Source organism: Prionailurus bengalensis, chromosome B3, assembly GCF_016509475.1.
Source record: "Prionailurus bengalensis isolate Pbe53 chromosome B3, Fcat_Pben_1.1_paternal_pri, whole genome shotgun sequence".
Classification (NCBI taxonomy): Eukaryota; Metazoa; Chordata; class Mammalia; order Carnivora; family Felidae; genus Prionailurus; species Prionailurus bengalensis.
In genome coordinates, this window is record NC_057355.1 from 8,395,839 (window position 1) to 8,467,927 (window position 72,089).

Here is a 72,089-nt window from a genome sequence, read left to right on the forward strand (position 1 = left end):
ATCTTTAGATTATCCATAACCTCATCTGTAAAATGGGCTAACGGCACCTGGGCTACCCACTCCCAGGTAGTGAGGATGGCCTGAGATACCGTGAGAGGACTTTTTTAGAAACTCATAAACTGTATAGTGTGATGCTCATGGTAAATCTTAAAACTGCAAAATTTTAGAATCAAAAATAGCCTTAGTGTCAATATTTCCCAGCATCTTGGTTTTGAAACTACTAAAGTCAAGACTCAGAGAGCTTATGGTAGGCGCTTAGAGGTCACACGGTTAGCTGACAGCAGATTCGGAACAAAAACGCCACTGGAATGGGGACACCCAATGTGAAGGCACAGTGGCTCGGTGCCTCTACCTTGGTAGAAAGGTATCTTTCTAATCATGAACTTTTACGTCACTGTAATTGTAATGTGGCCATAAATATAACCTGCTTCCTTTCCTACTTTGAAGATGCTCTGGGAAGCAGGGGGCTAGCTTTCTCCCCAGGGAAGGGTGCTTCCCAGGAGGTGTCTGCTCCCAAAGGTGGGCTATGGAGCTAAGAGTGCCTGTGTCTACAATATGTCCACTTTGTTGCCAGACCAGGCAAGGGCAAGACAGATTACCAAGTAGGTCACTGGCTGTTTGCTCCCAGACCTTCCGGCCAGCTAAGCTGGAACAGTAGGGCCTGTGGAAAATTGTACCTGGGAGCTCCACGCCCTCTGGATCCACCCAAACTGTCTCATGGAGGTTGTCTGGCCCTGGTGGTGTTCCAGATGACACGGCGCTGGTCATTTCAGGATGAGCTTGCTTCTCAGGCCCTGTGACGACTCTCCTTGTGTCTCTTCTCTAGAACTTAGCATAAGAGAGGGATGGCCTGCCTCTCTCCCATCACCACTTGCCCACCTGAGAGCAAATTGAGGACGTTTAGTCATTTCTGGGATGACGTTCTATTAAAAGCAACAGTGAGGTTTAAGCAACACGTTCTAGAGGGAAAGGGGGAAAAAAAGGCAGGAATAAGGAAACCAGACTCTGGCCTTAGCTCTGCCATTGAAGCAATGCCAGGTCTTGTGCCTGTCTATCCCCATCTCTGGACCTCAGTTTCCCCATGTGTATAAAACATGCTTAGGCTAGATGATACATAAGGTCTTTCCCCAACATTTTGTTTTGTTCTTATCCAGTTCTGTCATTCAGTTCTATTGATATTTCTCTTTATTTATTGAACACTCAGTATGTCTGCAGAAGCTTTTCCAAAACCTTAAGTCACTGACACTATTGAAATGCTTAAGATTCACTTGGGCAGAACATGACGAATACCCAATGAACAGCAGCAAAGCAGTAGGTGTTAAGACTGAGTCAGAAATCACAGTTGCCTGGAATGGTCAGAGAATGTTTCTTAGAAAGGGCCAAACTTCATTCAGTATAGAAATTGACCCTAGCATTGGTGACAAAGTAAGAAAAGACTGCACTTTTAAAAGCTGGCAGAAGTTAGATATGTTAAGAGAAAGACAGGGTGCAGAGGGAGATACTAACAGGTCTTTGTTCAGGGCGGTCCAGTTGGAAGAGCGAACTTAGGAGAATCAGAAGGTGATTTGGGATAAACAGCTTTGCACATGGTGAAGGATGTCCTTGAGTGCCAAAATGAAGAACTTGGATATTTTTCCTAGAGAGAGTGACAGTCTGAATATTTCTGGACATTTGAATTGACTAGCAGCCTGTACTAAGATTATTTGACAGCAATAGCTTGAGTAGATTGGAGAAAAAGGTAAATTATAATAAAGCAGGGAGCATTTGAGCAGCTATGGAAACAATACGGGGATGAGGTAATAAGAAGCTGGTAGTGGTAAGAATAGACAAAGGTAGGAAATGCTACTGATGGGGGCACTGGGTGGCTCAGTGTGTTCAGCATCCGACTCTTAATTTCGGCTCAGGTCATGATCTCGTGGTGTGTGGGATGGAGCCCCACATGGGGCTCTGTGCCGACAGTGAGGCGCCTGCTTGAGATTCTCTCTCTCTCTCCTCCTCTCTCTGCCCCTCCCCAGCTCATGCTCTCTCTCCGTCAAAATAAAAATTAATTAATTAAAAAAGAAATGTTACACGATGAAGAGTTGACAGGACTTGGTTGTCTTATCAGGGCTGAGACTTCAGTCAGCAAAGATAACTATTCCAGGGTTTTGTGATGACAATAACTCAGTTTCCCTGCATGTATTTTTTGATATGGGTAGACTGTTAGTGTATAATCCTAGGTGTTAATTTTGTGTGACAAGGCATTTTTTTTTTTTATCCATAGATGTCACCACATAATACTACCTGGAAGAGAAGGGTTCTGGCAGGATTTATTTCTCTATAAAGATTTAAAGACTCTATTGATTTCTAATTTTAAACATGCACCGAACTGCACCTATTTCTCAGGTTATTAATTTTGAGATCATTCTTTCTTCTTTACCAATAACCCACTAATGTCTGACGACTCTCCCTCATGACCAGGTGACTTGGTCTGTGTCATTTCTTCCATTAGTTCGTTAAAGCCACAATCTCCAATTCTTTTTTTTTCTTTTTTCTTTTTTCTTTTTTCTTTTTTGTACAATTCAATGGCTTTTAGTATATTCACAGAGTCATGTAACGTCACCACAATTAATTTTATAACGTTTTAATCACCCCCATAAAAACTCCATAACCATTAGAAGACACTTACCTCCAACCTCCATAGCCCTGGGCAGACACTAACCCAATAATTCTGTCTCTATGGATTTGTCTATTCAGAATAGTTCATACAAATATGGAATCACAAACTATATGATCTTTTATGACCGGATTTTTCACTTAGTATGTTTTCAAGGTTCATCCACATTGTAACACACATCAGTACGACATTCCTTTTTCTGGCCAAACAATATGCCTTGCACTGCTGTTCAACATTGACTCATTCACTTTATCAGTTCATTGCCATTTAGATTCATTGCCATTTGTCCCTTTTTTTTTACTATTATTAATAAAGCTGCTATAAAAATGCATGTGCCAATTCTGTGTATACACATGTATTCATTTTTCTTGTGTGTGTTCTTAGCAACATTGGGTCATATTGTAACTCCATGTTTAACTTCTGACCAGCTTCCACATTGTTTTCCAAAGAAGATTCACCATTTCATATTCTGTATTTCTCTCTGAAAAACAAACAAACAAACAAATAAACATGATAAAAAACTTAAAAAAAAAAGAAATGAAAAAATGTGGTGCAGAGAAAGTAAGGAACTTGACCAAGATCACTTACACCAGGAATTGGCAAAATGAGCCTTAAAGCTAGACAATGTAGCTTTAGAGATTATCCTGTCAACCACTGATCTTAGACCTCTCTTAAATAATGAAAAATTCACAGTTTCCCAGAGTAATTAATTTGAACTTATTTCTTTTTCACACGTACAAATTTTTTCTCACTACTTTGTGACTCAAATGAGGAGAAGGAGGCTAGATGTGGTAAAAGCATTTCACGTTAACCAAGGAGAAGCCATTGAAAGCTGAAACAATGGGGTGCCTGGGTGGCTCAGTCGGTTAAGCCACGGACTTTGGCTCAGGTCACGATCTCATGGTTTTGTGATTTCAAAAGTGCGGAGCCTGCTTGGATTCTCTCTCTCTCTCTCTCTCTCTCTCCATCTCTCTGCCCCTCCCCCACTCGCACTGTCTCTGTCTCTCTCAAAAATGAATAAATTAAAAAACTTTTTTTTTTAAAGCTGAAACAAGGACTCTGAGTTTTACTCCAAGGTTTTAAAGAAGAAACCATGATTCCCACTTTATAGAATTTGTTAAATCAATTAACGCAAGTGTCCACAATACTGCTGTGTGTGTAAAAGCTGGATCTGGATTTGCATTGTGGAAAGATCATGGCTTTTGGAGTCAAGGAGTCATGAATTCAATGTGGGACATGGGCTAGAATTTTAATCTCTATAAACTCTCATCTGTGAGGTAGATATAATAAGACACTCAGAATTGTTATGAGAATTTACAGATAGCATAACCATCTGGCACAATGCCTACCATGTAGAACAAGTTTGATAAGAGCTATTTTTACGTTTACTATGATGGTGGTTGCTTTTTCCAAATGGGAAATGGGTCCCAAAACATGGCTAGAAACATGCTCAACTCATACATAGATTGGCAAAGATGAGTACTATTATACACCTTTCAAAGAAATTACCAAAAATATACCACCTTCTGGAAGCTCAACCCTACTTTCCATCTGCATTATCTTTTGACTCGAATGGTTAGGTGCCCACAGCCTTTTTGCATTAAATTTTACATTGATATTTATGACCCCCTTAGTACGTGTAATATCTGAGTTCTCCAACTTCTCAGCCCTTTGCTGTCCCCCTCCCTGGTGTGGTATGAAATAAGGTTCCCAGCAGCATTGTAATAGACAGGTCGGCCAGAATTCAAAAGTGGGGGTTACCAAGTAATTATGCGGAGGAGATTCCAAAAATGTATATTTTTATGTCCATATATAAAAACTGCATTAAATTTAGGGCAAGCCAAAACATTGTCCCAGCTTGAGTTCCCAGAGCATATGGCTTTATAAATGCTGTACCACCTTTTCACTTGAAGACGAAATAATAAGCACAGCCAGGGTCTCGGTGGGGGCCTGATCCTCCAGAAAGATGCAGCTCTTTCCTTTTTCATTTCAGGGGACAGGGGATACTTTTCTCTGAAACGGGTGCCTATCTTCGCAGTCTGCATCCAGGACCCACATCTGTGTCCTATTACGATCCAATTTTGTTTTATTTATAAATCCTCCAGGGCCTTTTAATGTTGACCCTGAATATGAACTCAACTTAACATGAGGAAAGAATATTCAACTACATTTGGCTCCTGGAAACTTCTCAAACTGTCCACTAATGTGTCTTTCGTTCTTAGGTACCCACCTCCCATGCATAGGGCCATATGTCCTGAGCAGGTGTAATCCAATCCAGAGGTTCTTGGGGAAAGTGGATTCATTAGGATTTAGGGAGCCAGTAATTCCACAGTTAGAAGGAAATGTGGAGGCCAGCTAAGTCAGTGATTTTCAACCAGAGGTGCTTTTAGACCCAGTGAAACTCAGGAGCAGTCTATGGACACAGACATCCGTCAGAATTCCCAAGAATTACCTTTCCCATAATCCTCATGCCCACCAGCAAGTGTGATGAGCTAACTCCTGTGGCAGTCTCATCTGTCAAATGCTAACAGAGGAGGGACCTCCAACGTAGAACTTTCCTTTTCTTTCCTTGGTCTCTTTGTATAACACAGGAATCCTTGATGTTTGCTATTCCACCCCTACCAGTCCCTCCCTCCCAGTGGATTCTCACAGCAATTTCTTTATCTTCAATCAGAAGGAATTGCTCCAAAATACCGATGCAGAGGTGCACAGGCCTACAACTACTCTAACTGAGACCAGAAGAATCTGGAACCCGTCTCACCTCAGAGGCAGATGCTTCGGAATGTTAGGGGAAAGAAAGGCAGGCTGTTGGACCTGCAAATTGTTCTGGGGCCCACGTGATGGTCGTCTGGGGAGGCTGTAAGGATGTAATGATTAAACAAACGGGTGGCATTTGATTGTATCACATGCCGCTGTCTTTTACTGTGCTATAAAATGGTTCATTTGGGGGGAAATGTGAATTAAAACTTTTCTGCTGTGATCAAACAGTTGTCCTAGTGGTTTAAAATATAATTCCATTGCTCCTTCTCCTTACTACCCTTATGCCCTCCACCCCCGACTCCCTTCCTCTCCTCTCCTCTCCTCTCCTCTCCTCTCCTCTCCTCTCCTCTCCTTTCCTTTCCTTTCCCTCCTTTCTTCCTTCCTTCCTTCCTTCCTTCTCTTCTGTTTTTTTCTCTACTGGGCTTGAATTCAAACCTACTGGTTCCACTATTATTAATTGCATGACCTTTTGACAAGCTTATTAAACTCTCTGAGGCTCTTTTTTTTTTTTTTTTGATCTCTAAAACTGGGATAATAATACCCATGTCATAAGGCTATTGAGAGTTTTCAAAGAAACACAATATGTAAAAGACATCGTCTTACATGATTCTTAGGCTTAAAAGGTGCTCAGTTTATGTGAATTCTTTTTTCTTTCTCCCTTCCCCAAAGCTGTGCTTTAGCTGATGGAATGGGACATCTATGGCCTGATGTTTCAACCCTTGTGGCAACAGAAATCAGGGTGGCTAAATTGTTGTTGTTTATATGCACTGATGCTCACACTGTCTCCCTAAAGGCTTCCCCTGACAGAGGAGGGGTGCTAAGAATGGAGGCCTAAAGCAACAAAATTAGCTTTAGGGCAATGAGATCTATCAGCGTTATGAGCTGCATTGTGTCCCCCACAAATTTATATGTTGAAGTCCTAACACTCAGTATTCTAGCCTGTGACTGTCTTTGGAGACAGGGTCTTTAAAACATTAATTAAGTTCAAATGAGGTGATTCGGTTGGGCTCGAATCCAATATGACTGACGTCCTTCTAAGAAGAAGAGACTAGAATGCAGATAAACATGAGCAGAAAGGGAAGGCCGTGTAACAACACTAGGAGAAGACAGCCGCCTACAAGCCAAAGAGAGAGGCCCCAAAAGAAATCAGGATGGTGGAAGATTGTGGGAGGCTCCAGAACTGTGAGAAACTCCATTTCTGGTGTCCAAGCCACCCAGTCTGTGGTACTTCTTTCCAGCAGCCCCACCAGACCGGGGCAACCAGGAATCCATGGCCCATCTTTCTGAAACTGTAAAGCTGAGGTCAACTTCAGGAGGAGAAGGCAGAAATAGTTCCCAAGGGAAATTTCTGAAGGGACTGACATGGAAAAATGTGAAAGGATTTTCCGGGCAAAATAAGTTGTTCACTGACCGATGAATGGTCTGACCGACTGTCCCGGTGACAGGATGTAGGCTGAGCAGTCAAGACAAGGCATGCTTTGACAAGCTGGCGTCAGTCACGTCTCTGCATAATGCCATTTCAGCAGCTGCTGAGAATTATCTCTGCCTTTTAATCCTCTCATTTCGGAGTTGTTTCAGGCAGATTATTCCTAAAAACCTCATGTAATTAATATCAATTATTTAGATTGGCTGCTTTAGTCAGTGTCAGATTTTTCAGCCCAGGACAAGATGTTATTACTATTATTACTGCTAATTACTGTGTCGGAGAGTCCGTATGACAATTGGATTTCCACATAGGAAAATCAAGGTTTAATTACAGCAAAAGTTTATGAACAGGAAACTTGGGACTGGAATCACCGTTCCTTCTCAGAGAAATACCTTCTGGTGGTTTCTTAGGCTACAGGATGTCAAGTTTCCTGGTTAGAGTTACCTTCTGGTGGTTTCTTGGGCTACGGGAGGTCAAGCTGCCTGGTGGGACTCTTAGCACTGGCCCGTATTAACCGGGTAACCTTGGCCACGCAGAACTCTCTGGGTCTACTTTTGGGATTAATGTTAGGGTCTAACTTTATGAGGCTGCCGTGAAGTTTACATGAGTTAAGCTTTATGTCAAGCTCTCAGAACAAACCTGGCACATAGTAATTTCCGAGCACATAAAAGATCTCACTATTGATACTCTTACTACATTCGAGAAAGTATTGCAAGGGGAAGCAGGGTAGTGTGGTAGACCAGGTGTCAGGCCGACTGAGACATGAATCCCAGCTCTGCCTCTCACAAGGAACTCTGAGCAAATAACCTGAGTGAAGGATGGGTGTGTGATGAACGTTCACTGTTCATATTTACCAAGTGCTTATGACTTCCCAGGTACGGTGATGAAAGCTTTACTGCATCTACTAAAGTAACACTCTCTTCAAATTTACATGATAGGTATTGCTATTATTATTTTTGTGTCCCAGACAAAGAAAATAAGGATTGGAGGGGGTGCATAACTGGCTCGGGGTCAGTGAGCTTCTCGCTGGCAATGCCAGGCAGTCTAAAGCCCAAGCATTGGGCCTAAAGCAGCTGGCCCAAAGTGGGTCTCATAGCAGGTGGTGAATACCTGTATTTCATTCTGGCTTTAAATCGAGAGCAGATCACTTACTTGCTTGAGTTGGCATTCTGCGAGAGCAGGTAACCTTACATTGAAAGATGAAGAGTTGATGCAAATTAAAATTGGCATAGCCTCTCAATATGAATAATTGTCTTTTTTAAAATGTTTATTTATTTTTGAGACAGAGAGCATGAGCAGGGAGGGGCAGAGAGAGAGGGAGACACAGAATCCAAAGCAGCTCAGCTCCAGGTTCTGAGCTGTCAGCACAGATCCCGATGCAGGGCTCGAACTCACGAACTGTGAGTTCGGCTCATGACCTGAGGCGAAGTCGGACGCTCAGCCGACTGAACCATCCAGGTGTCCCTCAGTAATTGTCTCTGGTCTTATCAAGGATTGTCCACATTTTCCACACTCTGATCCAGTCTCTTATCCAATTGCCGGTTCTTGAACCCCGCTCTTTTGGAACTGAAACTTTTGCTAAAATCTCCAGTAATCATCAGATTGAACGAATGGCATAGTGCCCACTTACTTATAAGCATGCTGATCACAGTTGGAAAAAAATAGCCTTTAACAATTGTAGCCAATTAAAATAACTCTAATGAATCTTGTTTATTCAGAGCTACATAAACCTCTTGAGTGAAGGTTTTGTTCATTTTGGAATAGCATTGCTCTCTGTCGGTCCAGTCACCGACTGGAAGAAGTGTTTATTGAGCTGGTACTATGCATTAGGGTTTGTTCTAAGACCTGGGAGTATAGCAGTGACAGAAACAGTAAAACCTGCCTGCCCTGATAGAGCTAACATCCTAGAAGAGTGAGACCGACAGTAAACAAATGAATGACTGAAATATATCCAGCATGCCAGAAGGTTATGCCTTTGGAAAGGCAGTATGTTGGAATGGCTGGGTGCAGACTCTGGAGACAGAATCCTTGATTTAAATTCCAGCTCTGTGTGATGACAACTGTATGATCTTCGGCAAGTTACTAACTTCTCTGTGCCTTCATTTTTTTTTTTTTCATGTGTAGAAAGGGAGTGATGATAATAGTATGCATCTCATAGGGTTATACTAAACTTAAATGGGTTAATATTTGTAACGATACTTAAAAGAATATATGAGTGTATTCTATCTAATGTTTCATAAATGTGGAGAAAAATTAACTAGGGAATGAGTTTTAGAGGGGATATCATACAGTTTGCAATAAGAAAGTCACTGAGAAGGTACCGGGTAGCAGCTGAAGGAGAGTTGGAAGAAATGCTTTCTAAGAAGAAAGAACAAGAGCCAAGACTCTGACTTGGAAATCTGCCTGATGTGTTGGATAAATTGCCTGGAAGTGAGATGTAAGAGAAAAGAAAACTCAAAGATGGCTGCAAGTATCTTGACCTAAGGAAAAATGCCTGAAGTGAGGAAATTGGGGTGTAGCAGGTGTAGGATGCAGGGGGAAGATGAGGAGCACAAATTGGGTTTGAGATGTTCTGGAAATCTTGAATGGAGACATAGAAAGGTAGCCATAGGCATCTGGAGCTCGTGAGAGAGGCTCATGTTGGAAATATTCATCTTGGAGTCATTGCATATAGGCGGTATTTAAAGCCGTTGGATGGTATAGGAACACCAGGGGAAGGAGGGTAGGTAAGGAACTAGAGTAAGAACGGAGTCCTGGATCACCCCTAAAGTGAGAGATCAGAGGAAAAGAGAAGAAATCAGCCAAGGTCACCAAAAAGAATGGAGTCCTGGATCACCCCTAAAGTAAGAGATCGGAGCAAAGAGAAGAAATCAGCCAAGGTCACCGAAGAATGGCCAATATAATGGGAGGAAAACCAAGAAAGCATCCTGGAAGCAAAGTAAAGGAGAAAAAAGTGTATGAATTAGGAGGGAATGACCAGCTTCCTGAAATACTGCTGACAAATCAAGCAACTGGTCATTGGCATTAACAGTGTAGAGGTGCATGGTGGCCTTCAGACGTGTGGATTTGGTAGAGTGGTGGGATCAGATACTTGACTAAATATAAGATGCTTATTTGAGGAAATAGTGGGAGGAGAGAAATTAGGGCAACTCCTTCAAAGAGTGTTGCTACTATGGTACAAGGTGGGAAGGCAGAGTGAATATGCTAACTTGTGAGTAAATATGGGGGAGTGTTCTCTCATGACCACATCACTTTTCTCAGTGAGGTAGGCATCATGAATCAAGCCTGAGAGTAAGAGTCAGGGAGAAGATGGTGGAGATTTTTTTTAAATTTTTTTAAATGCTTATTTATTTTTGAGACAGAGAGACACAGAGCACGAAGGGGGAGGGTCAGAGAGAGAGGGAGACACAGAACCTGAAGCAGGCTCCAGGCTCTGAGCTGTCAGCACAGAGCCCCACGCGGGGCTCAAACTCACAGACTGTGAGATCATGACCTGAGCCGAAGTCAGAAGCTCAACTGACTGAGCCACCCAGGCACCCCAAGATGGTGGAGATTTAAAGGAAAAAAGGGACTTGACATTAGACTGCTGGGCACCATTAAAAGCCATTTGAAGTTCATCTCTATATGCTAAAGGTGACACAAGTCAGAGAGTTTGTGTTTCCTATGCTCTGTAACTAAGATACCTACACAAAGTGGGCAGAGTTGGACTTGACTATGGTTCTGTCTTTGCTAATTGTGTGTGATCAAGTGAAAAGGAAAAACAGGCTTAAGGATTTGTGTAACAAGTAATGATATTTAGTGAAAGACCATGGAAGAAGAAGGAACATCAGGAAGAGAGGCAGTAAAAAGGTGCCGACAAGATTTATTGGAGTCAAGTTATATGAGGGAATTATCTGGAATGATAGGGGACAGGGATCAGAGAATGGGGTGCATAGAACTACAGTTGCAGAAGGGTTGTGCTCATTGGTAACGACAGGGTGTAGATTATGAATATGGAAGTGAGTGGTGGAGAGCAAAATCGATGGGGAAAAAAAGGAGCTGAGATGCTGAGGTGTTCAAAGTCATTCTGTGTGTGTCACAACTGCCAAGAAGAGTAGTGTTGGAGAGCAGGACAAGAAGAGCATACAGAAAATATCTTCCAGAAATGAAGGAGAATGATGCAAGATCCAGGAAATGACCGAAGCAGGGAGTTATTGATATAATCAGATGTCAAGAGAGTCAAGTCTGGAAACTTTAGAAGAAGGAAGGTGTTCATTCAGATGGTCTGGAAGGGTGGGGAGGACCAAGGAGGATGCATGCCTTTGCCACCTCTGGACCCAGCCGTAGTTGGGCTGTGAGAAAAACTGGCCACCACTTGACAGGGCTTCCAAGAGAGCGGTGGGCAAGGCTGACTCTGGGTTCGGTTAGAATGAGAAGCTCAAGAGGAACTTGGGAGAAGAGGTTGGAGGTCTAGGAGACTTAGCTGCCAAGGATCCGGGAATTCCAAGTGGTGCAGAGGGAGGGTATGGGAGGGTGGGGAGTGGTGGAAGCAGGGGAGGGAGGAGCAGAGATGCACAACCTTGTCAGAGTTGGAGTTGGATGGGCAAGGGTGACCTAGAATTCTGGAGTTTGTTATAATATGAACAGGAATGTGGGACAACAAAAGATTATTCCTAATGAACTCAAAGTACAAGACAGTGAATATTGGGAATGGACAGGTTTGTAGGCTGGGACTCCTAGATCTCCGTGGATGGAGAGTGTAGTCCATGGGCATCCACCTCCTTCTTCACCACTGGTGGGAAGGGTGGGTTTATTCAGTGTGCAGGGCTCCCCTCTGACAACAGTGAATGGAACTGAGGAGGTTTGGGGAACCTGGGCATCCCTGCTTGCACACAGACCCCTCTTAACACCCATCAGCGGAGTGTGAATAAACTCACACAAAGCTGCGGGGACTAGCGGAGTTGGGTGCCCACTGACCTACCTGCTGGTGGCTTGGAGGCTGAAAGTTTTCACACTGTGGGCAGATAGACTTCACAGCTGGCTATTGTTGCATTGAGAACCCTTTATGGAGGAGAAGTGCCATGGGCAATCAATCAAAAGCAGAAGTCTGTAGTCCCAGGGATGTGTTTGAACGGATCCCTTGGGCAGTGGCTGCAGGAAAACAAAAACTCTTCTGGCACTGAAATGTCACGGGTTTCAGGTTTTCACATACGCCCCGGGGCCCGAATTCCTCTGGCCTCCCCAAATCCCAGGAGGTGTTGCAATACCATTTATTTTGGGTTTTTTTCCCGTGTGGACCCTTGGCCAATCTCCTGTGAGGGTAGCAAATCGCTGAATCCGAGGAGGTTACGATGCCCCGTTTGCTGTTCATGCTAATCCAACTCTGCTGCTGAAGTGTCTGTAATTTCTGGTGCTCTCCAAGATAGAAACACAGGTGGATGGACAAGTAGATGACAAGTGAAAACATCAGGAAGGCTATGCTGTTGAGCTATAAGTGGGATGAGAGCTGATGGAGAACACTGACAAGCATGGGAGAGAGAAAAGTGACAGAGAATGAATTCCCTCAGGGACAATCAGTACACCGTGCAAACACATTCCAGCGAAACAGCAGCTCTGAGTTCTAAAGACAATTCTTAGTTAAGTTCTCAGATGGTTTCCTGCTAAGAGTTGATGAATTAGTTTATTCCCCATCGCTATCTGCCACATACCTTCAAACACCCACGTCTCCATCTGTTTCATTAATAAATTGACTTAAATCCATAAAATTAGCAAAGAAACAGAGCAACTGCTCTGTGATAAGTGACCAGAATTCATTCTTGGAGTAGCCGTCACAGAAGCCTCTTCAGGAGTACACGCTGAACAATCAAACGTATGTTCAAGGATAAAATTGGCTTTGAGTTTCCATATTTTCAGTACATGAGATATGAGTAAAATCCCAGGGTTAGAAAAAAAATAATAAGTTGATTGCATTTGTCCTTCCGTGTCATATTCAAAAGATCACCATTAGGACTTCTAAAGGACAGTGGCCCAAGGGGGCATCTTTGTGATGGGAGATACAGTGTCACCTGGAAATCCTTACAGAATAACCCCTGGCCAGTTTCTTTTTTAATTTTATAAAGCTACGAATGAGTGAAGATCAGGATAGAGTTTCATTTGCTATCCTGTGGTCTGGGACTTGAGAATGAGGATATTTGGATGGGAGTCAAAGCCAGGAGTAATGGGAATTGTTGGTGGCCCTTGTCTTCTACCTTCCACGGGAGAGGGATTTTGTCCCACTCACCAATAGGGAAGAGTGGTTGGATTTTTGAGTGGAATAAAATGAAAAAGGAGAAGTGATTGCAGGATTTGCCAAAAGAGAGCTTTTTGGTGACCTTAGCAAGAGACAATTTTATGGAGTGGTAGGGACTGAAGTCAGATGAGAGTGGATTGACAAGTTCGGGAAATGGAGAATTGGAGACAGCATGTATAAACAACACTGGAGGAGGTCGGCTATTAAAAACAAGGAGAAATGAAGCTGGGCCTTGGATGGGGGAGAGCAATGGCCCCTGGCTGAGGCAAGATCACACTGAGACACTAGTGTTTGTTTTCGTGCTGATGGGAATAGTCTAAGGAAGACTAGAAGGAAGACTAATAGTCTAGAAGGAAGACTAGGAGTAACTGATGATGCGGGAGAGAGGGGTGGGGGCTTGAAGGAGGAAATCTTTGGGAAGGTGAGAGGACAGGGAATCCCTTCCATATGAGGAGGGGCACTTAATGACAAAGGAGAAAGGAAGAACAGGAGTGAGCAGTAGGACTTGGCGGTTCCAGCCACCTGCCAGCTAAGACAGTGCAGAGCTGTTGGTAAACTGGGGTGCGTACTTATTCACAAGAGATGCGCGCTGTTGATCCAAGCTTGACGCATGCTTCATTCTGGGCATCTCTCGTGTTTGCGTTCCTTCCTTTCGTTACCCAAATTTGATTTTTTTTGAAAGTGGGCAGGGGGTTGCCAAAAATTGTGCTCTTGTGATAAACTGTTTATTATAAACTCATCATTTCTTAGGGAGAGAAAATTATGTTGCGTTTTGCATTTTTAAAGAAAGCGTCAACAGAATAGGGCAGGGAGAATATTATCTCTAAAAGCTTATGCATCATCCCCTTAAAATGTTAATGTCCCATTTCCAGCTGAACAAATAAACCTCTACTACTTGGATGCAACTAGTTCTGATGAATGCGGGTGCCAGGCTAGAAAATAAAGAACCCACTTTTGATTGCAGAAAGCATCTTTCACGTGGAAAAAAAAATTAAGTCATTATTTAAAGATTGCTCCATTAATGCATTATGAACAAAGGACAGTTTGCTTGAAAAGACCAAACAGCTTTCATTTTTTGAGCACTTTATTTTCAATAGGATTATAAATTAGATCGTCTTGAAACTCTTCAAACAGACAGAACACCGGGATGAAACATGGCGCTGCTTGGGCTCACTCATTGTCTACTAGAGTGGGTTTGGTTTCGTTTCCTTAATGCAGCTGTCAGTTGTTTCTTTGCTGTGGTTGTTGATGCCAGTGCTGTTTTGTTGGGGGAAGTGGAAAGCATAGAAGGTGCTGTTCTCTTCTATAGTTGACAGGGGAGAGGGGAGTTGCAAAAAAGTTTCACTAACCAAGCGAAGAGAGCCTTGAAGGAAAAAATCTGGGACAGCCCCAAAGAAACCCACTTCCGCATCCTTCTGTTAGAAGATGACTTAGAGGCTTCAATATTGGCCTGGCAGGGAGGGTGAGTGTGTTTTTCCTTTCTCGGCCATTCCATTTTCTGATTTTGATTGAAGGAAATGTAGCACATGGAAAGTTATTGCTGAAGCTGGTCTACATTTTTAGAGAATATATGTAATCATAAACACAAGTACACATATATATCTGTACTCACATAAATTACACTGAGACAGAACTCCTCCTCAAAAGACCCGCGGCCTAATTTTAAGACCTGTGGTTTGGAGAAGATTGAGAATTTTCCCATTATGAATATGGAGGCAGGCCAGGGTGAGGCCAGACACTCAATCATAATTTGTGGGTGTACAGGTGGCTAAGGGGAACACACAACATTGCTCAACTCAACCCCTGAGCCAGGGAAATATGTGCTGTTTACACTTGGGTCAAAACCTAGTTTTTACGGTGAAATGATACCTTTCTCCCAAACCACCTTTGTATAGCCACAAAGGAACATGAATATGAATCAGCTCCACCCACACATACTCACACGGCTTTCCCTCTTATTCTGTATTAGTCACTCCATTTTGGTTCATGCCCTTCTTTAGTAAACCCCTGTTACGAGGATAAAGCAATGGTAGTCCTCTGCCAATATTGCCTCAGGTATAGGAATGTGTTCACAGGATATATGAACACAGATGTGTAATTCACCCAAGGCACTAACAGTCACAGGCTGGCGAAGACACATACTACCTGAGAAATGAGACAGACCACTGTGTTCCTTATGCCAGCTCTGTATACAAGAGCCAAGAAGGATACGCTTTCTAGTTATGACGACACAGTGATAACACAATGAATGGATTAGCTATCAACTTCAATGCAACGAATTGCTAGTTCAATTACAAAATAAAACTAAGGGAGGAAAATTAGTTAGTTGTCCCTACAGAACCTCTAAAGACTTACTAAATCATTTCCATTGCAACAAATTCCTTTTTTCCATAAGCGAAAACCGGAGAATATTTCTGTTGCATCTAGCCGAAGAACCTTGAGAATCAATGCAACTATTTTATAAATGTTCCATCAGAGACAACTCTTCACATAAAGAGGGAAGTACAAATAAATCCCAGAAACCAGCTTGCTTTCATCCGACTGATTTGATATTCTTATCCCAAGATATGTGCTGGAGAATTGAAGCAGGATACAACGATGTTTTCACAGTGCACAGCCTGTACAACCATGTGGTCGCCTGGAAGCTGCCCTTCATTTCTGAGGTCAACTTGGATGTCATTCAACCCAGTGGTACGGATGCAAAAGTGAGCAGGCTCAGAGAAGGTGCAGAAGAGATAGACGTAAAATACATGACCCAGTTGGAATACTTGAATTGGCTGAACTTAGGAACATACCTTGTCAGAGATTACTCTGCATAGGACAATTCTTTTTTTTTCTTTTTAAATGTTTTTATTTATTTTTGAGACACAGAGAGAGAGCATGAGCAGGGGAGGGGCAGAGAGAGAGGGAGACACAGAACCCGAAGCAAGCCCCAGGCTCCGAGCTATCGGCACAGAGCCTGACGCAGGGCTCGAACTCACAGACTGTGAGATCATGACCGGAGCTGAAGTTGGCCGCTTAACCGACTGAGCCACCCAGGCACCCCAAGGATAATTCTAAACTAGAGGATTATGACACTCTCATAATAGTATGGGGGAGGGAATTTGGGACCTGGGATCCTCTGTCAATGATGCAGCAGTGATAGATTTTCCTTCTGGAAAAACCTTCTAGGTTTCCTTCTGGAACCCTATTCCCTTACCTGACCTGCATGATTACCATACATCTGATGATCTGATGATTTGGCACACTGGGGAGTGCCTCAGGAGAATGAATTAATAGACAAGCAAGTTCCTCCAAAAGATTATTTTCTTGGCCTGCATAGTGCACCCAGTGATGGCTGTTCGTTAACATGAGCACCAGCAATCTGTTCTGCTTTACTCCACTAATGAGGTCATAGCCCAGACAGGCAGATGAGCCTGTCCTACATGAGGACGGGTCCCAGAATTGACATTTCCCATTAAGGAGGGGGAGGGAGTAGGTTTTCTAGGTGACTTGGGGAAGCTTCTGGACTGTGGGCCTTTCACCCGCACGTACAGCTAGAAGCCACAGGGTTGAGGTCATGGCCTCAGGCAAGATCTTCTAGAAGATTCTACCACACTTGCAGAGATTCCCAAGGACGCTTACCTGGAGGTGGCATCTGGGTCAATCATGAACTTACCTATTCTCCCTGATGACACCTTTTTATGCCATTAAGTTCTGCAAATGATGGCTCTGAGTCTATTTCCGCTCAGACAGGATTATCCATTCGTATGGTCAACATGTCTTGTTTCACACTGGGCTTCTCATGCGTGAAATGCATTGTCTTTCCCTTTAAGGAGTTTACTGCCTCAGTGACCTTTATATTTGACAAAAAGCCTTTTTAATCCACCACGCTGCTGCTTTCCTAAGTGGTTTCTCCTCTGACTGGCATTATTGAATGGACTTTCCCTGTTGATGGGTGCTATTAAGACATGCTGTTTTCTGTATTGAATCAAAACTGTGCTCTTTTATCTGCCTTTATTCTATTTTTTTTAAGTTTGCATTAAGTGACAATGTGTGCACTTATACAGGATAATCACATCAATATCTATCAAGCATGACCACAGTATGTTAGCCTTAAATGAAGAGTTCAGTTCATTTCCCCTGTTTATTCAGATCCCAGATGGGAATCGTTTTGGGGTAAAAAGGTAATAAGAGTAAGCCCTCCAGAATTCCTCCTCTGACTCTGAGGAGCAGGATTGGATGGCAGTGCATTATTGGCTTCTAGATTATTTGAGTGTTTCGGCGGGTGGGCACTTGTGACGAACCCTTTGTTTCCAGCCTTCCTTTAACATAAAGAGGTTGTTCTCAGATCCCCAAACAGAACAGGGAAAACACCAGTGAATGCTACAGGCAACCGTGCTTTCCACTCGCGGTCCGTTACCATGGGCAACCAACATTCTGTAGAGGGATTGTACGTTGCAAAGGGTGCTAACATCTTTTTAAAAATTAGTTTCATGCAATTAGTTTGAGTGCCAAATAGGATCGGTGGCCCGGCTGTCCCATTCACTCCTTGTGTGACTTTGAACAAGTCACTTCATTTCTCCAACATGACATATCTCATCAGCAGGCAGGAAATTCAAGTAATGCAATCCATGTAAGGGAAAATTGTTAAATTTAAAGCTCTAAGGTTATTTTTAATACTATCATTTAGATCCCACATCAGTCAAGAAGAAACTGATTCCTTGTTTCTCAGATGGGCTTCTCCTCACATTTGCTGACAAGCTCCTGAAGGCCAGGACCTATGCTAGGCATTTGATGCTTGTTATTTATTTATTATTCCTAAGAATTGATGAGATAGGCATTATTATCTCCATTTTAAAATTGGGGGAATCTTATGATCTAAGAGGGAAAGTGGGTGACCTGTGGTCACACACCTTGTAAGCCGAAGAGCTGGAATTGAGCACAGGTGTCCTTGATTGGAAAGTCTAAAGCTCCTTTGTTCTATTTTTTGGCCCCTCCCCCTGCTTTAAATATGGAAACCATGTAATCCAGACACGGAAACGGTTGCCTCTTGCATTCCACTGCAGGCATCAGTGATGCTTCTGGATTTGATCAGCAGTGCTCGAGGAAGCAACATCTTCTTCCGTTAGCTCAGAAGAATAAAAACCACCCCGTGCCGGTATTAAGGACAATGCTGCCTTGATAATGAAGGCACCACGATCAAAAGCAACGACATTATCAAAAAAATTATCACTTTCAACAACGAATTGTGACTAATTAGACTTTGAATATGAAATCAAACGAAAATGCATGAAGGCTCAATTTTCCATAGAGCTGACAGTTTGACCTTTTTAAGAGTGGGAATGGAAATTATTTTTAATTAACATGACTAATCATTTCCCGTCATTTTGAGGTAATTGGCTTTGTCTACAAAGAGGTGTTGTGGGGTGCTGCCCCCGCTCCATGGATAGTCGCAGCCAGCACGTTTAACCCCAGGGAGCTTTAGAGGCATGGTCCACTCTGGCTTGGAGATGCTTCACCTCAGAATCAGCACAGGCAGAAGCTCATGGTTCCATTTGTGTCTTGTCTTCCTCCCTCCCTCCCTCCCTTCCTTCCTTGTTCCTTCGTTCCTTCCTTCCTACTGTCTTTCTCCCTTCTTCCCTCCCCCTCCTTCCCCTTCCTCCTCCTTCCTTCATTCCTTCCTCTTTCTTTCTTTCTTTCTTTCTTTCTTTCTTTCTTTCTTTCTTTCTTTCTTTCTTTTCTTTCTTTCTTTCTTTCTTTCTTTCTTTCTTTCTTTCTTTCTTTCTTTCTTTCTTTCTTTCTTCTCTCCTTCTTTTCTCCCTCCCTTCCTTCCTTCTTTCCTTCCTTCCTCCTTCCCTCCTTTTGTCTTTCTCCCTTCTTCCCTCCTCCCTCCCTCCCCTTCCTCTTTCTTCCTTCCTTCCTTCCTTCCTTCCTTCCTTCCTTCCTTCCTTCCTTCCCTCCTTCCTTCCTTCCTTTCCTCCCTTCTTTCCTTCCTTCCTTCTTTCCTTCTTTAGTGCTTCTTTTAAAGACTAAATGGACCTATCTATTTCTAGTTTCCCTAATGTCCATTTCCAGGGCTACATTTGCCATCAATGCTATGTCAGCTTTGAGGACACAGACAAGATATAAAACAGACTGTTTGCTCTCTTGTCCTCACTCATAACCACCCTGCCCCCAGTTGTTTGTCCAGAAGGCTGTCAGTGCTCTTTTAGTCTGTCCCTCCAAGAATAAGCCAGCCCATAGATCCCCCTACTTGGAGTGCCAACAAGAATGGGAAGCAACATTCTATGCTCTCTGCCAAGTGCATACTTGCAAGGGACCTGTGACCCTGCAGTCTGATGGGCTCTCGTGGATCCAGACACACTCGCTCCATCTCAGTCCACAGGGAAATCAAGCTGGAGCCATCTGCTCGGCCCTTGTTTACCTGTTTGCTCAGGTCCTAGGGTAAATCTGAAGTGTTATATGAATACAGAGCAAATAGGGTTCTTTTCTGTTCATACCAATTTACTCTTTTAGCATAACTTTGACATATTCTTTTTAAATTTTTTAATGTTTATTTATTTTTGTGGGGAGGGGAAGGGGCAGAGAGAGAGAGGGAGATACACAATCCAAAGCAGGCTCCAGCTCCATACTGTCAACACAGACCCCAACGTGGCGCTCAAACGCATGAATCATGAGATCATGACCTGAGCTGAAGTCAGATGCTTAACCGACAGAGCCACCCAGACGCCCCTGACATCTTATTAAAAATCAGAAACTCTCTGGGGCGCCTGGGTGGCCCAGTCGGTTAAGCGTCCGACTTCGGCTCAGGTCACGATCTCACGGTCCGTTGAGTTTGAGCCCCGCATCGGGCTCTGTGCTGACGGCTCAGAGCCTGGAGCCTGTTTCAGATTCTGTGTCTCCCTCTCTCTGCCCCTCCCCCGTTCATGCTCTGTCTCTCTCTGTCTCAAAAATAAATAAACGTTAAAAAATTTTTTTTTAAAAAATCAGAAACTCTCCCCCCACTGCCACCACTGCCACCAGGGTGATAGGAAGGAATGAAAATGGGTAAATGGATCAAAATGCAAACCCTACCTGATTCCAGGAAAACCTTTGTTCTGGGGCAAGGTACTGAAACTTGTAACTGTCCTCCCTGTCTTTGTACTTATTGCAAGAACAGTGCTACTTTCTTGGCCCAGACTTCAGAGGCATGACCCCGCATTGTTCCTTGGTATCTTCTGCACTTTGACTTATTTGTTTTGTTTAAATATTTACTTATTTTTAATTATTCAAGTAGAATATGAATATATGTCATTAAAAATTCAAACAACTCCAGACAAATCAACTCTTCTATATCTAACAAAGGAAAATTCCCCTTGACCTCTTCTCATATCCCCTTCCAGATGAACCATTATTTTCACATTGGTGCATATCCTTTCTTATCTTTCGCTATGCTTTTCTGTGCATATATATTTATACAGAGAAGTAGGGAATTTGGTATATTTGTGTTTGCTTATGGGAATGAAGATGTTGTTCTGGAACTTGTTTTTGTTTTGTTTTGTTTTGTTTTTAATAATACATCTGAAAGATTTTCCTACATCACTACACATAAATCCAGCTCATTTTTAAACTTCTACAATGTATTCAACCACAATTTTGATTTACCTATTTCCTCTATTTGGACATTTTGATTGTTTTTAAGATTTTTTTTTATTGCTAGGCGGCAGCAAATGTCTTTATATATGTATCTTTGTGCACATGCACACATCTTTGTGCAAATATTTCTTGGGCATATCCTAAAGGTGGAATTAAATGAATTGAGGTTATTTATATTTTAAGTGTTAATAGATATTGCCCAATTGTTCTCCAAAATAGCTGCATAAGTAGATATTCTCACTAGCAGTGTCTGAGATTATCCATGTCCTCACGGTCTTAAAAACACTTGATATTATCAAACTTTAAATTTTTGGTCAACCTGGTAGGCAAGAAGTGTGTCTCCTTAATGAATTAATTTCATTTTCCTGATGTTTCATAACATTGAGCATATTTTCATCACTCCGTGGCCCTTTTGATTTCTTTTCCTATAAACTACTTACACCCTTTGGCACATTTCTACGGATTCCATCTGATTGTTGACACTGGCCTCGAGTGGCCCCGCATCTGGTTGGGCCCAATCTCTAATTGACAACATGTATGAGGGCATGGGCTTTGAACCCGGTTACAGCTACATTCAAACCGCAGTTGTGCCGCTGCCTGCCTCAGCATGGTGCTAGAGCAAGTGACACACATCTCCATCTTCTGCTTTCCCATCTGTGACATGAGTACATTGACGCCTACTATGCAAAGTGTATTGTGTGTATGCAAACCTGTGTTAAGATGAAGATACATGTGGGGCTATTTCAGTTGAGTGTCCAACTCTTGGTTTTGGCTCAGCTCATGATCCCAAGGTCATGGGATCGAGCCCCACGTTGGGCTCTGAGCTGAGCGTGGCACCTGCCTGAGGTTCTCCCTCTGTCTCCCTCTGCCCCTCTCTCCTGCTGGCATTCTCTCTCTCTCTCAAATGAAAGCAAAAGGTGATGATACATGTAAAATGGCCATTAGAACATTTTGATCTACCCAATGAAGTGATCAATTAATTCTACCCAGCTTTATTCTGCATTCCAGCCGGGTTCCAAGCTTGGGCTCCTTAATTTGGTGTTTACCCCAACCCCCAGCAATGAGGGTAGCTGACTCACACACTTTAAATAAATCCTGGTGCTAAAGCTGGTGCACTATATAATTATTTCATTTCTCTGCTTAGATCCTGAACCTGACGTTTGGTTGGCCTCCTGAACTCACCATACCTTCATGTCTCTTCCTTCTATGCATGCCCACTTCCACTGTGCTTTGCCATCTGATTGCCATGCTATGAGCCAGATTGTCATCTCAGACCGAATCCCCAGCCCTCCCCCGCTGCCATTACTCTTTCATTGACTAAACCAAGATTTGACCCCTTTATTTTCAGATGCCTAAGCCCCTGCTCTTAACCAGTGCTAATAGCTCTACAAACATCACTCCTGGATCTCTGACTTAATCTCTCTGAGCTTCAGCTTCCTTATCTGTCTACAAAAGTAGTAATGCCAAGTGGGCACTTACTGTGGTGGGGATTTGGAGGAGATAATATTCTCAGCACAGTGTCACCAGCCCCCTCTTTGTCTTCTTGTCTCACCCACAAACTGTCACAAAAACAGCTTTAACTTTTCTTTCCTTGTTTGTTTTATTGTAATCCCTTTATATGGTAGATCCTCAGTACATAGTGGGTTTTATTAAGATTCAGCGGGCATGTGTCTGGCTCTTCCTTTTTAGAAACAAAACCAGAGGCAAAATGTTCAAATAGTGATTACTGATTTTGATGAAAACTGGGGTAATGTTTGCTAACCATGGTCTCATATTATGGCTCTGGCTCAATGCGAAATGACCTGTTAAAAATTGAAAATTAGTTACTGGGATTTGGGAGATGAGATTTTATAGAGATTATTAATTTTCCAAAGAGACATACCCTAAACTAGATGAGAAATTTCCCTGGTCAGGGTGGCTGGCCTTTTGCATGTCGTTGTATCTTTCTCCATATAAAGGCCAGTGCCTTTGGGCCAGGGCAAGGGAGCCTTGACTTTAAAAGAGTAAAAAAAAAATACAGGCTCCAAAGAGGTGGGTAAAATCTGACCGCTGAAAGTTTTCCGTGATATCCAGGAACCAAGAGAGGTTGGCACTATTGTTTGGTAAAGGAATCGATGGCATCATACCTACCAGGAGGGAATGTGACTACTCTGGCAGGTCAGTTCTCTAGGCAAGATGGTGAGAGGGAAGGGCTGGGAGACTGGGCAGGTCTCGGTGGAAAGACAACCAAACACTTCCTTCACTTTGTGCTTCAAGAGACAAGTTCGTCATACTAGGAAACTAAGGCAGCTTAATCATTTCTCAAACAGATAGATTGTTTGACTTTTTAAATTGCCCTTTTTGCACTGAATTTTCCAGTTACTTTGATATGCTCCCTAGTCAGGACAAAAAATGGTGAAAAGGGAGGTCAAGAAAAATGATGAATTTTGAGGAGTCTTACTTTGGTCAATTTTACATGAGAGGGTAAAGACCTTCCTTTTCCCACTGAATTTATTTTCTGAATTAATGAGATCCTGGAGTTACATGTCAGGTAAATGTTTGTTGACATGTGAGCTTGAAAATGAGCCCCATTGGATCTCTGCTCCTCGGGACCCATATCTTCCCCTTGTCTTCCCATCTCACTCTCATTCTGTCCTAAATTCAGGTGTGTGTGTGTGTGTGTGTGTGTGTGTGTGTGTGTGTGTGTGCATGCGTGCAGGTGCGTGTGTGTGTGTGTGTCTTCTTAATCACAGTTTCTTTCCAGCTGGATTCCAACCTTTCCTTTTTCTTGGTGAGATGCATTCACAAATACGTTGTAGAGGATGTGCTAATTAATGGATGTCCAAACATCTGGGAAGAAACAAGCAAAGTTACAGTTAACACACAATAAACAAATACAGAAAGGGCGGACAGTTTGAGCACATCAAAGACACCGCTTGGAGGAATTGTATACTCTCTCTGCACCTGTTTATCAGCACAGTTTCATTTGGAAGGAAGATGATTTTGTCTCACTCTTTGTGTGTCCTAACTTAATGTCTTACACCATAAACTAAATAAACCATTCTGTATTCAGCAAGGAGGTCTCTTGGGAAGGGGAGGGATGAGGATTCTGTTGGCAATCCACAGACACCCAGGAGCTTTAGTGAGGGAGCATGCGTGTGTATGTATGCCCATGGATTAAGATGCTTCAACTCTCACTGCTCAGCCAGCCTGAAATGATTCCTTCTCATTCTCCTTCCCGGTTCTCGGTGTTCTAATTAGTTCTCCATACCAGGTACCAGCAGGTCTGCCAAGCGATACAATAAGAATAATGAGACAAGGAGGGACAAGGAGGTTCTGCTTGACTTCAGACAGCTATTTATGGCATGGCTGCTATTCATAGTTCTTACCTAGGCTTTACTTGCTAATTAAGAACTTGTTCCACCTTTATCCAATGTATTTCCTGACTTTGGACTAGCTTTGGCCACTAGAACCTTTTCCTTATATGATCTGTCCAGCTCTTGACTCTTGGGTATCTCTCAAGAACGCTGGCCTATCTTTACCACAACGATTCTCCCCATCATGAGCTGCCTCCGCCATTTTGCTCTGCCGGTGGATTTTCCCAGTGAAGACTGAACCCCATCCCATGAGCCTGTGCTCCTGCAATTCTTCTCTATTCACCAGAAGTAAGGAGGATTACTGTCTATTATGTTTTTATGTAAATATTTCAGTGATTATAAAGTTGAGTTCACCAATGGTGCAAATTATCAGTCACCATTAACTGCCAAAGCATTATTTTCAGAGACAAGTCAGGAAATAGGGTAACTCGGAAGAGCTTCTATTTTTAGTAATCCTTCTCTCCCCTCTAACATACCTCACAACTTCCTTAATATGCCTATGTGAGACAGTGCCGACCTGGTTCTGTCTCTCAGACCTAGCATTACATACTTTCTTCTTTTACCTTAGCTTCTGGTTTCTAGTCTTCCTTTATTGCTGGCAATTTCCCAGATGTTCCTCTTTGGCTCTTCCTCCTCCTCTCTTGAATTTCTAATGGGGAGAGTACGCCCAGTCATGTTCTATGCCCTCAAACCATTTAATCCTGTGACTTCAGAATCATCTATTTTTAACAACTCCCGAGTCTACATTGCTAGCTGTGATTTTGCCCTGGAAACCAAAGTGGTTTATCCAATGATTTCCTCATTTGTGTTTTCTTTTTTTTTGTACCACCAGGTAGTTTAAAGCCACTGTGTTATACACAGAATGATTCAGCAGAGAGGGTAAAAAGAGTTGAGACCACTGTGTTACAGTGGCTAAGCCCTAGGCCCAGCATGGCACTGTGCCTGGAGAAGGAAGGGGTACCATTTATCTCACCCAAAGGCACTAACACACCACCAAGTTGTGTGCTCATGGAGCTGTGCCTTCCAATAAGAGACCTCATTTTTTAAGACACACAAAGGCAAATTAACCTGGAACTTCTACATTTTGAAGATAGCTCCCCGAGAACATGGTCTTTGTGGGTCTCATTTGCTATTGTATTCTCAGCACTCTGAACAGTGTGAACAGGAACGCAGGAGGTGTTCAGTAATATTTGGGAAATAAGTGATAGAAAAAAAAAACCACCCTCTTCCAAAATCTGTTGCTCTACTTTAAATTCAACTAATGATGAGACTAACTAGGTGTGAAAAACTGGGAGTTGGAGAAATGATCTGAGATCAAAACTTCAAAAGTTATTTAGAATAATAAAAATAATAGCCAAATTTATTGAACACTAAGTGTTCAATTTGGCTCATTTGAGTTTAGTTCAATAGGCACATTTGAGTTTAATCCTGATATGAACCGTGTAAGGAAGATGCTGGTATTATCTCCATCTTATACATGGGGAAACTGAGGCACACAGAATCTATGTAACTTGAGTGAGGCCATGTGGCTACAATAGTGTCCAGCAGACCAGGCATGCCACAGAGTACGTGGGCAGAAATAAGTGGCAGAATGAGAAGTCTTAGGAACAGAGTGCCTGACTGGGAGTGCCATGGTTTGGAATGGGTGTCTAGACATATATTGATTCATGTGGCTCCAGGATGGTATGCAAAGCCCTTTCAAGGGACAGCTGCATGATTTATCACCTAAACTGGGATACTTTTTATAACAGAATGGGTTAACAGGTGTAAACAGGCCCCCACTGAGCCAGCTGAGACACATGGGAACCCAACTTCTCTCCTCCTGTGGTATGGGCTCTAGTCACACTAAAACATCTTGTTCTACTTTTACTCATGCGTTTTCCACTTCTCATTTTGAACTCACCCACCTGGTGTCTTGGCAAGAACACAGTAAACACATATTGAGTCGGATTTATTATCCACTGACGATTGTGACATTGAATTATCTCATTCAGGATGCACGATGGTATGATAATTATGATGTCATGGGGCATTTTGTCAACATTTTTTATCAATTTCAAAATAATGTAAACAGTATTGACTACACAAAATCAATAAGAAAAGCAAGCAGAAAAAATATGGTAACTGAGTTAAGGTCCTTGTTCTGATAGACTTGTTTTATTGGGAGGAAGTTACTTAACCGTCTGGATGTCTTTGTACTTGTTTTAAAGATGGATGAATCATCATTGGAGATCCTAAAGGTCACACTTCCTAAAATATGTCTGTTAATGCTTAAAAGAATCTCAAAATGTTACCCACAGCCATTGTCTTCTCTGCAAACCAAGACCATGTGATGCGATGTGATGGAAATGCTTTCCATCTACTAAGAGATAACAGGAATCAGAAAATGCATGGTGTTGAGAGGTTACTTGTCCATAAAGTTGTTATAATTACAAGACAGTTATGACTAGAAATAAATATCCATTTGAAATGGATATTTCTTTTCTTTCTAAAAGTAAACTTTTTTTCATTATAGAACAGATTCAGATCTGCAGAATTTCCATGAAGATAGTACAGAGAGTCTTTATAACCCACATTCAGTTTCTGCTTGTTAACATTTTACGTTAGTATGGTGCATTTGTCACATTTCATTAACCAATATTGATGCATTATTATTAACATTTCTCTGTAAGTAAGGTCCCCCCCCAGCGCCTCCCCCCTCCACATAGCTGTTTTCAAAATACCCTCTTCTTTGGTTTTCTGAGGTTTAAATATAATATACATAGGCACAGCTTTTTTGTTACCTGTTCTGCTTAGTGTTTTGAATCTGTGATTTGGTGTCTATCATTAATTTTGGAAAGTTCCCCATGTGTATCAGTTTATGTATTTCTCCATTCTCTCTTCAGGGATTATAACCACATATATGTTACACCTTTTGAAAGTACTCTTCTTGATTGTTCTGTTCTTTTTAAAAAACAACGTTTTTTTCTTTCTATTTCAGTTTGGTAAATTTCTATCTTCAAACCTACTGATTCTTTGCTTTAACTTTTTTTTTTTTTTAACTTTTTTTTTAACGTTTATTTATTTTTGAGACAGAGAGAGACACAGCATGAACGGGGGAGGGGCAGAGAGAGAGGGAGACACAGAATCGGAAGCAAGCTCCAGGCTCTGAGCCATCAGCCCAGAGCCCGACGTGGGGCTCGAACTCGCGGACCGCGAGATCCTGACCTGAGCTGAAGTCGGGCACTTAACCAACTGAGCCACCCAGGCGCCCCTCTTTGCTTTAACTTTGACCGGTAGACTGATGAGTCCATAGAAAACATTCTTTATATACTTTGCAGTGGTATTTTTTTCCTTTATTTCTACCCTTTCCTTTTGGTTTGTTCTTAGAATTTTCATCTTGGCCTACTTTACTCATCTATTCTCTCATGTGGTCTCCTTTTTTCCCTTAGAGCCTTTAACATATTAATCATAATTATTTAAAATTTTTTAATGTTTATTTATTCTTGCAAGAGAAAGGCACAGAGCATAAGTGGGGGAAGGGCAGAGAGAGAGGGAGACATAGAATCCAAAGCAGGCTCCAGGCTCTGAGCTGCCAGCACAGAGCCCGACATGGGGCTGGAACTCACGAACTGTGAGATCATGACCTGAGCCAAAGTTGGAAGCTTAACCAACTGAGCCACGCACGTGCCCTTAATCATAATTATTTAAAATTCCCTGTGTTATAATTCCAGTGTTTGTATCATATCTGAGGTGGGTTTTGATGCACAACCAACCGCTTCAGACCCTGTTTCTTTCTTGCCTTATAGTATGCCTTGTAACTGTTTGTTGAAAGCTGGAGATGATGTATTCGGTAACAGGAATTGAGATAAGTAGGACTTCAGTGTGAAGTTATATTAGAGTGGAAGCTGGTTTTTGTTTAATGTTTTTGTAGCTGTAGGTGTCATAGGCTTCCTATTCCTCTAGTGCTCTTGTTTTTTTGTCTCCCCTCTTAACACTGGGTCCCTTAATTACTTCTCCAAGAGAGTCTGTGTCTTGCCATTATTTCATCTGTAATCTATACAACCATTATGGTGCTAGGGCCATGTTCCTATAAGGCCTGAGGAAAGGGGGGTATTCCACTAACATTCACTTCAACCCCAGTCTTCTTATGAGCTTGCTTCTCTGATCTCTCACATCCAGAAGTGTTTCTTTTTTTAGAGCCCTTCCTTTCCTTTGATGAGAAAGGAAGTCTAGACAGAATACATTCTCCCATGGCTCCAGACAAAGTTTTGTTAATGTCTTTTCCTCCAGAGAGTATGCCTTTATTATAGGGAAGTCTTGGGGTGCCTGGGTGGCGCAGTCGGTTGAGCGTCCGACTTCAGCCAGGTCACGATCTCGCAGTCCGTGAGTTTGAGCCCCGCGTCGGGCTCTGGGCTGATGGCTCAGAGCCTGGAGCCTGTTTCTGATTCTGTGTCTCCCTCTCTCTCTGCCCCTCCCCCGTTCATGCTCTGTCTCTCTCTGTCCCAAAAATAAATAAGCGTTGAAAAAAAAATTTATAGGGAAGTCTCTGGTCATATTTCACAAGGATTACTCTTTCTCTCTTCCTACCAGCGCCAGGAGGGGATCTTTCTAGACCTTCGCCATGTGAAGATTCCTGTACATTCATGGAGGCAAGTCCCACGAAAGTGTGGAAGTCCTAAGATAGCAACCCAAAGGGTTCTTACACTCAAGTTAGGCCACATTCACTCTCCAAGAGCTCATTAAAATGATTATTTAAGTGTTTCTACCAATTTAGTGGTAGATTTTAGTGGTTTCTCCTCTCTGTAAGCAGATCTTGGTTGTGAGTTTTTGAATTCACTTATCTCCAGATTCCAGGCTGGTCATTTGCTCTGAAAAATCCTTTCTCTGATGAGTCCACAGAAGTCCTTTGTTTTTGAATTTATCCAGCTTTTTCTTGTAAGGATGGGAGTGATAAGTTCAAAGTTCTTTACATGTCAGAGCTAAAACTGGAAGTCTCTGCATTTTCTTTTGAACCTCTGAAGACCTCACATTCTGATACTCTCTTAGAGAGGGGTTAATAATGAGGATTATCATTGTAAACAACTGAACCATCAGAGACAATGTAGAGTAGCTCCTCACCTGGACAGTGTCATACTTCATGCCTGTGGCTGGGGAATCCTATCAACCATTTTCCCTAACTTGGTTTTGCCCTGGAGATATCTGTTTTTAAATAGATGCTTGAGAACAGAGGAGAACAGGAGCTTTCATGGATGGGCTCTATTTAAGGATGTCACCATTATATTTGCATTTTATAATTGTTTCTCCAAAGGGTGTTGTGAGCTGAATCATAGCAGAGTCATCTCTCCTTCCCACCCTCCTCTCTATCTTTATCGTGTTGGATTAAAGAATTTTAACTACCTTTATTTCCATCCTCCAAAGGGATCCTTGGATGCCTGCAACCACAGCTTATTGCCAAATCTTTGCATTCCTTTAAGATTGCGAGTTCCTGGGAGCCCAGTGAAGCACTGAGGAAAGAATTTTCAGACAGCAGATGATAGTTCAGGGGTACTGATTCCCTGCCACTTCCTCTGCCCCACCTCCTCCTATTTAAAAAAAACCCAGAATGATAAAACACTGTCCAGAATTTTTAAAATCCCAAAGGGATTCTAAATGTTCACTATTACAGCACACACATTTATACACAAAGAGATTTGAAGGTTTTCTGATTTCAATTAAGATTATTATCTTGTCTGAGTGATGGTTTCTCCTTTTTTTCCCTCCAGAAATCCCTTTGGCTGATCTATTTTAAAAGAGCATTAGCTAGGGATAACTAGGCTTACTTGTATTGAGTGTACTTTCCTTCCAGGTCTCTTTGTCTTAAATTCTGAAGTCTCTTTTCCTATCCTGCTAAAGGTTAGTGGCTTGAAATCAAGGACATGAGTCATTGTTACTCTTCATGTAAAAGATAAGCTCTGTGGCTTTTGTGGCAAAAAATGTAAAAAATTCTAGAAATAAAGTAGAAGTCAGAGACATCATTTGGGGCTCTGAAAAGTCCTTTACTCTCTAAATCAGAAGACCAAGGTCAAATTGCTATCGTGCCTATTAGTACCTGGGTTTCATTGGTCAAATTATGAAACCTCTGAGCCTCAGTTTCCCTGTCTGTCAAATGGGAGTGATAATACCTGCCCTTTCATCTGTCAGGGAAGTTTTATTGATATGCATAAGTATCAGGTCTCTGTGAAGCATCGTGTACGTAAATGTTTGTGGTATACTTCCTTTAGCAGTATTTGAACACGGTAGCTCAATAAATGTTCTGAAAAAATCATGGGTGTTTGCTGGTGTGGGGATATCCTCATAAACTTGTAACACTTGGTGGAATGTGAGCCAAAAAACTTTCCTCAATACACATTGAAGAACAGTGAAAAACTTTTGATTGAAGGGACTGATGATACATCCCAAATAATACATTCAGCTCCCTAACAGAATATTTCCAAAGCAAAATGCTACTTAGATTCATAGGTTCTTACAACAAATTATGCAAGGGGAATATATTGCAATTCATCTTTTAATAGAGACATATCATTCATAATTTATGATAAGGACCCAGGTAACTACTATTAATAGGTATGAAATTCAAACATCACTGATTAATACCTTAAAATATTATCTTTCCATATTATTTTTAAGAAGCTGCCCCTGTATGTTTGATGTACTGTATTTACTGGACCAAACACAGCTGTGAATATCTAATATACTAATTGACCTTGTTCTGGTCCCAGTTTTCAAATACTCCTCATACAAAATTACACATATGAAGTATATATTTAAATGTGTGCATATGTGTGTGTGTGTGTCTGTGAGAGAGAGAGAGAGAGAGAGAGAGAGAGAGAGAGAGAGAGAAATAGAGACAGAGTGTGAAACTCATACAAAATATGTTCATACCAAGTACACACGTGAGTATTTCAAAATCAGTCTGATTTTAATTTGTTTAATTTATAATATTCATGGCCTTTAGAGAGAGTTTTCTTTTCTTGCTTTCCCCACTAAAAGGCCTCTGGCGAGGCGCCTGGGTGGCTCAGTCGGTTGGGCGTCCAACTTTGGCTCAGGTCATGATCTCATGATTTGTGAGTTTGAGCCCCGCGTTGGCTTCTGTGCTGACAGCTCAGAGCCTGGAGCCTGCTTCGGATTCTGTGTCTCCCTCTCTCTCTGCCCCTCCCCTGTTCATTCTCTGTCTCTCTCTGTCTCAAAAATAAATAAAACATTAAAAATATTTTAAAAATAAATAAAAGGCCTCTGGCACCCAAGTCCCACACATTCAGCCATCACATGGGGAATTTAATTTCAGATTACTAATTTCAGATCATGCTAATGATGTTTTTTTTGACCAGTCGGTGCCTGAAAGCATCTTATATTTAAAAGAGGTCAGTCAGTTTCTGTATCTCTGGACTTTTGCTATTAAACTCTCTTCTTTGTGCTCAATCTCTCATAATATCACTGTCACAGAATATTTGTCCATTGTGAGGTATTTATAGCCCTCGTACATACCACACACACACACACACACACACACACACAAATGCACACACAGTAGAAACTGAGTTCCAGAACAGTTCATGGATTTGCATGAAGTCACACGTACCTTTGCTGACTTGGGACTTGAATGTCTAAGCCTTCTGAGTCTCCACTGCTTTCTTCTTGTTCCTTTTTTTAAAAATTATTTTAAGTTTATTTATTTATTTTTGAGAGAGACAGAGGGAGTGAGCAGGGGAGGTGTGGAGAGAGAGGGAGAGAGAGAGAACCCCAAGAAGGTTCTGCACTGTCAGTGCAGTGAGCCTGATGTGGGGCTCAAACTCACAAACCGTGAGATCATGACCCCAGCTTAACCGACTGAGCCACCGAGGTGCCCCTCTGCTGCTGTCTTCATATGAGATGATTTTGATCTCCAACTTCTAACACTTATTTCAGGAGAGCAAAATGCACGGCTTGGTTTCTCTTGCCAGTGTATTCAAATAGAGAATGAGGCGTAGAATGCATTTTACATTCCAGCTGGAAAGCCTAGTGATAAGCTACTGTTTCTGGCTGAAGAATTTAAATCAGTCTTCCTCTTCAGTGTCCTCAATTGTTCACTGCCACGGAGTGGGAAGATTTGAAGGAACATTCTGTTAGTTTCTGAAGACCTCTTTCTTTTTAATTGAGCTCTAAGTCTCAAAAATGTATTGTTAAGATCTTAAATTTTATGAGTTTTTAAAAAATGTGTAGTTCCTTATTTTGAGAGAAAGAGAAGAAGAGAGAGAGACAATGAGGGTGGGAGAGGGAGAGAGAGAGGAAGACAGAACCCCAAGCAGGCTCCGCCCTGCCAGTGCAGAGCCTGAGGTGGGGCTCGATCTCATAAGTGTGAGATCATGACCTGAGCCGAAACCAAGGGTTGGACACTTAACCGACTGAGCCACCCAGACACCGCAAATTTCATGAGTTTTGAGTATTGAATATATCTGTGTAATGGCTACCCAAATCGAGATACAGAACATTTCCACCTTCCCAGAAACTCTGCTCATGATCTTTTTCAGTCATTCTCCATCCCAAACTCTAAGGAGGCAATTGTCTCCTGATTGTATATATTCATTAGTGCCTCAGTTATTTTTCATAGTATTAGCATAGCTTGGGGATTGGTCCATAGTATTGTATGTATCATTAGTTTCTTCATTTTGTTGCTGAAGAATATTCCGTCGTAGTGACATGCTTCGCTGCGTTTATCCATGTACCTTTTGGTGGCTGTTTTCAAGTTGAGGTTATTGTGAGCAAAGCTGCTTTAAACTTTCTTGCATTTGTGTTGTGTGGATACATGTTTTTATTGCTCTTGAGTATATACCTAGGATTGCAACTGTTGGGGTGTAGGCTATATGTATACTTAACTTCATAAAAGAATTACCAAAGAGTTTTCAAAGTGATTTCTACAAGCAATTTATAAGAATTTTGGTTGTTTCATTTCCTCTATCACACTTGATATTATAAATCTTTTTATGTTAACCATTCCAGAATATATTAAATGGCTTTTTAATGTGCCTTCAATTAACATTTCCCTGAGGACTAATTTAGTGTCTTATCATAAGCTTATTGTCCATTCATATGTTTTCTTTGTGACTTATCTGTAATCTTAAGTCTTTGGACCATTTTGAAAACTGCATTTTATTGTTTTTATTGGTGTTGTTATGATTTCTAGGAATTCTTTATATATTCTGGTACAATTTCCTTGTCCAATATTATATGTTGTAAACTTTTTCTTCTTGTCTACTACTTGCCAACTTATTTTCTTCATGGTGCTTAATTATGAATGCACATTTTTTTTTAATTTTTTTTTCAACGTTTATTTATTTTTGGGACAGAGAGAGACAGAGCATGAACGGGGGAGGGGCAGAGAGAGAGGGAGACACAGAATCGGAAACAGGCTCCAGGCTCCGAGCCGTCAGCCCAGAGCCCGACGCGGGGCTCGAACTCTCGGACCGCGAGATCGTGACCTGGCTGAAGTCAGACGCTTAACCGACTGCGCCACCCAGGCGCCCCATGAATGCACATTTTTAACATTGATGAAGTCCTATCGGGTGTATTTTTCTTTTACGATTAGTGATTTTTGTGTTCCATTTAAGAAAATTTTGCCTAATCCAAGGTTGTGATGATATGGCACTATATTTTCTTCTAGAAGTTTTATGGTTTTAACTTTCACCTTTAGGTCTCTGTGCCATCTCAAATTAATTTTTTTTTTTTTTTGCACGGAGAGAGTTTGAGGTCAAGAATTAGATTATTTGGACATCTATTTGTTTTAGCACCATTTTTTGGGAAGAACAGTCTTACTTCATTTATTTATTGAAATTGGCATATCAAAACCTTTTTTTAAGCACTGGAAAATGATACTGCTGGTGTTCGTGCATTTCAGAGACATGTGGATGACTTCATCCATATGTTAAATATTATGGATCATATCACAATGCCTTTGCGTGTGCAATTTTGTATGCCACAATATCATGTTTTTCTTAGTACTACCACAAACACAGCTTAATAGGCTCAGAAATCGTCCAGGAATTTTCCCATATGGTAAAACTAACTACCTCTTGGGCGCTGTGAATTTCTCTTTCAAAATACTTGTCTTACTGCACGTTAATTTTCTCTCTATTTGACTGTCTCCACGAGAAGACAGTGATTTGCTTGAAGACAGGCTTGTCTTTTTATCTCTGTATCCTTAGTACTTAGCACTGCGACAGGGAAAAAAGGTAGCCACTCAATGCGTGGTGTTAATCAAATTTGTCCTGGATATTCCACAGAAGTGGAACATCATAGGCTTTGCAGTGAGATCCTTTTGATTCCTAATCTCATTTCTGCCACTCACTAGCAATTTAAATTGGAGGAAGTTATTTACTGCTAATAAACTTACAGATATTTAGAACTATGTTAGGATATTTGTAACAAATAAAAGAAATAATGTCTAGTACACAGCAGTGCTGCTAAATAAGTGATAATGTATTCTTTTGGCATGAAAAGGGCAAATGAAAAGCTTATATAAGAGCTCTGCTAATTACCTACTCTAATATCCGGAGATATTTGACTTAAGAGTTAGGGAGAAAATGCTATGCTGTCTTCTGTCCCTAAACACAGAGTAACAATTTGGACACAGTATCCACAACATTGTTTCAGAGTGGAACCTGCTGTATAATCTATTCTGTATCTATCAGGTCACAGCAAAAATAGTGAAAACAAAGAAATCAAGTCTTGGAATAATGATATCACAGCATCATGGAATTTAGCCAAGGCAAAACGTCTTCCAGATTACAAAGTTGTAATTCTATATGGGCGTCCTAGGGACATGATACAAAGAAGAGTAAAACACATCCTTAGAACCCTTGGGCCCCATTTCACATGACTTTCAGGGAAGGCACATTAGCTATTAGGCAGGCAGGCCAGAAAGCCATATTCCTAGGTCGACTCCCAAGAACTACCCACCACACTCTCCTCAGGTTATGTTATTTGCTCTGTATCTGTCCCACTTAGAGGCACTTGAGAAGCTTACAGAATTGCAGTATTTACCCTCTGAAATGCTTTTAAGTAGCGTTTTAAATACACAATTTCCCAACATCACAACCACTTATGGTACCCGTTCAGCATGGAGTGTATAAATCACTTCCTCGCTCATTGGCTTTCACGTGTGCTGAATGCTTTTCTAAATTGACCTGGTACCTATTAAACCTGAAGTGGACTTTTAAGATCTGAAGAACATTTAATCAATGGGGCATTAGATTGAATAAATCATAGCTGAGATGAATTCCTTAAATTGATACCATCTTTAATGAGCATTGCACTTGATTTAATAATCTATTTATTAAATACATAAAAAAATGCTAAATTGAACATTTGCCTCAGAGCAAGCAATTAGGACCATTTTCATTCCATATTTATTTTCCCAAGTTGAGGCAATATTTGTTAAGTCTTAAGCACATTGAATAAATCTTTGAATCATTTGTTTTTTTCAATAAAACTCTAAATATTAAATCTTAGTGTTGGTTACACTCAGCTCCTTGTTAAATTATAGAAAGTGCTAACAAGCATGAAGGAAGATTTACTGATTCTACAATCACTAGTATTGAATCTCTAGTGAGTTTACAAAATCTGCATAATATTTAATAAATCGGGGTTAAGATTGGTTAAATCTTTTGAACCTCTTTTAAATCCAATGAAGAATGTGTTAAAGAGTCCCTGTCATATGGAAGCAAACTTTAAAAGAATATACTATTTTTTTTCCCACCAATCTCATTAAACTGACACATGCGGGTTTTGTTTTGATTTTCTTTATTTCCTTTTGAATTATTGCAGGTTACTACTTACATATTTATGTGTAAAAAGTAGCTTTCTTGTTCCTCAATCCCTTCTCCCTCTGGGCTGATTCAATTCCTAAAGGCCTCGCACAAGCCATGGAAAATTGCAGTGTGTCCTTTCCAGTAGGTCTGTAGACAAACCCGAATGTTCCCAATTTGAGCTTCCTGCCCCTTTGTTTCCAAATCCTTGATGAAAATGAACAATTCATCCCATTCTGATGTATAAATCTCTTATTCCAGTACATCAAGATAAAGGTCGTAGACTACATTAATAATGATTCCTTACTTGTGTTACTAATAACATCTTACATTTTTAACCCTGAAACTATTTTAAAAATCTAATTTACTCTTCTCTACGGATGCCAGGCCAGATACTCATCTTATATAACTCAATGGGGATCATTTATCTCCCCTCATTTCTGGGAGAAAAAGCCAGCCTGAGATGGCAGTTTATTTTCCATATTTCATTTTGCCTGAGTAATGAAACCAGGCTAGCCAATTCTAATCAATCAATGAATATTTATTAAGCTCCTACTAAGTGTTCACATTTTTTCTTGTGCAGAAGAGTCTATTTTCAGAGCACCACAATCTGATTAGGAAAATCCATTCAATTCAACAAATATTTCTTGAGTGCCTATTGAGCATGGCGTAATATCAGGTAACTGATATAAAGATAAAAAAAATATGATGAGTTCCCTCTGAAACACTGCTATCTACTTGTGTGGGGCAGAGAGGTGAAAAGAGACGTGTTAGAAATATGATGAAGATTTTATTTTCATTAAACCGTAGGAAGCATGGTGTTGAGTAATGAGGGACACAGGAGAATATGCTGAAGTCAGATTTTATTTTATGTATTTATTTTCCAGTGTTATTAAGGTATAATTGACAAATAAAATTGTGATATACTTAAAATGTACAAAATGATGATGTGATAGAAATATACATCATAAAAGGATTCCCCCATGGAGTTAATTAATGCATCCATCACCCCACTTTATTATTATTATTGTTGTTATTATTAATTGTTATTTATTATTATTATTGAAAACATTTAAATTCTATTCCCTGAGCAATTATGCTAAAACACTACATAACAATTATTATACTAAAATTATAATTTTAATTATACAATGCAATGTTATCAGCTATTGTCTCCATGTTATATATTAGATCTTCAGAACTTATTCATCTCATAACTGAAAGTTTGTACTCTTATTAATCTTGCCTATTTCTCCCAACTTCCAGTCTCTGTTATACTCTGTTTCTATGAGATTGACTCTTTTTTTCCCCCAGGTGTTAGTGATTCCATGCGGTATTTGTCTTTGTTCTTTCTGGCTTATTTCATTTAGCACAATGCCCTCCAGATTCATCCATGTTTTCCCAAATGCTAAATGTCCTCCTTTGTTTTTCAAAAAAAAAGTTGAATAATATTCCACTGTCTATATACCGCATCTTCTTATCCATTCATTGGTTGATGGGCATTTGGGCTCTGTTTGTAGTTTGGCTATTGTTAATAATGCTGCTGTAAACATACTTAAGTCTGTACTTTTGTATCTTTTGGATAAATCCTACAGCACAATTACTGGATCTTAGGGTAGGTCTATTTTAGTTTTTTGAGGAATATGCATACTGTTCTCCAGAGTGGCTACACCAGTTTGCATCCCCACCAACAGTGTAAGAGGCTACCCCTTTCTCCACATCATCACCAATACCTGTTGTTTTGTCTGTTATTAATTTCAGCCATTCTGACAGGTGTATCTCATTGTGGTTTTAATTTTTATTACCCTAATGATGAGTGATGTTGAGCATCTTTTCATGTGCCTGTTAGCCATCTTGATGTTTTCTCTGGAAAAGTGTATATTCATGCCTTCTGCCCATTTCTTAACTGGGTTGTTTGTTTTTTGGGGTGTTGAGTTTTATAAGTTCTTTATAGATTTTGGATACTAACCCTTTATCTGATGTGTCATTTGCAAATATCTTCTCCCATTCCATCGGTTGCCTTTTAGTTTTGCTGATTGTTGCCTTTGCTGTGCAGAAGCTTTTTATTTTGATGAGGTCCCAGTAGTTCATGTTTGCTTTCATTTCCCTTGCTTTGAGGGACGTGTCTGGTTAGAAGTTGCTGCAATTGAGGTCAGAGAGGTTGCTGCCTTCGTTCTTCTCTAGAATTTTAATAGTTTCCTATCTCACATTTAGGTCTTTCATCCATTTTGAATTTCTGTGTGTGTATGGTGTAAGAAAGTGATCCAGTTTCACTTTTTGCACATCTCCATCCAGTTTTTGAAACACCATTTGTTGGAGACTATCTTTTTTTCCATTGGGTATTCTTTCTTGCTTTGTCAAAGATTAGTTGGCCATATAGTTGTTTTGATTGCTATAGATTTTGTAATATAGTTTCAAATCAAAAAGTGTGAGGCCTCTGGCTTTGTTCTTCTTTCTTATTGTTGCTTTGGCTGTTTGGTATTATTTGTGGTTTCATAAAAATTTTGGATTATTTTTTTTCTATTTCAGTGATGAATGACATTAGAAATTTGATAGGGATTGAATTGAAACTGTAGATCACTTTGGGTAGTGTGGACATTTTAACCATATTATTAATTCTTCCAATCCATGAACATAGACTACCTTTCCTTTATTTGTGTCCTCTTAAATTTCTTTCAGTAATTTATTATAATCTTCTTTGTATAAATCTTTTACCTCCTTGATAGAATTTATTTCTAAATGTTATATTTTTTTGATGTAACTGTAAATGAGATTGTTTTCTTAATTTCTCTTTCTGACAGCTCACTATTGGTGTATAGAAATGCAACTAATTGTTGTATATTGAGTTTGTATCCTGCAACTTAGTGGAAATTGTTTATTAGTGGTAGCAGCTTTTTGGTGGGCTTTTTAGGGTTTTCTATATAATATATAATGTTGTCTGCAAATAGAGACAAATTTACTTCTTCCTTTCTGATTTGGATACTTTTTAATTTTTTCCCCCTAACTGCTCTTCTAGGACCATGCTGAATAAAAGTGGTGATGGTGGGCATTTTTGTCCTGTTCTTGATCTTAGAGGAAAAGCTTTCAGCTTTTCGCTGATAAGTATGCTCTTACCTGTGAACTTACCATATAAAGTCCTTATTATGTTGAGGAACATTCTCTCTATACCCAGTTTGTTGAGAATATTTAATCATGAAAGAGTGTTAAATTGTGCCAAATGCTTTTTCTGGATCAATTAAGATGATCATACAATTTTTATCTTTCACTTTATTAATGTGGTGTTTCACATTTGTTGATTTGTGGGTGCATCCCTGGGATAAATCCCACTTGATCATGATGTATGACACTTTTAATGTATTGCTGAATTCAGTTTGCTAATATTGTGTCGAGGATTTTTTGTCTATGTTTGTCAGGGATATTGTCTTGTAATTTTCTTTTCTTGTAGTGTCCTTGTCTGGCTTTGATAGCAGGGTAATGCTGTCTGAGGCCAGACATTATATGACATTAAATGCCATGATGAAGAGAAGAGAAACCCAAATGTGCATAAAAGGATATTGATGATAATTTCGAAGAAAAGGGGGAAGAATAAAAAATGATTGTAGGGCACCTGGGTGGCTCAGTCAGTAAAGCATCCAACTTTTGATTTCAGTTCAGGTAAGGATTCTAGGGTCATGTAATTGAGCCCCCTGATGATCATGGAGCTTGCTTATGATTTTCTCTCTCTCTCTCTCTCTCTCTCTCTCTCTCCCCCCCCCCCCCCGCTCATATTCTTTATCTGTCAAAATAAATACATACACCTAAAAAAAAGGAGAAAAAAGAGCTCAATTATTTAACAAACTAAGTTGGAGATACCAGCTAGAAATCTACATGCAAAGACCTAACAGCAGTTGAAATTTAGGAGTAGAGTTATAGGAAATGAGGGAACCAGGAAGCGACATATTTGGAAGTCATCTGCTCAGATAGCATAGCCAAATCTAGGAGGTTGCAAAAGGAGTAAGCAAAGAAAGACAAGAGTGGACAAGACGTGTGTTTGGAATTTTAAGGTGACTACCTGACTAGAGTAAAAGGATTATATTTATAAGTAAAGCAAAATAATGTGGGATTGTAGTAAAGTTGGCAATTAGGAATTTGAAATTCAAATATACACATTATAGTAAAGAAATGCATTAGATTTTTTTTGAATTTTTATTTTTATACAAGGTATACAAGAATATATTTATCTAGTAAAATTTTCAAACAAACAAAAAAAAACTACATAGAATAAAAAGGAAAAGGCTTTCTCTTCTTTTCCTTGCAGTTCATCTCATGATAACAGCTTGGGATGTAACCTTCTATAAAAATACCTTAGGATATTTATAACTTTTTATTTTGAAATAAATAAGACAGTAAGTTGCTAAAATAGGATAGTGAGCTCCCACCGACCCTTCACCTACTTTCTCTGAGTAATAACATCTTGCACAGACACAGTACAGTATCAAAAACAAGAATAGCAGAAGTGGGCTATCGGGGTGAACAGGTTGCATATGGAAGATGTATATGATAAATAGCACACTGGATGGACTGTAGCCAAGAGACAATCATGTCACATTATGGCAGGAGGTCCAACCAGTTGGACTGTGTTACCAGTTGAAAGGATAAAGGATGACATCAGGATAGTGCAGCTAAGAAGGAGAGGGACCAAATGACCTGACTGACAAGGGTTTGGAAGAGAAATGAGACTGGAGGTCAGGGGAACTACACTGATAATGACTGGAAGGAGAAGAAATTGAAGGTATAGAAGAAAAAGAGATAAACTGGTTGATAGAATAGAGAGATTGTTGTGTGCTCCAGCCCTGAGAATGCTGAATGGGGTGTTGAAATGTGAGAACAGAAGTGATGAAATCAAATCATTCGGCTGTGATCTCACAGTTGATTCTCAGTCTGTATTAAGTCGAGGTATCTAACTTGTAGAGTTGTGAAGATTAAGTTATTCAACATGTGTGAAGTGCTAAGAACAGTACCTAATTCATAGAGAGTGGTCAACAACTATTAGCCATTATCATTATAATCATCATCCTCAGAAGAGGAGAAGCTGAACCATCATATCCTGTGAATCTAGCTGATGCATTGCATTATATATTTTTCCTTTATTTGTATAATTTATTTGTGAATTAAGTTAATAAAGAAGTATTCAGATTATAGTATGTTATCTAAAATCTAGGTAGAAACAGCTGGTGGGAACCACCCAGGGAGTGGAGGAACAGTGCCATTGACCATGAAAGGGAGTTCAGAAGATTTAACTTTGGTGGTTAAATAATGTGCTCTGTATTAAGGGTGAAGTGACAGTAAGATATTCTGGCTGAATGTGTCCAGTAGGCAATTGAAGGCAGGAAACAGAAGCTCAGTGATTAATGAGGATTTGCTTTGATTGAAGATGGTGCTGGAAATGTAAATGTAGGAATCATTAGCATAGAAGTGATGTTTAAAGCTATGAGAATAGATGGGCTCTCCAGCATGAGGGTTAGGAGAACAAAAAGTAGAAAGAAGACTGGATTCTTGGAAGACCCACTACTGAGGCGGGGTGGGGGGGGGGAGGGGGAAGAGAGCCAGTGATAGAAAGAAAGAAGGGATGAAGGCCAGAGAAAGCCAATAGAAGACATGGGCAATGTCAAGCAAGAGCATGAGCTATGTCCTTGCGGCTGAGCAAAGAAAGAGGGTCCGGCTGTAGGCTGGGACCTCGTGTGGACTGTCCATGTGGTGTTTTCTTCATGACATAGTGGTTGTGTTCCAAGGGTGAGTGTCCCAAGGGGACCAGACAGAAGCCATATCACTGTTCTATCTCAGCTTCAGAAGTCATATGGTGTCACTCTGAATAAAAGAAAAATTTTGTGCTTAAAATGCAAACAGAGCTTTCAGTACAACCCCTCAACTTATTTGCTGCTAGATTGCTGTTCTTAAGCCCTTCCCCTATAGAAAATCTGAACTGCCATCAGCTGAGGCATTAATGACAGACTTTAGTCTGTGCTACTCTATGCACCTGTGTGGATAGATGATAGATACATCCATGTGTGCTTATACACATATATGCAGGCGTGCATGAAATCATGCATACATATATACATACAAAATTTTGCCAAAAGAATTTATGAAGAAGGATGTGCTATCCAATCCTTGGACCTCAAATCTCACTATACTTCCAAATCAATCTTAATGTCCAGTCTAATGGGCCCCTTGCCATGCTCTCTCCTGGTTCCTTGACTTTCCATCTGCTGTACTCGGAATAGTCTTAAATTTTTTTCAGCTGGGCCCAGAGCCTGTATTGCCTTCTTACAATGTATCCCCACCAGTCCTCCCAGGCATATCTGCTCTATTGGCTGTATAGAGTCTTTGCCCCCTCATCTCGAAGATGTTTGTGGTATAAGACTATACAAAGAAATTCTGTTGCCTAATAGACTATATGAAAATATGAAGTCAACAGAGAGGACATGGAGGCTAAATATATATCACACTCCCTCATGGGATGTAGTTTCACAGAGAAGGGAGAACACAGTCTTCACAATCAGAAGACTGGATTTAACCAGTAGCACTCCCACTTACTAGCCCTGCATCGTACGCAAGTTGCTTAATCCTTTTGTGCCCCTTTCTCTTCTTATGCCATGTTATCCCAGATGGCTTGATCCTGCAAAGTCCTCCCTCCTCTAAAGCTGGCAGTGTGCTCCTGGCACATCATGCCTGCCCTCTTCAGCCACAGAGAAAGGGAAAGGGTAAGCTGTGAACTCTAACATATTCACAGTGTTAACAATGTTTATAGACATATGCACAGAGATCATCTAGGGTAAGTTGTGATTAATTATATTAACATTTTCTGATTGTTGAATTAATCTGCTGGCTTACTCAAATCCAAGTTTATTTCTTTAGAAAAAAATAATGGAGCCAAGTTTTGTTTACATAGCTCATGTTCAGCTGGCATTGAGTCCCCGGGGTATGGTATATTGCCATAGACATAGTGAAGCCTCAAGTGTGAAAGGTTCAAGAACATCAATCCACTGAGGATTATGATATTTCAAGTCCTTCAAAGGGAAGTGCTTCAGAATTCAGCCCACATTCTTTCCTCTCTCAGACAGGAGGAGATGGTGTTTTCAGGAGAAGCAAAATGGTTCCTGTTGGATCCTCCCTCCTAAACTCTCCCTCAAACTTGTAATGGAAACTATTTAAAAGAGTTAGGGACTCTGTGTGCCTTTGGGAAAGTTCTTCCCCACCTAGGGCTCCTGGAAAGGGAGCTGAGGAAGCAATCCAGCTCTCAATCCACTCATAGTGTAGCTTTGTCCAAAGCTGTGTCTTCTAAAGAAAACAAGAGCTTAAAAGTGTTGCCCATAGGCTAGTGGAAAAACCGAGAGAGTGACACCAGCATAAAAGGAATTGCACTATTTATGTTCACACATGAGAATGTACATTAAAACTTGCAGTTGGTTTGCAAATGAGTCTAAAGTCTAGATAGAATTTGTCCTAGGGTTATGAGCCCATGGCCCTCATGGTTTGACTGCATTTAAGTTTTACATTACATTTACATTATATTATTTTTAAGAGCTGTCAATTTTTATGTACTCAGCTGGATAATATCTCCTGAAAGGTCTCAAACAGGGGCATTGGTGCTCAGCAAATGTTCCTTCTGCTCTCTCTTTTCCAGCCTCCTTCAGTTACATAGGACCTCATGACAATTCCTAGCCAATGACAAGTAAGAAGAAATGGTGTGATTTTGGAAAAATCAAAAAAGAACAAGCAAGAGACTCTAGCTGTCTCAAAGTATTTGAACAGGATATTGGGTGACCAACTACACTCCTTTGTCTGGGACTGCGTGGTTTGCTGGGATATAGAGCTTTCAGAGTTAAAATAGAAAGTCTCAGGAAAATTGAGACAAGTTAATTACCCTAACGATAACACTGCTATGGTAGAGCTCCTACCCACATGGCTGTGGAGGGTCTAAGAGGGAATAGAGCCTTCACTGATTCGCAAGAGTCATGGCGTGTGAGGGAGAAATGGGTTTTTGTTGTGATAAGCTGCTGAATCTTTGAGGTTACTTTTTACATAACATAGCATACCTTGTTTATCCTGAGTACTAAACACAACACTCCCATTGAATGAACTGATCTCCTACCTTCTGGATCATTTCCTGAGATGTTCTACTTATATTAACTGTATAAATATCTCATCAGTAAACCTAGACACCCACACAGAAACTTCTTTTCCATAAACTTTAGATACCAACACCTTTAATTTTATAACTGTCAGGTCTTTCAAGCCTGCCTGTCTCTCTTCAACTCCACCTCTGCCCTCAGGGCTCTGGTCCACATTATTCCTCACTCCTCCCCTCCAATAGCCTCCTAACTGGGCTCCCCACCCATTGTGCCTTCCTACTTCAATTAATTCTCCACAATGTTTCCAGGTTAATGTTCTCAATTCCATCACTTTTGTGCTCAGATTCTCCTACTGGCAACCAGATGAAAATGCATTAAGCTTAATTATGCCTTTAATTATAAGCCCAGCCTTTTCCCCCAACCACTGCCTTTCATCTGTAGTCACAGTGTTTAGCAAAATATGACTGTTAGCTCTTTCCTAAACATCTCTACAGTAGATTGATTGCAAAACTGACCCCAACTCTATCTCTGAATCTGCACCTCTTACAATCTGACTTTGCAGCTCCTCCCTTAAATCTGGGATTTCCTGTGACTCACTTGGCTCGATATAATGTAATGGAAGTGATGATGTGATGCAGACTTCATGGAGCCTTGCATACTTCTGCTCTCCTTAATGCTCCTCTTCCTTCATCATAAGATTTTGTCTGGGCTAGCCTGTATTAGAGGACGAGACCCATGGAGCAGAGTCACGTCAGCCCAGCTGTTCCAGCTAAGGCCCTACATCTGTAACAAAGCCCACCCGAGGTCAGTCAAGACACCATTGACCTGCAGTTGACCACAATGCATGTGTGAGCCTATTGAGCCAGCCCAGATTTGGAGAATTAACCCCAAGAGCCTGTGGTCTAGTGAAAAATACTAAACTATTATATTAACTCATTAGGTTTTGAGATGCTTTGTTAGATAGCAATAGTTAACTTATACAATGTCCCAGGTCTTTTTTTTTTCTTCCTTCCTTCCTTCCTTCCTTCCTTCCTTCCTTCCTTCCTTCCTTCCTTTATTCCTTTCCTCTTTCTTTCTTTCTTTCTTTCTTTCTTTCTTTCTTTCTTTCTTTCTTCTTTCTCATTGCTTACGTTTCTGCTATCCTGCCTGTCCCTGTTGTGTTGTTTTGCAGAGGATGGCAGCCTGACCGCTTTCTTTGCCCTGGGAGCAGAGTCATTCTGCTTCAACCTGTCTTATCTTCCCACTTTCACATTTTTTCATCTGTAATGTGATGAAAAGATTGGCATTAAATGAACCCACCTTGCCTGTTTCTGTTCAGTGATGGTCAGCTGGAAATATAAACAAGAGCTCTTTAAGCCTCATATTGGCAAGAACAGTGGGAAAGAGTATATTTATTCACTTAGATTTTTTTTAGTCATATCTTGAGTGGTGAGAAGTAGTCAGACTATGTGTCACATATGTGGATATATAAGGCTGATTGTGTACATTTTTTGTTGAATAAACACACATTGTACAATAAGTGGAATAAACAGAGATGTAGGCAGGAAAGTCAACAGTGGCTCTTGAGAATTGAATGAATTCTCTGTTCTAAAGTTCTTCCCAGCTTATATCTCATCAAATATAACTCAGAAAGATTTGCTTTGAAATAATACAGAAAAACCTAAACAAATAACTCGAGTAACATCATGTTCCAGAACAACTGTTTGCAGAAAGCAGAGAGGTCATTGTGAGTGTGATTCCAATAACAAAGAACCTGGAAGGGTTCAAGATGGTGGCATAGGAAACTCAACTCACCTCCTCCCACAGACACAAGAAATTTACAACCATGTGCAGAATAATTTTACCTGAAAAAGAACTTAAAACTGGATAAACAGAATCTTCACAACAAAGGATAAAAAGTCAACATTGAAATAGATAGGAGAGGCAGAGATGGGCTCACCAAAACCCCCAAACAATAAAACACCAAGTGGCACTGGTCCACCATTGGAAGGGATCTCAAACTATGAAACTTTTCCCTGAGAAGTGAGGGTTCTTTCCTCCACATCAGGCATGCCAGCCTATAGATTCTGAACAGAAGAGATGATCCCCCAAAATGTCTGGCTTTGAAAGTCGGTGGGGATTACATTCAGGAAAATCATAGAACTGGGAATTGAGAAATCACTCTTCAAGGGCTTCTGCACAGATTTACTCACACTGGGATCCAACTCAAATGCACCAGTTGGAAAAGTGCCCAGATCATATGTGGAGACGACCCGCTAAGAATCTTGAAGGGTCTGCTGAAGAGGCAGGAACTTGTTGAGGCTTTCTGCAGAAATGGAGATAGTGGCAGGTGCCATTTTTGAAATCTCATTCTAACTTGGTGCCAGTGCTGGTGGGTGCTATTTTGAAACTTTTCCTCTAGCTTTTTGGTACTGGAGAACATGCCCTGGTGAGGGCCCTGCCCACCCTTACATAACAGCTATATGCACAGCTGGACCAGGTGAGAGCCCTGCCAATGCCTACCCCATAGTTGTAGGCCACCTTCAGCCAGAGGACACATAAAACTCATACAGGGATGCCCCTTGAGCACCTGGCATAAGTGGCCAGGGGAAATAGCCCTTCCAAGCCCCACAGGACATGTATATAATGTCACTCTTCAAGGCTGGGAGAATTGGCTGATTTGCCTAATACATAGAAACAAACACAGAGAGTCAGACAAAATGACTGACAAGACAAGACCTCTGAGAAAATCCTTAATGAAACAGAAATAAACAATCTACCTGATAAAGAGTTTAAGTTAATGGTCATAAAATGCTCACCAAACTCAGGAGAAGAATGAATGAACACAGTGAGAGCCTCAGCAAAGAGATAGAAAATATGTTTTCACTCTTATGTGGATCCTGAGAAACTTAACAGAAGACCATGGGGGAGGGGAAGGAAAAAAAAAAGTTATAGAGGGAGAGAGCCAAACCATAAGAGACTCTTAAAAACTGAGAATAAACTGAGAGTTGATGGGGGGTGGGAGGGAGGGGAGGGTGCGTGACGTGCATTGAGGAGGGCACCTGTTGGGATGAGCACTGGGTGTTGTATGGAAACCAATTTGACAATAAATTTCATATTAAAAAATTAATAATAAAATAAAATAAATAAAGGAGAAAATATTTTAAAAGTGTCAAACAGAAGATACAGAACCTGAATAATAGAATAATAAGAATAGAAGAATGGAACTGAAATTGAACTGAAAAACACACTAGAGGGGTTCAACAGCAGACTGAATGAAGCAGAAAAGCAGATCAGAGAACTGGAAGACAAAATGATGACATTCACCAAGACAGAGCAGCAGAAAGTAAAAGAGAATTTTTAAAAGTGAAGTTACCTTAAGGGACCTTTGAAAAGAAATGGTACTAATTAATAATAAGAAAATATATGAAAGTAAAAATCTCACTAAAAAGGGTAAATATATAGCAAAGATAGTGGATCAGTAGCTTGTAAAGCAAGTATGAATGCTAAAAGACTTTTAGTGGTAAAAATAGTGAAAACTATAACAATTAGTAAGAATAAAATGAAAGATGTGAAGTGTGACATGAGAAACATAAAAATCAAATATTGGCAGACCTAGCGGTAGAAATTGACAACAATACAGTAGTAACAGGGGCCTTTAACACCCCACTTACTTCAATAGGTAGATAATCCAAACAGAAAATTAATAAGGCAATATTGATCTTAAACAAAACATTAGACAGATGGACTTAATTAATGGATATATACAAAAGCAACCGAATCTGCATTCTTCTTAAGTACATATGGAACATTCTGCCAAACACAAGTCTCAATAAATTCAAGGAAGATTATATGAAGCATTTTTCTGACAACAATGGTTTGAAACTAGAAATCAATTACAAGAAGGCTGGAAAAAAAAAAGTGCAAGTTCAACAACATACTACTGAAAACCCAATGGTTCCATAAAGAAGGTAAAGTAGAAATAAAAGAAATACATATAGACAATTGAAAATACAAATAACACACACCAAAATCTATGGGCTGAAGCAAAGGTTGTTCTAAGAGAGAAGATTATAGCAATCCAGGTCTATGTTAAGGGGAAAAAAATCTGCAACAATCCGACTGTACGCCCAAAGGAGGTAGAAAAAGAAGAACAAGCACAGTAGATTAAAGGAAACAAACAAACAAACAAACAAACAAACAAATCAGAGTGGAAATAAATACAATAAGGAATAGAAAGACAATAGAAAAGATCAATGAAAGTAAAGGCTGAGTTTTTGAAAATAAAAACAAAATTGACAAACTTTTAGCTAGACTAACCAAGAGAAAAAGAGAGAGGGCTCAAATAAATACAATTGGATATAAAAGAGAAGTTACAATTGATACCACAGAACTATAAATAATCATTGAAAACAACTACTACAAACAATTATATACCAACAAACCTGAACAACCTACAAGAAATTGATAAATTTCTAGAAACACACAATCTCCCAAGACCGAATCATGACGAAATACAAAATCTGAACGGACTGAACAAAATTCTCGAACAACATCCTCATTTAACATGGCAACTGTTTTCCGTTTTGCACATTACTGTATGCTCCTGATCTGGATGGTTGTATTTCACACAATTATAATTATAAAACATGCAAGTATTTTATATGATGCCTTTTTTTAAGTTTATTTATTTATTTTGAGTGAGAGAAAAAAAACACAGTCAGAGGAGGGCTAGAAAGAGAGGGACAGGGAGCATCACAAGCAGGCTCTGTGCTGTCAGCGCAGAGCCCGATGTGGGGGCTTGAATCCAGAAACTATAAGATCATGACCTGAGCCAAAATCAACAGCCTCCCAGGTGCCCTTATATGATGCTTTTTAATTAACACTACATTATAAACAATTTTGGTTTTCTGTACTGTCTTAATCATTATATTTTTTAATGTCTGGCTTAAGTATACTGTTAAATTGTATAACATCTACTTAGTTGTTCTATAGCTGGACATTTAGATAGCTTCTAGTAGCTTTTAAATAATTAACAATGGAAATTTTATAAATGCTGTGTATGTTTGTTTTTCACATCTTCACATCTAATGAATTATCATTATTATTATTATTATTGTTAATTATTATTATTCTAGGATAAATTCCCAGGAATTCTATTCTTGAGTCAAAGTGTACAAAGAAGCTTATGGATCTAAAGCTTTAGGCCAATTTATTTGTGCACTAACAGAATTTTTCATTAAATATCATATAACTTTTGGGGCGCCTGGGTGGCGCAGTCGGTTAAGCGTCCGACTTCAGCCAGGTCACGATCTCACGGTCCGTGAGTTCGAGCCCCGCGTCGGGCTCTGGCCTGATGGCTCAGGGCCTGGAGCCTGTTTCCGATTCTGTGTCTCCCTCTCTCTCTGCCCCTCCCCCGTTCATGCTCTGTCTCTCTCTGTCCCAAAAATAAATAAACGTTGAAAAAAATTAAAAAAAAAATAAATAAATATCATATAACTTTTGAAAACATGCTAATTTAGCTTTGGCTTTTGCGATGTCTTTGTTATTCCAGCATAAGTGGAAAGTCCATTTAGACGTGTCAGGTGGGCAAGCATAAGGTTGAAAAAAATGCCAGAGAAATGGCAGGATAGGACTAGGGACTGTGTTATGATAATGAGTTGCCTGTTGGAAACATGAGAAAAGCATTCATGATATGACAATAGAATGATGGCCACAACCAGGTACAAATAAAATATAAATAATACAAAGAAATAGTTTCAATTAACATGAATTTTCATTTTAGCAAAGACAGCATCGATCTTAAATGGAGCGCCATGTCTGGAAACCAAAAGTAGCACCACCATCTTCCACAGGATGTCTGGATTATGGTGTGAAAAGAGATGGGAAAATGTCATCTGGACTTTGCCCATGACAGCTGGGTACCTAGAGGCTCACAGACATCTCACATTTCCCTGGGAAGCACAAGCTCATTCAGACCCGGAACATCCTTCCCCACCCTCGTTCCACTGCCATCAATCTCTATGAAAGAATCACCCAGCCCTTTGAGATGCAGCTCATGGGCACAGAGTGTATTCTGCAAGTGACAAATAGGCAACCGAGGGGAAACCAGGAAGCCCCAGACCACTCTGATCACGGTTAATCTTCTCAGCCAGTTAATCATATAGTCTTTCCAGCTACTGAGGTCTTTTTTTAATTTACACTGAGAGGATTGGGGTAATTAGCCTCACCAGGGTCATTGATCTTCAAGGGGCTAGGCTCGCTCAAGTGCTTTAGTTCTTCTTACACAATTTGAAAAAGAAAGAAAGAAAGAAAGAAGGAAAGAAAGAAAGAGAGAAAGAAAGAAAGAAAGAAAGAAAGAAAGAAAGAAAGAAAGAAAATTTCAAACTCCATATCTCCTCCTTTATCTTTAGCTCAAAATAGGATTGAGTTAAGGTTAATATTAACCAGGTTTCACAGACAGACATGGCTTTCACACTGAATTAAACTTGAAAGGAGACCACTTTTATGAGGAATAAATTCATACGTCTGGGGTTTTCCTGTGTGTAATTTGCTACAGTTGCAAATGTACACAGACACATGCAGATTCTAAAGGGAAAAAAAAATAATAGTGGTATTGTCTCAGGCACCTGTTGTTTCTTGTTCTCAGTTTCATAAAAAGGGTATTGTTGTACATCATGCCATCCAGTCATCCAAGATGAACCCAATGAAGATTAAGGCAAGGACTTCCCTCACGCAAAAGAAAATGGGATATGTGTTGCAAATTAATTGTACTTATTTCTTTTTGAAAGTTTGGGCTATGTTCCTCTGGGCTTGACTAAACTTCAACTTTAGACTTCTTCATACCTTGGACCAGTAATTGAGCAGATGAGTACATTGAAAGTACTTCCCAGGATGTCTTTCACTGACTCGTTGGACAATACTCTGGCAAGTACATGAGTAGCATGTAACCTGCTAGAGTGATTATATTTTCAAAATGCAGAGGTAGATGTCATGGGATCTGGGAACTAAATCCATTTGCAATTGGTTTTAAAAGTTCCACTGTGGGGCTCCTGGCTGGCTCAGTTGGTGGACCATGTGACTCTTGATCTTGGGGTCTTGAGTTCAAACCCCACATTGGGCACAGTGATTACTTAAAAAAAGGAAAAAGAAAATTAAAAAAAAAATTCCACTGTCTCATCCATCAAGACATCTTATTTTTTTCCCATTTTAAACCTCTTGCCAAACAATTGTCTATCTTGTCAATGCTTTTCATGAACACAGAGGTAGAAAGAGGAAACAACAATGCCTCTTTAAGCTTATCATATTCTTTTTTCATTTTGATAGCCTTAGCATTTGCCCCCGGAGATCCACGAGGCCTATAGATATATTTGGTTTGCCAGATTTTTAAAGTTCTCTTTATGAAGTCAATTTTGTGTCTGAGTTTGTTTCCTCTGAACAGTATCTCCTATAATCCATCTTCAATTCTTTTCTATTTTGTGTTTCATCTTTCCGCACAAAACTCTAGACTGTGGACAAGATCAGCGGACACAGAATTGAGGACTACATGGCTTGGGAGATTGCATATTTTCTTATAGCTTAAGCCCATCAGGAACCCATGGAATAATGAGTTATTTTAATAGGTTGCTCTCAATACAGCTATGAATTGAATAAGGTCTTAGAAGATGCTTCTGGGTTCAATGTTGAGTATGGAGAATGAGAGTCCACATTAACAGCCTGAATATGTGCCTGATATAGATATTCTAGGATGACAAAGAAGACTGCCTTTATCTTGATCATATGATATTAAAGCTTATATCCTATTGAGCCACTTCCCCTTACACTCGGAATAAACAGGGAAAGATAAAAGACAGAGCCCAACTCCAACTGAGTTCGTGAACTGATTCAGTTTTGCTTTAAGACACGAAATCAATACAGATGTGAAAAACAAGGCGGTACTCGTAATTTACCTTTTATAATTCCAGTTAAGAATCTATAATATACTATCATAGGAGTCACATTTGTTTAAAAGGTTGTTCCTTGAGGCATTGACGGTTTATATATTAAACATAGTGAACTCTGTTGACCTATTTCTTGTGATACACTGGGATGTAACAGCAAGGACAGTTATGTTGACTGGCGGGGCTAGCCAGAGGTCAAGAAGCACAATTTCTCTGCAGCCCATCTGCAAAGCACAATAAACACTTTTGTGTAGTTCACTTTATAAAAATGAGCAGAGTTATTGAATAACCTCCCAGCTTCTGAAACACCCTCTTTAACTAGGCTAGTAAAGGATAATACTCTCAAGAAACATCTACCATGACTTTAGGAAGGGCTGCTCCTTTGTGGGCAGGCTGAGTGGATATCAGTAACAGAGAAGAAAGCATGCAGTGAAAGTGAGGACTGCATAGTGGTGAAAGCCTGACTCTACAAGAGGAAGCCCAATGGGGGAAAGCACAGAGATTGGGTTAGTGCAATTGAAGATCTATCTATCTATCTATCTATCCATCTATCTATCTATCTACCTCTCTATCATCTATCTATCTACCATATGTAGATATATAGAGATTGATAGGTAGATAGATAGATAGAATGTATACCTATATGTATATCTATATATGATCTGGTATATATGATATACATATATAGCTACATATGATATGATAGATAGAATATATATCTATACCTATATTTATCTATATCTATATCATCTCTATATCTATATCTAAAGATATATCTAAAGATTTAGATATATCTAAAGATATAGATATAGATAGATACAGAGATGATATGGATATAGATGATAGAGATAGAGACAGAGATAGAGTGAGAGACAGGGAGAGAGAGAGAGAGAGAGAGAGAGAGAGAGTTTTGATCTTCCAAGGAGAGAAGAAAAATAATCCTGAAAATTAAGGGTTTGACAGTAAACTATCATTAAGAGAGGAGAACAAAGAAACTTCTTGTGGGCAATGTCAGGCTCTCGTTTTTTGAAAAAATCAATTTACCTTTTAGAGAAGAATGTAATATTATTGGGTGAATGATACTGGTTCATATAAAATCAGCAAAATAATTTTCAAAATATTCAGTTTCTTTTCTTTCCAATGATCATGAATGAAATTAACTTACAAGTAATAATTGAATTTCAACTCCATGTTGAATACTACGTGAAGTGTTGCTGAGTTTGTAAACAAGAATGAAAACACTGTATTCCTTCCAGGAATACTGAAGTCTTGAGTGTGTATGTGTCTCTGTAGATCTATATAGTCTGCATACATCTACATACGCATATCAGTGCACTTATACGTAAATATTTCTTATTCACATAAAATTTCAACAATGCAGAAAATATATACAATAGATATTATCCTAGATCATTCATTGCTTGTGTTAACCATGTTAAATTTTGAATCAAAAGGGTGTATAAAACTTTGTCTTTACTATGTTGAAGTATACAACTTAGCAGGGAAAAGAAAAAAATACCTCTAAAAACTAGAAAGCTCTATCTTATATATTAAATAAAACAATGCATGACATTATTCTTACCTAGAGGCATCAAAAAACTTTCAAAGAAAGCTTTTAAATATATTGCAATGGGGGGCATAGAGGTGACCATTGAGGTGGATGAAATAACATGATTTACACAGAAGTCAGGAAGCAAATACCTTTTTGGGAAATGTGTGTCTAGTGAAGCTGGGGGAGCACAGAGTATAAGACATGTTGTGATGGGGGAACCATCCGGAAAGATACATGAGAAAATATAGGGTGTGCCATGTTATGGAATCTCAGTAGCATCTCATGGGCAATCATTTTTATTTAGCTTAATTAAATAAAATAATTTAGCTGATTTCATTATATTATTTTTATATTATATTTATATCTATATAATGTTTATATTTTATATAATATAATTTTATTATATTAATATCACTTAACTTATAAACTAATTTATTTGGTGACCAAGTTCCAGTGTGTAATGTACATACTACAAATTTTATATATTAAATTTAGAAGATAGATCAGCCATATAAATTTCAGAAGATAACTTTATAAAATATACCCGTTCTCCTCTTTCTTCAGGTAGTGTCTGCGGATTCTCAGAAGTGATGACAAATAAGCAAACTTCCACCACCCCTCCCTTCCTTCTTACACTCTATTTCAGTTCATTCTTTTCTATTTCTTAATTTTTTCTGGTGTTTACCTTTATATTCTCAAGTGTTCCTAGTATGCCTCATTCTGTACTATTTTAGATTTAAATTCAGCCATTTGATACCCTTGAATAAAAACGTGAGGGGATCAAACATTTATATGACCTCTCCCTTTTTCTCTTTGTTTCCTTCCAGTTGTGTTAGTTAGATGACTTCCACGTTGTCATTGCCTTCAACCCCTTAACCTGTTTTCTGAACCATAATTCCTACTCTTGTTTGAATCTTTCCTCTGAATGTATTCAGGGCTTCTTTCTGGTATTTTAGCCTTGGTTTCTCTATTCTTCACTTGGTTGACTAAAGATCTTTCCCTAGAGTTTCTTCTGGGAGAGCTCATCATGTTCTCAAGACTTGAATGGTCAAAAATGTCTCAGTGTAACCTTTGGATTAGAACAATATTTTGGAGGGTTAGCAAATTATTGGTCATGCTTTCTTTCCCTAAAGGCTTTGTAGGTAGAGATCCACCATCTTTTAGCACATGTTGTGGGAAGTCTGAGCCTGTCAATTCACCCCCAAATCCCTGTCATAACTGATACTGTTTTGTGCCTGACTTGGTATCCAAAGAATTATTTCTTTAGCTTAAAATCCAGTATATTTACCAAGATCTAAGAAGCCTTTCAAATCTTTAAATTCATACATTTTCTTTTTAGATCTGAAAAGTTTTCTTGATTTATATAGTTAATGTTTTGTCCAAATTGTTTAACTCTCTTCTGCATGGGTATAAGTTAGATACACGTCAAAATGACATTTTTTCGTCTTCTGGATTTATCGTTTCTTCTCTATTTTAACTTGGTATTTCAGTTCTGTTTATTTAATTATTTTTAGTTCAATATCATGTTGATGGTTTTTCTGGCCATCCTTGTCTTTTCTTTGTCTTTTGTAATGCCAAGTGTCATTTTTACTGCTTCCAGTGTGACATTTTATGATGGTTATATTTCTCTCTTTTATTTTTTTTCCCCTAAGCTTTGTTTTGGCTGGATGCTCAGGGATTTGAAAATAAGAAGTCTGGCGTGTTGGTGATAAAGAATTTTGGGTAATAATTTTATGGAAGGGAAGCTCAGAATGGGCCTTGAGTGACATAACTTGTTTTCCAAGTAAACACTCGCCAAAAGTCCCTGGCAGCAAGGAAGAGAGTCAGTAATGAGATGGGCAAAATGGACCACATAATTTGAAACATTTTCTTTTCCTCAGCAACTCTAGGTCTTGCTCAATGCATTCATGAGGGTAGGCATGGAGATCACACAAGGGCTCAACAGCTTGGACTCCTGTCTTCCAACAATGACTTGGCGACTGTCAGGAATGAGTGCTAAATTTTGTAGTTGTGTGACCAACTCTGAGCCCTGTTACCAAACCACCAACCAGGAAGTCAGTCAACCTTTTAGCGGTAGGCTGATTATATGGGGACCATTTTGTCATGGAGGGCCGAGTGATTTATTCCCCAACCCAGGACAGATATCCAAGCTGGATTTAGATTTGTCTTCACTACCTGCCATGTTTCCATGGGCAGTATAAGCTTTGACTGAGTAAATACACTGTTCAACAAAATTGCCTGACTAAGGAATTGATTTTACTGCAAAAGAATCAAGGCAATGGGCTTATTTATGCTCATGGAATTCAGGGGTCCTACAATGATCACCCATGATCCAGAAAAAGTTGGTCTTATAGAAAGTAAAATAATATATTAATGACTGAGAATCTTCACAAAATCTTCAAATGTTTTGATCCTTTTCAATATACTGATCTTGGCTCAAAATGTTATCCAGGATGGCCATCCCTGATCATACTATCTTACTATCTAAACTTCTTCAAATTTTTTTAATTTTTTTAATGTTTTATTTTATTTTTGAGAGAGAGAGAGACAGAGTGCAAGCAGGGGAGGGGCAGAGAGAGAGGGAGACACATAATCTGAAGCAGGCTCCAGGCTCCTAGCTATCAATATGGAGCCTGATGTGGGGCTCGAGCTCACAAACCATGATATCATGACCTGACCTGGAGTTGGACACTTAACCAACTGAGCCACCCAGGTGCCCCAAATCTCTTCAAATTCTTATTCCATTACCTTATTTTCCTCATAGCTGAATTATATATATATATATGATTGGGTATGTATATATACTTGTTTATTTATTTAGTTTGAGAGACAGAGTGGGTGGGGGAAAGGCAGAGAGAGAGAGAGATTGGGAGAGAGAGACTCCCAAGCAGACTCCTCACTGTCAGTGCAGAGATCAACAGACTTAGGGTTCAAAGTCATGAACCATGAGATCATGATCTGAGCCAAAATCAAGAGTCAGATGCTTAACTGACTGAGCCTCTCAGACTCCCTATGTAATTGTGGCTTACAGGTTTCCCTTCACACCCCCCCCAAAAAAAGTTTTAAGTTTTATCATACAAATGATTATTTTTCTCTAGTCCAAGAATTTAAGATAGTGCCTACAAAATAGGGGGTACTTGTAAGTATTTGTAAATTAATGAATAAATCAATTAATGATTATATGCAGTGGAATGGCAAGTGGGACAAATGGGATATGTTAACATTATTTAACAGTATGCCAGATGCTGTTCTATAAACTTTCTATCTATTAAGTCATTGAAGCTTTACAACACCGTAAGGTAGGTATCAGACTTGGCCTAAACCTAGACACAACTCCAACGGTCAAGAAAGGAACCAGCATCTCCCTTATGCTTTATGATCAGTATTTAAGGGGTCTTATATAACCCCCAAGCTGACCTGAGACGGAAGTGTTATCTTCACCTGTTCCCAGGTGAAGAAACTCTGACTCCGAGAGTTTTTGTGACTTACCTAAAGATGCTAAGGCCAAGAAATATATTCAGGTCTCTAATGTTTTACATGGAATTCATCCTCAGAACCAGTGGTGGACTTAGGTCCCACCCGGGGTGAATAGCCAGGGCTGCGAGAAGGCCCTGCCAACCTAATGGGATGTGGTAAAAACAATGCAACAGCTGTTCAGTACCCGAGACATCTGCAGCACGTGACCCACTGAATCTGAACTGGCCAATTCCTCAAGTACGTACTTCAGCCCTCATTTACCTAAAACTCTACCTTCGGTTTGTAGAACTCAGTACAGTTCTACAGTACTCTGTTTTCTGTGTTTCAGAAAACTCCTAAGTTTTAGGCACTGTGCCTTGATTGCACACATGTGGGAAACCAAATCAGTACTATGCCTGTCCTGGTGCAGAACTGGAGACACGCTAACCAAGAAACGTGTATAAGATTACAGTTTTGATAATTTCTCTAAAGGAAAAGCTCAGAGTGCTAGGGATTTGCATGGAAGTTCAGAAACGCGTTCTTAGAGACAGTGATACTTGAAATGGAAGTTAACCAGGGCGGGGGAGAACAGGTGGAAGAGTAAGGATATTCCAAGCGGAGGGAAGTAAAGCACAGAGGCAGGAATTCTGACATGTTCCAGAAACCAATGGCAGTGTGATTAAAGCCTAGTAACAGGGATGAAATAAGACAGGTGTAGGTCATTGCAAGCCATAATAAAGACCTAGGATGGCATCTAGAGTTCAGATATGATAGAAAACTAGGGTGTAACCAAAGAGGGTGAGAAAATGAGAGGAATATAGAAGAAGGTAAGTTCATTGATGGATATCTTGAATAGTACTGAAGATAAACCTTAGATGTCCCAGTAGACAGAATGTCTGGAAACTTTGGCACTTTATTGCTGTGTATGTAACCTCATCAAACTACCCCTTTCAATGGCTTTGACAGAAAATTTCCTAAGGGGCCATGTGAAGAAAGAAAGAAAGAGAAAAAACCTGGCCCGCAATCCCTCACTATATCTTTCATTTCAGTATGTTAGAATGTCTTACAAACAAAATTAAATTAAAATTTCAGACCACTTTTGGGGAATGGAAGTGACCATTTCCAATGGGAGAGAACAAGGGAATGAAAAAGGAAGGCCATGCTAACGGATTATTTAAAGTCCTGCGTGTTATCATTTCAACAAGTCTTAATGTACTTACCATGAGTATAGGGTTTGGATATCTGAAAGCCACTGTCCTGTGAAAAATAGAGTCCTTGCACCAGGGACTGCAGACTTGCTATTTAAAGCCTCAATTGTTGGCAACCCAATTTTCTTTCAGATTCATTCTGTTTGTTTTTGTTCATTTCTAACAGCTCAGCCTGAGTCTGGTAAATAATTTAAGAATCCTGACTCAAACCACTAGAACACATCTTTCTGAATCATCAGCAAAAAAAAAAAAATTTTTTTTTTCAAAGAGACCAAACCAGGCCTCACTCCCTGTCCTCATTCTAAAGGAATTTTCTGAGAACTTTTAGTTTCAAAATGGCTGATGAATCATTTGAGGTTACCTGCTTCCTCCGGAAAGCCCAGTGAAATGAAAGGAAAAAGAAAATCCACAGCACCAGTAAGGAGCTTGGGGAGCTGTCCATCAGAAGACTGTAGCACTTAAGCATCTATGGATGCTACAAATTGAGAACCTGATTAAAATAAAGTGAGCATGTCAACTCAACAATATAGGGAAGAGAAGGTCTCAGAAAAGGGGTCTTCCTGAGATCACAGACAGTAGCAGGAGTGGCTGTGGAGACAACTGCTGTGGTATTCATTAAAATGAAAGGGCTCGAAAAGTACATACATATATACATACATACATAGTTAAATAAAAATAGATAAAATGAGGGGCGCCTGGGTGGCGCAGTCGGTTAAGCGTCCGACTTCAGCCAGGTCACGATCTCGCGGTCTGTGTGTTCGAGCCCCGCATCAGGCTCTGGGCTGATGGCTCGGAGCCTGGAGCCTGTTTCCGATTCTGTGTCTCCCTCTCTCTCTGCCCCTCACCCGTTCGTGCTCTGTGTCTCTCTGTCCCAAAAATAAATAAACGTTGAAAAAAAATTTAAAAAAAAATAGATAAAATGAAAGGCCTCAGACTTTTTCCATCTGGGAGAAAGTGTTCTGCACCCTTTGTGGTGGCCAGGAGTCTGATGCACGATAAAGAAAAAGCTGTCTAACGAATGTAACCCTGTGTGTCAACTAAAGTAAAAAAAAAAAAAGTAGAGAAGAGAGAAAAGGAAAATAAAATTTAAAAAAGGAAGGACAAGGAAGGAAGGAAAGAAAGAAAGAAAGAAGGAAGGAAGGGAAAAAGGAAAGAGCAAGAAAAAGCTTTGCAGACTATTGTCCTGCTTCTCAATGCACGCAAAGCTTCTTTATCCATGCCTACTTCCCCAGAGAGAGACAGGTGTATTTCCAAAATACCAAAACCTTTCCTAAAGCAGTTGCCCGAGTTACACTTCCTTCAGCAAGGTATAGAATAGTCCATCAGTGCACTTCTCTCCAGTACGTGATTATTGTCAGACTTTTAAGTTTGGCCAATTAAATCATATAAAATGGTATGTCATTGTGGTCGTGACTGGCATGGTCCTGGTCACTACTGGCTAAACATTTCTCCAGGAGTTTATTTGGTCTTCTGCATTTACTCCTCCATGAAATGTCTATTCTCCGTCCCCATCTCCCGCTTTTTTTTTATTAGTTTCTTGGTGTTGTTTCTGGTTAGTTTTTGAATTTTTAAAATGTATTTTTGATGTTAATTTTTTTTATTTTTTTGTATTCCCGGCATCCTTTTCCAGTTTGAAACTTATTCTTCCACTTTCTTCAAGGTGTCTTTTGATAAATAAAGTCTAAATATTAGCATATGCAATCCTCATGGTGTTTACATTCAAGAACTGCTGTTTACAAATTAACATAGCCATCTTGCCAAGTGCTTCCCTTATTTCTAAACATTTTTCTGCATATTATTTTAGGTTTTTTATGATATATACTTATACTGCATTCCGTTTATGAAACTTTTGTTTTCTCCTGTTGAGTCTACAGTTTTTGCTTTCTCTTTTCCTAAATCTTACTGCACTGGCTAATCCTTCTGTTAAAACATTCATTTTTGTTTCACCTTGGAAGTTGGATAAAAATGAATACTAATCCCCTCTTGACTTAGTGTTTCTTTAACTGCTGCAGTCCTTAATAGTTGTAAAATTCATCAAACTTTTGGTTGCATTTTTACTCAGTTCTGTTAAGTTACATTTTTTAAGATTTGTCTACTTCATTTGCGTTTTTAACTTTTGTAATATAGTTGTTGATATATTCTTTTATCTTCTTATAAGTTTCTACTCTGCCTTTGTCTCAATCTTTACAATATTCCTTTCCAAGGTTATTTTTGTCTTCTTTATTTCTTGATTATTTTTGCTATAGATTTGTTTATATTAATTTTTTCAAAGAACCAACTCAGGTGGAATTTTTAATTTTACCATTACCATTGCATTTTGTGTTCTTTTTAAGTTATTTTTTATATTTTATGTATTTATTTATTTATTTTTAGAGAGAGAGAGAGAGAGAGAGAGAGAGAGAGAGAGAGAGAGAAGGAGGGAGGGAGAGCATGAGCGCATGTGCACAAGCAAGCTGTGGAGGGGCAGAGAGAAAGGAGAAAATCCCAAGCAGGTTCCACTGTATCAGTGCAGAACCCAACTCAGGGCTCAATATCCCAAACGGTGAGATTACAACCTGAGCCAAAATTAAGGGTAGGACTCTTCACTGACTGAGCTACCCAGGTGCCCCAAGCATTTTGCTTTCTATTTTATTAATTTGTGCCCTTACCTTGAATGTGTTTCTTCTCCTCCTTCTCCTTTTCTTTCTCCTTCTCCTCCTCCTCTTTATTCTCTAGATATTCTATGGATAACTTCTAAAAAATTGGTACTTAGATCACTAATTTTGAGGTTTTCTCTTTTTTTAGTAAAGTACTTAAGGCTAGAAGTATCCCGTGACTCATTATTTTTGCTGAATCTCACAGGAAAGGGGTGGACTTGATCACCTGAGCTTAAGTTAGTACAATGGTTCTTAAACTTCAGGGCACAGAAAATCACTTACAGGGCTTGATAAACCATAGAGTCTTTGGCCCCAGCCCCAGAGTTTCTGATTCCATGGCTCTGAGGTAGGAGTGAGAATTTGCCTCTCTTGGAAGCCCTCAGCCAATTGCTTCTACTTGGAGTACCATGTTTTGAATAGTACTGAGTAAGTACCCACTTAAATTTCCCAGCACCTCACAATCAACGTGCTTCTGAGCTGTTCTGAGTTTACTGTAGAAGACAACACCTGGACCAGAGTTCTGAATATTTATAGGTAAAGATAGGGTTGCCCAATCAGATGCAAGATTCACAATTAAACTTGAATTTCTGTAGCATATTTACCCTAAGAAAAGTATTTGTTCTTTAGCTGAAATTCAAATGTAACCGGGTATACTATAATTTTATTTGCTAAATCTGACTGCCCTAGTGGACATATTGACATTATTTCTTCCACTGGTTCTGTACCTTCAGTGAGTATCAGAGTCTCTTGGAAGGCTTGTTAAAACACAGTTTATGGGCTCTACTCCTTCAGTTTCTGATTGAGTTTGTCTGTGTAGGGCCTAGGAATTTGAATTTCTCACAAGTTCCCAGGTGACGGTGATGCTGCTGTCCTGGAACCAGACTTTGAGAATCAATTAGTTGATCCCAAAGCAATGGTTAGGGAGAAGCAAGAGAAGTCTCATTTTTTATCCTCTGACAAAACCACAACACCACACCAACAAGTGTGCAGTCTCAAGATTTTTCAGTGCTTCACCTGTCTTGGTTTTTCTTCTATACTGCTTTTGGGTTTGTTCTTGGGAGAGACAGCCAGAAACTACTAGTTCGGCATCCTGGTAAGGACTGTAACCATAAAACCATGATTCTATTTTAATTTGTGTTGAGAAAATTTCCCCCTAAGCAACACAGATTTTCCTAAAACAAGGTATATTATTTTATATAAATCTAAACCAATCGTTACCTCATTTTAGGAATACCACAATTAAGAAGAGGAATCTTAATGCATCTCCAGTTGATTTTATGCATGGTGTGCATTAGCAATCTTTGCTGGATCTCTTATATTTGTCCCCTGCCCCCCAGGCCAGTTCTCCTACTTTTTTGCACGCTGCCCTCTTCCTAGAAATACTCATCTACATCTTGTACAACAAAGAGCTCCCTTGAACTCTTGGCTTTTGATTGATTTCAGGCATTGAAGGACCAAAGGAAATTGGAAGGAGGGGAGAAAGTGAGATGTGCTATTTATAGATACTGCAATAGTTAAATATCCCAGCTTCTTCCCCGAAGTGTTGCCTGTGGCTCATTGTGCCTCTTGATTAAAAGTTGCATCTACTGTGAAGGTTGTTCTTACACAACAGCTCAACTTCCCGATTCTGGTAAGCCTTTCTCACCCTTTTCCTCTTTGGGTCTAGAGGTAGTAATAGTTCTGAGTTTCTAGCCTTGGGATATAACATCCTTTGTGGTTTCACTACATCCTGCCAGCATCGCTGCAAATAGTTCCTTTATTAAACCTTCCTCAAAGTATCCAATATGTATGTACCATCTATTTCCTGCTGAGATCCAAATGGCTCCTTTAATTCTTATCCATATGGAAACCTAATTGTTCTAGTACTATTTATTGAATATTCCATCATTTCCCTATTGATTAAAAATGTCATTTCTATAAAAATCACATTTTCATAGATTCATAGGTCTGTTTCTGGGCTCTCTAGTTTCCTATTCATTCCATTCAGATTTGTGAGTAAGAATCTGTGAGATGCAAGAATCTGTATTTTAAACAAATTCCATAGGAAATTCTTATCCACATGAGATTTTGAGAACTTGCTTAAATTTTTTTTTACAAATTCAGTAACTTTCGTGACTTAATCACAGAGAGGTTGTCATCAAGAAAACTTTCCTTGCTTTGGGGGCAAATACCCATATAGTTTTATAATTAGCCCAAGAAAGACACTTAGCCTTATTTTCTCCATTTCTTTTATGAACCATTTTGGAAGTTTGGGAAGGTGGATGATTCTATTTTGATGGACTCCTTTGTGCATGGTTTAGAGCTGTTTTACATCATGTACACAACTCTTGATTACACAGAGTATAAGTGAAAAATAGCTAAAAGAATATGAAAATGTTTGATTATGTAGGAACTTGCATGATTTCAATTCAACTTAGTTAGAAAAGCACCTGATTGATTCTAGGTTATCAGTATTTATTTGAAAATTGCTATTTCTTTTAACTTGAACCTGTTTTGTAAGGGTTAATAACTAATGATGAATAATCATGCTATTTTCAACAAGAATTAAGTTTATAGGAAGTTGCATATTAGAAATACACACAAGATTCCCATTCCCATTTTGGAAGCTTCCAATCCCCATTTTGGAAGCTTTGAGAGCTGGCTTATGTAAATACCTTAAGGCATTGCTATTCACCTGGAGTTATGACCCACATTTCAGACAAAAACAAACAAACAAATAAACAAACAAGTAACTGACATTCACCGTCTAGGCCTGCAGCCTCCAGAGTGGGAGGCCTGCTTTGAGGGTACAAAATATGATCCCGTGGGGGGCGGGGGTGAAGGAAGAAGATATCAGAACTGCTATTTGCATTTACTGTAAATATTATCATTTGTAATTTTCTATTTTTGGTTGCATTTTGTAACACCCATAATATTGGTAGCAAGTAATAACAAATATATTACTTTACACATTAATAAATTCACGTATATGGCAGATATATGCTCTCATATTTTTCATGAAGCATAATACAAGCTCAGATAAATTTGGACGATCGCTCTAAATGCGGTCTGCTGACCATCAGTAATAGCATCAGCAGATTGTTTGAAATGGAGACTCCCAGGCCCCAATCTAGTTACTGAGTTAGAATCTGCATTTTCACTAACTCCTCAGAAAACTTCTTTGCCTATAAAATTTGAGAAGCACAGAGGGCTGACCTTGTAGATCTTTTCAGATGTAAGTCACAGGGATCCTATGAAGGGAAGAGCAGATAGAAACTCTTTCTGATTTATTTCATTCTCTTCCTAGGAGAAGGAGAAGTTTCTCCTTTCCTTCCCCTCAGTTTTAGCTCAAAAGAGCTAACTGAAGAGTGGGGGTCTGACTTCCTTGGTAGGTTTTTCCTCCTTGTTCTTGTTTTGGTTGTTGTTGTTTTGAGCCCTATGACATTTTTCCTTTGGGTTATATTATTTCTCTACAAGACAATTCCCTGTGGACAAATACTCAGGACTATTTTGCAGTATAGAAACTAGAGAGAAGTCTACTTGATTCCTTGAGATCTGCTTTGATTCTTGTCTTCACTATTGAATTAGCTTCCTAGCAGATAACTCTGTTTTTATATTTTCCTACAATCTACTCCCTGTAATACAATCAGTTACTTACTTTCCCAAAACTAAAATTTCAAGCTATTCCTCTATCTAAAATTATTTATTTATTTATTTATTTATTTATTTATTTATTTATTGTATGAAATTTATTGTCAAATTGGTTTCCATACAACACCCAGTGCTCATCCCAACAGGTGCCCTCCTCCATGCCCATCACCCACCCTACCCTCCCTCCCACCCCCCATCAACCCTCAGTTTATTCTCAGTATTTAAGAGTCTCTTATGGTTTGGCTCCCTCCCTCTCTAATTTTTTTTTTCCCTTCCCCTCCCCCATGGTCTTCTGGTAAGTTTCTCAGGATCCACATAAGAGTGAAAAAGCATTTTTTCTTAAGACAGTTATTTTCATTTTTTTCAAGCATCTTAGCATTAAACATTGCTAAATATGGAATTGCTCAAATGTTAGATTTATATTGTTATTAATGTCTATAAAGTAGATCCATGAATTACAATATTAAGCCATCAGTAGTCTTCTACTGTATAGTAGTATATCTACTACTATACTACTTATGAAAGCCTTGAGAATAAAATGAAAAAATAGTATTTTGTTATGTCTTATTAATCATGCTGACTTTGTACTATTATTAGCTAATAGCTTATAACAAAATAGACTCTTAGGACAAAGTTCATTCTTGACAATAGTAGCTGTAAATATTTCAGAGAATCTTCCTGAGGTTTTCTGGTATTTTTAGCAAGATGCCTTGTCAGAACTGCTTACCTAGTCATGAGTTTTGCTTCATCTTATGGCTGATAAAGAGCTACCTACAAGGTTAAGGGAAAATGTCAGCTTTGCCATTTTTGACTTGCTCACTTCTCCTTGCATTATTAGTATTATCTCCAGTCTGCAGCTCTTGGGAAAAAAATCATTTAAACCATTTGTCCATTTGATGATAGTTTAATTAAAACCAGATAATGTAATACACGAGTCTGCTCAACCTGGCCCACAGGAACTACAGCAGGTTGCAATGTGCTTAAAGTAAACAAACAAGAAAGGCTAAAGTTATAAGCCCCTGTCTTGTGGCCTCAGTGTTCCCGCAGGACACCTGTTAACCCCCTGAGATCTGGAACCATCTTATGTTTGACCCGAGCAAGGGCTCCAGAGATAATCCACATGGCAACGTAAGTGAAGCTTATTCGCTTTGTATTTTGAGCTTCATCTTATAAATAGAAAGTCTAATAATTTCTTTCTGCATCCCAGTGGGTTGTTTTGCTCCCTATGAAGGCTGATGGTTTTGATAATAACATTCAAATTCTTAATGCAATGTTTATTAGATTAGGCTACTCAGGATTACAGGAACTTTCTTGACTAGGGCAACACTTATCCACTTTCTCATCTACAAGGCTTTGTTCACAGCTTACTTTGTTGTGCAATAGTAGTAAGTCTGTGATGCCATTTATTTTTGTCAAAGGGGCCTAAAGTCATTCAATTGACTTTGGGGATCTTTGAACCATATTAAGTAATGTTCTTAATTTGAGCATTAGTCACATATTTCTTTGTGTGTTGTTCTGTTACAGAGTAGAGAAGAGACGCTCAGTAGGGTAACTCACTGAGAATTCAGTGATCATCTACCAATTCACTACTGGAATAATCCATAAGCTCTTCCCAGAGTTACAAAGTTATGGAGGTTTATGCATTCCTTCCTCCCATGATACCAATTGCTTACTTATTTCCTCTCTTATTTCCAATAAAATAATCTGTGATCTGCAGAAAATATAATTTGGGTGGATATGAGATGATGCACGATCCCACCATGTTCTCTCCATCCTTCTGCCAAATGTGTTTGCAATTTCTCTGATGAATGGGCAGTAAGCAAGTGAAATTCTGATGTGCAGACAGACTAATTCTTGCAGTCTTCCTTTGGAAGGAAACAAAGCTAAGAAAGGGATTGTTAATAGTTTTTTGGAGCATCCATGACTTTGGCTTGTAATACTGTGGTTGGAAAAGGAAATACTATACTCCCAACTAAAGGGATCTGCTTTTGAATAATAGAAGGATAAAAGCTTGATTCAACCCTACTAGGAATTTGGTGTGTGGTTTCCTGAGGAGTGCACATGCTATGCCTGATGCTTATTCCTAAACCAGACCCTAGGCAGATTCCACTGCTTAAGTGTTCTCACAGTGCTGAAGACTTGCCTGATATTGATTTTTTTCTTGTTTCTTAAACTGGGAAAGCCCCTTCCTGCCTTCCTTCTTTCCTTCCTTCCATCCTTCTTTCCTTCCTTCCTTCCCTCCTTCCTTCTTTGCTCCCTTCTCTCTCTCCCTTCCATCTTTCCTCCTCTCCCTCTACCTTGCTACCTTCTCATTCCTCTTGCTTTTTACCCATTCTCTTTCCTCTTCTCCTTCCTCTTACCCCTTCCTCCTTCCCTTTCTCCCCACCTCGTCTTATTTTACCTTCTTCCTTTTCAAATTTTACGTTTCAGTTACTCTTGGAAATCTGCTCTTTTCTTAGGGTGTTCAAATGAGCCAGCCTGAATTTACACCAGAGAAATGGGAAATCTCAGTCAGTGTTAAGATACATCAGTTAATAGGATTATTAGTATTAATAAACTAAAAATAAATATTTTGTAATAAAACCTACACAATTAAGTCAGTCTCCCTATATTTGTTCTTTATAGGATTCAGCATATCCAGAGAAAAGGACTAAGTCTAAATATGGGGAAATAGCTCACTTTTCCACTTCACTTTCCTTTTAGATGGAAAGCAAATCTTTATTTATTCATGTATTTATTATAAGTAAAAAAAATATTCTCTTAGTTTTGTGCTTATGGCAGGAAGGAAGAACTTCGCAGCAGCAGGTGAAAACAGGGGGGGATACCAGACAATGAAAACATAGACAGAGACTCAGAACGTTTGTATTGCCTTGCTGGACCTGCGTATTTCGTTCGACTGGAAGGAAGAGAAGGGAGACAGAGAGACAGAGACTGAGAGACCTCCAGATCATAAAGCAAAAGGTTTATGGAGCTGCTCTGAAGTTGGAGAAAAGCAGTATCATAGGGCTAATTGTATTGTTTTGTCTTCATTATCCAGTTTCTGTCTCTTGGGCTAAAGTGGTGTATCCAATGAGATAACATCTCACGCCACAGTCTACCTCTCAAGGCCTAGCCCCACTCATCTCTCAAACCTGGCCCCGCTTTTGCAGAAGTGCAGAGGATGAGACTGATTTATCGGCCCATCAAGGTGTCTCTTATCCGAAAGACATGTCCCTCCATTGGTTGTCCTGGTAGGAAATGAAAGGAGTGGACATAGCATCTACTCAGGTTCTCATGGTTGGGCAGCATCATACTACGGTTGCACCAAGGAATATAAAAATCACGACATGTAGAGCTGGAAGATGCTTAGAGGTCACACCTTCAGGGTCCATTTTGTATGGCATATAAAATCAAAGATAGAGAAATGATGTGAAAGAGTCAAGGACATTCAGTGAACTAATGCCACAGTTGAGACTACGGTCCCTGTATCCTGCCTCCCACATGTGCGTTTGTTCTGCCATGCCACATTGTTCTTTCTGCTAAGTCAGAGGAAAGGTGTGCAGCTGGGCTAAAGCGTGACGAATGGAGTCTAGGGCTTTCCAGGACTTGATGGAACTCCTTTGCCCGCCAATACTCTTGACGACCCTTATGTTTGATAACCGTAGTGCAGTATAATTATCAAAGCCTATTCACCTCCTTTTCCTTATTTAAGCCTCATCATAGATGTGGGGGGGGGGATATCATTAGTCTTATTTTTTTAGATGGAATGTCCCAACTTTAGCTACTCTCTCAAGTGTTTGCCAATATTGGCACTTTTTATATTAGTCTTTTTATTTGCGATTTTAAAACATAAGCAAAGGATATTTGTTTTATTGCATATTTAGTAAGATCCGTCATAGTACATATGTGGAAGTTTAATTAAATTCTGACTTTTATTTAGGTTGCCCTACGCCTAAATCTTTACAAGGTGCCCTGATAGCTAATTCAGCGACAGGAATTCCTGAACAGGGTTGAGGTTTTTTCTAAGAAAAAACCCAGAACATAAGATTCCAGCCTCAATGCAGTTTTTCCCCCACCATTCCTTAGGCCTTTAAGAAAAATGTCTTTGTATCTAATTTTCCATTTTAGCACTCAAGGGAAAGATTTCTAGACAAAACAAGAGAAGCCGTGGCCATCCATTTTATTTGTACTCATTAAAAAGGAAGAAAGAAAAGAAAAGCTAAATAAGAAAGTACGTACAATTAGCATTGAATTTATAAGATGGTGTACAGAAATAGAAAGTTCCTTTAAACTAATTCCAAATAGTTTTAATGTAGCCATCATGTACTGTGGCTGGAAGGTTGGCAGCTATCTTGTTTTACCCCAAGATTGTGTTTTGATTTAACAAAGACGTATTCAGCATCTACTATGTGCCAGGCACTGGTCTAAGTTTTGAAGAAACAATGGTGAATGAAACAGTCTTGACCTCTTATGGAAATTATTTTCTTTTGAAAGCCACGGGTACTAAACAGGCAACCATAGACATAATGTTTCAGGTGGTGTGTGTGCTAAGAAAACAAAATGTAGTTGGGTATAGTTGGGTCACTGGGTATCCTTGGGTCACAGGGTGGAGATGAGGGTTATTTTAGGTAAGATGATCTTAAGAGGCAGAATCTGAAGAAAAACCCACGTGATGTGAAGTGTTCAGCCCTTTAGAAATCATGGGGGAAGACATCCTAAGAAGAGGTAAGAGCTAGCATACAATGCTGGAGGCAGGAAAGCACTGACCATGTTGAAAACACAGCAAGAGTGAAGGGCAGCTGTGTCAAAGTGAAGTCTAAGTAGTATGCAGGGCCAGACCATGTGGGACCTTGCAGGCCCTGCTAAAGATTTTCTATTTTATTCAAAACCTGGTGCTAAGTCACTGGAACCCTTTTGAGCGGAGGACTGAGGTAATCTGATTTTGTTGCTGAGAAGGATCCCTTTGGCTGCTGTGCCTGGAGAACCCACTGTTGGAGGCACAGGGAAAAGTGTGGCAAGTACAAAAAGAGGAAACTCTGCTAAAGGTCTTCTGTGGTAGTCTAGGGGAGACATGATTGGGGCTGGCTTTATGTGTTAGCTGTAGATTTGGTAAGAACGGATCAAGTTTGTGGTATAATTCTAACATAACTGTGTCAGGACTTGTTAGGTGGCTTATATAGAAGATGTCAGAGAAAACAGAAACCAAGGAAGATGATCAGATTTTGGACTATGTAACTGTGGGAAGAGCAGTGCCATTTGATTACATGGAGAAGTCTTTGGGAGAAGTGGACTTAGGAAGGAGTGTCTATTTTGGACGTTTGGTTTAAGTGGAGTTAGTAGTTGAATAAATGGGTCTGAAGTTCAGGGAAGAGATTGGATCTGAAAAATACAAATTTGGGAGTCATCAGGGTGAAAAGGTGAAGGGAGCTATAGACCGAGCACCGGAATTGAGGTTTTGAGGTATATCATCTACTTCCATTCTTTTTGGGACCCTCTGTGGCCCTGCCAACTCTAGCATTGGCCCCGCTCTGCTCAGCTACCTTGAATTCCACGAACCCCTCAGCTCATACAACAAACCACCAAAGCACAGAACTGGACAACAGGTGAAGGGCTAACCTTGTGTGTGTGTGTGTGTGTGTGTGTGTGTGTGTGTGTGTGTTGTCTGAATTATTAACTTCTTGTCTTCTCATTGCCTGATTGCCCACCTTTTGAATATCTCTATTATTTTCTTTAGTGGAAGGAGATCGACTCTTATCTTTGTAGGAGCCCAGTGACTCTACATATATATCCTGGGAATATTGCTCTGGCCATCCACTCCTTCGGGTACCTTAGCCAGGATGTGTTTGCAGTTTACTACGCATATCTAACAAAAGCCATCTAGGAAATACTGAGTTTGGAAGACAATGAAATTATGTGGCAGAAAGATTGCAAAGGAAAAGCAGATACCCATTTTTTGACTTTTGGGGAAGCTATTCTGTTTGGTAAATTTCAGTGCGTGATATACTTAGAAATTTCTCCCTATGGTCAAATGATATTTGACTGAAGCTACTCTTTGAGGATTGGGGGAAGTTGGGCTGATCAGGGTACTCAATTCTATTTCTAAGTCTATGCCATGAACAGTTGTCTACCTTTTAAATCTTGGCAGGCAGGCAATCACCCCAACCAGATATAAAGGGAGACAGGCAGTGAGAAATGAGAATGAACATTCTCAGGACAGTTGAAGTTATCTCACTCCATGTTCCTGTGGTCCACATAAATCGAATACATGTATCTAAATAGACAAACACTGATGGCAATTGTGTTTATAGAACAAGGTGGAATAGAGGGCCTGACGTATGTTTAATCATAATGGCTTATTGTATAGATTGAAAATGTGAGCTGTGTTATGCTGCAAATAGAAATGTGCAAGATGGTCACAGCAAAGACAGACTGGCTGTTTGGGCACTCAGAGTTCTAACGAGAAATGACCAGGGATCATCACCATATCAATCAGTCCAAATAAATGTTTTAATACTCCATAACTCAAGTCCAAAGACAATTGCACTTGGGACACCAAACACATTTAATACTTTCAAGAAAATCCCTTTAAAGTCAGTTTCTCTATAACCAAATTTGGTGTCTTGTGATACCCTGTTTTACTTTCTATCTAAATGGGTTACGATTGCCCTGAAGCAAACTCAGAATGAACTCTTTTAGAGGAATTTGTGGGATTTGTGTTTGAGGAACCTCATCAGCCCAGTGTTCCTGAGTCCATGTTAGCAAAATTTTTCCCTCCTGGGAAGAACATTGAGAATCCCGCTTCCCTGCTCAGAAAACCTTGCTATTGCATGAACCCAAAGTACTGAAGTGCATCATTGAAGTTTCTTGATTATTATGCTAAAAATCAACACTTCCATTGAGTTTTACAACAAAATCATACACTTTTAGAAATAAGAGACCAATTCAAGTTCCTTTGGTTCCCATTCTACCAGTCATATTTTATGAATTAACTATGCTTTTACTTTTTGCCTTCCCAGTTCCTCAGCCAGTTTCTTTTTCTTACTACTGTAGTTTTTCTTCCTTCTGAATGAGGAAGATCTTTCTTGTCTCTAAGACATTTCTTGACACAAAGAAAGCTCTAAGTAAGTAATTCTTGTCATGAATGAATGACTAACAATATAATCTAAAGCTTTTCTGGCTCTTCTCCATTTCTACTTATTGATATTCTTTTTGTCCTTCAAAGCCCACATTAAAAAAATGTCACCTCATGAAATTTCTTCTAATTGTATCAGTTAAATTAAATCTGTTCCCATTTCTTTTTCGGCCTCAAGTTCTTCGTAGCGTATTTAGAGCCCTACCAACCTATTAGGTATATTTGAGAGCTGTATGTCCCTGCACTCGTTGTAAACTCCTTAAGGGTCAAAGTTATGTTTTCGTTATCTTATGGGATCAGTGGTGATGGTCATGACGTTTTGATTATAGTAGGTCTAACAGCCATGGGTTTCTTGATGGTAGATCACTTGAATTTTGTATGTAGGATGATTTTAACTAATTCTCTAAAGGCTTGGCTCTGCATGAACTGTTCTGTGTATATTTATCAGCCTTTCTATAACACAAATTTCTCTCATTATTGGAGTACAGTAACTGACAGGAAATATAAAAAGAAATCCATTCAAGAGGAAGAGCATATCTGTTTATACATGCTCCATAGAGGCAGTAAATACAGTGTAAG